Source organism: Loxodonta africana, chromosome 4 (assembly GCF_030014295.1).
Source record: "Loxodonta africana isolate mLoxAfr1 chromosome 4, mLoxAfr1.hap2, whole genome shotgun sequence".
In the NCBI taxonomy this organism is placed as follows: Eukaryota; Metazoa; Chordata; class Mammalia; order Proboscidea; family Elephantidae; genus Loxodonta; species Loxodonta africana.
The window spans coordinates 131710858-131782946 of NC_087345.1; the positions used below are offsets into that span (position 1 = coordinate 131710858).

Below are 72089 nucleotides of genomic sequence, written 5' to 3' on the forward strand. Positions count from 1 at the left end.
GACTCAAGGCACACCTTAAACTACTCCTACCTCATTAATATAGCAAAGATAACGCATTCCTAAATGGGATTATAACCACAGGCATAGAGGTTAGAATTTACAAAGCATATTTTTGGCGGACACAATTCAATCCATGACAGCCAGCAAAAGTGAAGTGCCAATAACTGTAATGTCCCACAATGTTCAGTTAATTGGTTGCCTTTGCATTTAACTTCATATCTGAGAGAACATGCTCCATGGTGGGAGCCCTCTCCAGATGTTGTCTTGTGTGTCTCTTCTTTTGTATCCTTTTCTGCTATAAATCTATAATCATAAGTATATCATATTCCATGAGTTTTGTGAGTCGTTCCAGTGAATTATCAAACCCAAAGAAGTAGTGGAAAACAGCAGGTCAGAAGTGAAGGAGCCCAGGGGAACTCCTGAGCTTATGGCTGGCATCCTGAAGGGACAAGTGGAAGCCCCTGAAACTGTAGTTAGCAGATCAGAAGTGAGGCTATCCCTGTGTGAAAGTGGCACAATGATGTCTGACCTTGTCTAACTTCAAGAGGGGGGAGGAGAATCAATATCAAACAGCCCTAAGCTGATTCCTATGAGGTGGAAGTCAGACATAACTTATTTGCATACCTCCTCTCTCCAATCTTTTTTACCAATTCTAACATAAACCAACCCTTCCATGGCACTCTGACTTCCCTGCTGGGTTCGATAATTCGTTTCAATGGCCACACAGAACTCCCAGATCATACTCGCAGTTATGGGGTTTATTAGGGAAGTACCACATTACAATTCAGGGTCAGGAACAGCTTAGGATACAGTTCTTGTACCCAAAAGCTGTCAGTACTGCTTCTCAGCTGTGCCCGTAAGCAGGCCTCTCTCTTGGCTCTCAGCCCCTTAGCCCCTTGGCCTGACCTCTGTCCTGTTCAGGCAAGTGTTACAAAGCTCTTTAGCTCTACCAAGTGCCAGAAGACACCCAACTCTGTCAGGATGTCTTCTGCCTGAAGGCTCTCAGTTCTCTCGCTCCATGGATCAGCATGCCCATTGTAGCCTCCTTACCTCATGCATCATTTCATCTAGGTCTCCTGGTTCTGCTGCTGCTGTTTCTCTGCTGCCTTTTCTCACTTCTCCAGCATTGCAGCTTTCTGCCTCCTGGGTTTAGGAGGTTCTCAGTGCAGGGACCCTGGGTCCCAAAGACGCTCTCTGCTCCTGGATGTTTTTCTTGGTGGTAGTGAGATTAGGTGCCCCCTCTGTGCTTCTGGGATTGGCTCCCTTTAAGCCTAATGGGGTGGCAAAACTGACCTATCTGCTCATTAGGGTTCCATACACCTTATTAGCATGGTCCCACCCCTACAAGGATTTCATGTACCTTATTTGCATTGTTAGCAAGCTTTCTAATCCCTTTGGAGGGCCACAAGCACCTTATTTGCATAGTCCCACCCAATCATTTTGTGGGAGCCACAAGGCCATGCATGGCTAGATGGGCCACATTAAGTAATTCACTGCACTGTACCTTATGGATGGTGTCTGCCTATTTGATAGCCCGAAGAATAGAGTCCTTTTAACTTATGAGATCTGACCCAGTTCCAGGTGGCTTTGTTATTGTTAGGTGTCATCGAGTCAGTTTTGACTCATAGCTACTCCATGTACAACAGAACAAAACACTGCCCAGTCCTGCTTCATTTTCACAATCTTTGTTATGCTTGACCCCATTGTTGCAGCTACTGTGTCAACCCATCTCATTGAGGGTCTTTCCCTTTTTCACTGGCCCTTTACTTTACCAAGCATGATGTCCTTCTCCAGGTTCTGGTCCCTCCTGATAACATGTCCAATGTACGTGAGACGAAGCCTTGCCATTCTTGCTTCTAAGGAGCATTCTGGCTATACTTCAAGACAGATTTGTTCATTCTTCTGGCTTTTCCATGATATATTCAATATTCTTTGCCAACACCACAATTCAAAGTCATCAATTCTTTGGTCTTTTCGTTGCCCAGCTTTTGATGCACATGAGGCGATTGAAGATACCATGGCTTGGGTCAGGTGCACCTAGTCCCCAAAGTGGCTAGGGTCAGAGAAAGAAGTGCTGCATGAAACAGAGAAGTGAAAAATGGGGGGTTTCTCATATCCTCATACCACTATTCTTTCTCTATGTCTGTTTTTTTAAACGTCTCCTGAAACAATAGGCTCCAGCAGGCTTTGGCAGTTTCAGCAGCAGAAACTAGAGAGTCTGGTAGCAGTGGCCTAAACATTTGTGAAGGCACTGAGCATGCTCCTGTGCTCAGGGCCTTCCAGCCCTAGGGCTAGGGCAACTTCCCATAAACACTAAATTTTGGGTTAACTCATCTTCCCTTTTTACTCCCTGAGATCTTGAAACACCTTTATAATAAATCTTCTGTCATAAATTCTCTGTTTGAAATACCTAGCATGGTTTCTGTTTTCCTGCCTGGACTGAGAAACTGTCTTAATTCCCCTGAAGTACATATTTCTGGGTTCATGGAGTTGGGGTGACCCTTCTAGGCCATTTGCCCTTAGGTGTACTTTTGAACCCTGAGCCTTTAAGGAACCATTTTCCTAAACTAAAAAAACCCATTGCTGTGGAGTCAATTCTGACTCATAGTGACCCAAAGTCACCTTCAAGTCAAACAATAGCCTAGTTAGCAGTTTAGCAGAGATTGCTTTGCCCTAGGCATTGGGCTCCTTCGGAGAATTACAATGGCCTGCAGGAGAGTACCCTGCCTGTACACCAATATAACCACTATCGCCTGCTCAGAGCGCCTTCGGGGTGACGCTGCCCCTTTGGAATCATATCTACTCACAATAAATATATTCTGTTATACTAATTTTTGATGCTTCCCTGCACCTTTAGGTGTTTGACAGGATCCTGACTGAGATAGTGAGAGACTGGACTCTGGAAGTTTTCTTAAGTGAACTCTCAGTTCAGTGAGAGTGAAACTGCTTATACTTCCAGAGTTCTGAGAACTGTAGAGTAAAATTATAAGTTTTGCTTTAGGAAAACAGAGTTCTCTTGCCCAAGACACTAGAGGTTATTTATTAAATGTTAGAAACCGATGTGCTGCATAATCATATTTGTATAATTTTTAAAGTTTATTAAAAAAAAAACAACATTGCTGTCGAGTCAGTACCAACTCATAGTGACGCTATAGCAGCCCTATAGGACAGAGTAGAACTGTCCCATAGGGTTTCCAAACAGGGCCTGGTGAATTCAAACTGCTGACCTTTTGATTAGCAGCCAAGCTGTTAACCATTATGCCACTAAACCAAACCAAAGTGCCTTCGAGTCGATTCTGACTCATAGCGACCCTATAGGACAGAGTAGAGCTGCCCCATAGAGTTTCCAAGGAGCACCTGGTAGATTTGAACTGCCGACCCTTTGGTTAGCAGCCGTAGCACTTAACCACTACGCAACCAGGGTTTCCACTATGCCACCAGGGCTCCTTAAAGCTTATACTCATGCCTTAAGCTGCAACTAACCTTTAAAAGCAGTTTGTCTAATTTCACATAATTGTATTTAACTGACAGGTTTGCTGAAATATGTGAAACTTATTCTTGAGACAACAATCAAAGATTAATGAACATGTCCTGTTTCTAAGACTCCAGGGGTCTTACGCTCACGGCTCACTGATGTTATTGTTACCTAGTGGAAACTCCAGGTTTTGCTCAGCGTGACTTCTATCAGCCCATAAAGGAGAGACTGAGATGGGAGAGTGTAAAGGTGCCTTTATTTCATAGCACAACGAAGGAAGCAATCAGTTCTGTTCCTGCCAAGACTGCTTCTAGAGGGTGAGGGGGAAAAAAATTACTTTTAAGGGATTTACAAGTAGGAAGTTCCTACAAGTTACATCAGCACATTCTTAATCATACCACACAGGGGCAGGCCAAGCAAAGGAACTGCAATTCCGATGAAGACTGCGAGGCTGACCAAGCAATGGAACTGCAGCCAAGCAAGCTGCAGTGGAATTTTCTGCAGCCTAGGAGCCTCTGTATTATTTCCTCATTTTTTTTTTTTTTTGGGCATTGGTCATTCAGGACCATTGTCAATTTGAACAATAGCCTTGGCTCCGAATTGTTTGGCATGTTCTCTGGGAGGAGGCAAATATTGGACATAGGTTTGAACAGCTGGCCTTTTTAACCAGGACATGCAGGCAGGGATACATCGTACACAACAGCTGGAGCATATACCCATGACCATTATTAACACTGTAAAAGTATTCATTGATGTTACTCGTCCTAGGTTAGGCAACCATGATATCAGCCAGCTAAAATAAGGACTTAAAGGCATCATTAATTGTTCTGTGGCTACATGATCTCATTGTTGTTGTCTGACTACTAAACTCAGCTTTTCTTGATCATGTTCAATCTGTACAGATGCACTGACTAAAGAGCAATAGCTAGCATTGATTGATTGATTGTTGTTGTTGTTAGGTACCATTCAGTCGGTTTCGACTCATAGCGACCCTATGCACACAGAACAAAACACTGCCGGGTCCTGCGCCATCCTTACAATAGTTGTTATGCTTGAGCCCATTGTTGCAGCCACTGTGTCAATCCAACTCGTTGAGGGTCTTCCTCTTTTCCGCTGACCCTGTACTCTGCCAAGCATGATGTCCTTCTCCAGGGACTGATCCCTCCGGACAACATGTCCAGAGTATGTAAGACGCAGTCTCGCCATCCCTGCCTCTAAGGAGCATGCTGGCTGCACTTCCTCCAAGACAGATTTGTTCGTTCTTTTGGCAGTCCATGGTATATTCCATATTTTTCGCCAACACCACAATTCAAAGGCGTCAACTCTTCTTCGGTCTTCCTTATTCACTGTCCAGCTTTCACATGCATATGATGTGATTGAAAATACCATGGCTTGGGTCAGGCGCACCTTAGTTTTCAGGGTAACATCTTTGCTCTTCAACACTTTGAAGAGGTCCTTTGCAGCAGATTTACCCGATGCAATGCGTCTTTTGATTTCTTGACTGCTGCTTCCATGGCTGTTGATTGTGGATCCAAGTAAAATGAAATCCTTGACAACCTCAATCTTTTCTCCGTTTATCATGATGTTGCTCATTGGTCCAGTTGTGAGGATTTTTGTTTTCTTTATGCTGAGGTGTAATCCATACTGAAGGCTGTGGTCTTTGATCTTCATTAGTAAGTGTTTTTTGTTTTTTTTTTTTTGAGTCCTCTTCACTTTCAGCAAGCAAGGTTGTGTCATCTGCATAACTCAGGCTGTTAATGAGTCTTCCTCCAATCCTGATGCCCTGTTCTTATTCATATGGTCCAGCTTCTCGTATTATTTGTTCAGCATACAGATTAAATAGGTATGATGAAAGAATACAACCCTGACACACACCTTTCCTGACTTTAAACCAATCAGTATCCCCTTGTTCTATCCGAACAACTGCCTCTTGATCCATGTAAAGGTTCCTCATGAGCACAATTAAGTGTTCTGGAATTCCCATTCTTCACAGTGTTATCCATAATTTGTTATGATCCACACAGTCGAATGCCTTTGCCTAGTCAATAAAATACAGGTAAACATCCTTCTGATGTTCTCTGGTTTCAGCCAGGATCCATCTGACATCAGCAATGATATCCCTGGTTCCACGTCCTCTTCTGAATCCAACCTGAATTTCTGGCAGCTCCCTGTCAATATACTGCTGCAGCAGCTTTTGAATGATCTTCAGCGAAATTTTGCTTGCATGTGATATTAATGATATTGTTCTATAATTTCCACATTCGGTTGGATCACCTTTCTTGGGAGTAGGCATAAATATGGATCTCTTCCAGTCAGTTGGCCAGGAAGCTGTCTTCCATATTTCTTGGCATAGACGAGTGAGCACCTCCAGCACTGCATCTGTTTGTTGAAACATCTCAGTTGATATTCCATCAATTCCTGGAGCCTTGTTTTTCGCCAGTGTCTTCAGAGCAGCTTGGACTTCTTCCTTCAGTACCATCGGTTCCTGATCATATGCCACATCTTGAAATGGTTGAATATCGACTAATTCTTTTTGGTATAATGACTTTGTGTATTCCTTCCATCTTCTTTTGATGCTTCCTGCATCATTTAATATTTTCCCCATGGAATCCTTAACTATTGCAACTCGAGGCTTGAATTTTTTCTTCAGTTCTTTCAGCTTGAGAAATGCTGAACATGTTCTTCCCTTTTGGTTTTCCATCTCCAGCTCTTTGCACATGTCATTATAATACTTTGCCTTCTCGAGAGGCCCTTTGAAATCTTCTGTTCAGTTCTTTTACTTCATCATTTCTTCCTTTTGCTTTAGCTGCTCGATGCTCAAGAGCAAGTTTCAGAGTCTCCTCTGACATCCATCTTGGTCTTTTCTTTCTTTCCTGTCTTTTCAGGGACCTCTTGCTTTCTTCATGGGTAATGTCCTTGATGTCATTCCACAACTCGTCTGGTCTGTGGTCACTAGTGTTCAATGCGTCAAATCTATTCTTCAGATGGTCTCTAAATTCTGGTGGGATATACTCGAGGTCATATTTTGACTCTCATGGGCTTGCTCTGATTTTCTTCAGTTTCAGCTTGAACTTGCATATGAGCAACTGATGGTCTGTTCCACATTCGGCCTCTGGCCTCGTTCTGACTGATGATATTGAGCTTTTCCATCATCTCTTTCCACAGATGTAGTCAATTTGATTTCTGTGTGTTCCATCTGGTGAGGTCTTTGTGTATAGTCGCCGTTCATGTTGGTGAAAGAAGATATTTGCAATGAAGTAGTCGTTCGTCTTGCAAAATTCTATCATTCGATCTCTGGCATTGTTTCTATCACCAAGGCCATATTTTCCAACTACTGGTCCTTCTTCTTTGTTTCCAACTTTTGCATTCCAATCGCCAGTAATTATCAATGCATCTTGATTGCATGTTCTATCAATTTCAGACTGCATCAGCTGATAAAAATCTTCTATTTCTTCATCTTTGGCCCTGGTGGTTGGTGCATAAATTTGAATAATAGTCGTGTGAACTGGTCTTCCTTGTAGGCATATGGATATTATCCTATCACTGACAGTGTTGTACTTCAGGATACATCTTGAAACGTTCCTTTTGACGATGAATGCAACACCATTCCTCTTCGAGTTGTCATTCCCAGCATAGTAGACTATATGATTGTCTGATTCAAAATGGCCAATACCAGTCCATTTCAGCTCACTAATACCTAGGGTATCGATGTTTATGCATTCCATTTCATTTTTGACCATTTCCAATTTTCCTGGATTCATACTTCGTACATTCCAGGTTCCAATTATTAATGGATGTTTGCAGCTGTTTCTTCTCATTTTGAGTCCTGCCACATCAGCAAATGAAGGTCCTGAAAGCTTTACTCCATCCACAGTCATTAAGGTCAACTCTACTTTGAGGAGGCAGCTCTTCCCCAGTCATCCTTTGAGTGCCTTCCAACCTGGGAGGCTCATCTTCCAGCACTATATCAGACAATGTTCTACTGCTATTCATAAGGCTTTCACTGGCTAATGCTTTTCAGAAGTAGACTGCCTGGTCCTTCTTCCTAGTCTTAGTCTGGAAGCTCAGCTGAAACCTGTCCTCCACGGGTAACCCTGCTGGTATCTGAATGCCGGTGGCATAGCTTCCAGCATTACAGCAACACACAAGCCTGTACAGTATGACAAACTGACAGACACGTGGGGCATTGATTGATATATATATATATATACATACATACATATACAAACTTCTGTGTAAGAAGCTAACGTTAGATTTAAGGCAACCCAATTTTGTAGGACCGTAGTTTCAGTGGAGTTTACTTCAGACGGCAAAGTCTGGGTCAAGCTTTTGGTGGTATTGGCACCAGAGTGACAAAGATACATCCTTAATGAACTGGTACAGGATATGAATGTCATCATAATTCTTCCCAACCCCAAGCATTGGGAGTAGCACCCTCTGTGTGTTTTCCCAAGCACTCTTAGTAATATCTATACTTTCTCTTTTAAACATATGGATGTTTCTGGTAGAATACAGAACCTTTTCAGGGGGGAGTAAATGTATGCCTCCTGCCCATATCCAGCCCAGTGTACATATGCCAGTATGATTAGCTGGCCATGTCTCATAAGCTGAATGCCCACATGACCAATAAAGTCCTTGATGTCTTAATGAGTAGGCTGCAGGGGAAAATTGGAAGACTGCTTTTATAATGCTTTGATCGGTTACATTGCACCCTAGTTTTTCTGCTATAACATGCTAGTGCTGTCCCATTTAAAAGAGATGTTGGTATTGAATTTAGTTCATGTTTGGTTAGCATAGACCCAGGTAGTATTGCATCGTGGCCACTGCCCCACAGTTGCGGCATTATAGGTAGGATGCCACTGTATGTACCAAGCTGTGGGATAGTCAGACTTCACAGTGGTGTATTGAACTCTGTCTAGGGTTGTGTTTTTATTTATTAATTGTGCCCCCTCTTCTTTTAGCCAGTAAATTGGATGGAGAGGTACAGGAATTATAGGTAATCCTTGCCTTACGTACAAAGGGAAGTGTGAACAAATTCAGCAATTTAGCCCAAGCAGTATGGTTTACAACTGCCTGGTGCAAACTATTAAGAACATTGAAATCCCATGCAGCATTTACTCATAGGGTGACTCCTAGGAATAACAACATTACCCTGTTCATGGTTGATTCTGCTCACCCAAAGGTCTACAGCAATCTATCTTGTTCAAGTAGAGTATACAGGTTATAGGAAACAGAATATTGGCATGAAGGTTATTAGCAGTGTTAAGAGTCTTTGCGGGAATCTCACTCATGCAGGAAGGAGTCAGGAAAACAGCACTTAAGGTCCTTGACTGGTTCACAAGTCTATTTCTCACAGTTCCGGCAAGTTTGTCCTTCAGTGTCCAGCAGGGTGGTTTTCTTTACTCAAGTATGGTGGATCCAAGCTTTGAGTCCATTGAGTTTGACAGCCATTTGGGGTACCCAAAAGAACTTCAAAGGGGCCGGTCCACTTCTACTGAAGGGGGTTGGTTTTCCTTGAGAAGGACCCAATCACCAGTCTGGAACAGATGGAGGGGCACCTCTGGCTCAGGCAGGCTCCTCAGGTGAGCTTATCTGCAGAGAGAAGACAGAGTTGCCCAAAGGGGCTGTAAGTATTTAGTAACTTGACATCTTGAACCTCATGGAAGGGGGGAGGTTGGTCATCATTACAGTGAGCTACATTGGTTATATTGGGGTTCTCTTTTTTTTTTTTTAATAAAGGGTCCCCATATAATAGCTCAAACAGGCTAAGTTTCAGCTTGCCTCTAAGGTTGGACTGAACTCTCAAGAGGGCCATAGGCAGTGCCTTTGTTCATACCAACTTGAACTCTTGGCACAGCTTTCCTAGGTGTCTCTTTAAAGTCTGGTTAGCCCACTCTACCGCTGGACTAGGGTCTCCAGGCTGTGCTTAAATTCCAGTTAAAATCTGGGGCATTGCCACTGATTGCACCACCAAGGCCACAAAATGGAGTCCATTGTCACTGCCAATGGAGACAGGAAGCCCGAATCGAGGGATGATTTCGTTAAGGAGGTGTTTCAAACATTGGTGACCTATTCAGTCCTGCAAGAAAAGTTTCAACCCGGTTAGCGAAGGTGTCAATAAAGATATCAGATATTTGTAATTTCTGGGAGCTTGAGACATCTCAGTGAAATCTACCTGCCAGTCATCTCCAGGCATTGCCCCAGTTTGCTGGATCCCTGGAGGAGCTTCAGCAGTGTTTTGGGGATTATTTTTCATGTAGGTGGAGCAGCTCTTTACCACTGCCAAAATAGTGGCACGGGCCTTTGATCCAATTAAATATTCCTTAACCCAATCATATAGTCCATTGTGTCCATAATGGGTGGGCTGGTGGGTTCTCTGGAGGATAGGGTGCATGAGTTTTGATGGAATGAAAATCTTTTTATGGGGGGTGGACAGCCATCCATCCTTGTTTAGAGTGGTCTCTTGGCAATGTCTTTTTCTTGTTGGGAATAGTCCAGGTGGAGGTCAGGTGGCAGTAACTCCAAATGAGGAATTAGCAGGGCTTCTACAATAAAGTTCTGTTGGATTGCAGCTTTCTTTGCTGTTGCATCTGCTTTGTAATTGCCCTTGGCCACTGTGGTGTCCCCTTCCTGATGCCCTCTGCAGTGTACTACCGCTACTTGAGTGCGTAGGAGAACGGCTTATAAAAGTTTTAAGATCTCTTGAGAATATCTAATGTTTGTACCTCTTGCTGTTAGGAGTCCTCTTTCCTTCCAGATTGCCCCATGTGCATGCAATATCCCAAATATTACTTGGAATCAGTATAAATAATTTCTCACTTACCTTTGGTGATTTTAAGGGCCTACAGCATGGCAATGAGTTCGGCCTTTTGGGCAGAGGTACCTAGAGGTACTGTGTTAGCCTCTAGAACCTCCTCCAAAGTGATCACTGTATATCCAGCTTTTCTTTCTCCTTGTTCCAGGTAACTGCTTCCATCAGTCAACAGTTCAACATCTGGGTTTTGGAGCAGCTGGTCAATGAGTTCAGTCGGGCTGACATACACCAGGTCAAGGATCTTTAGGTAATCATATTTCTTTTCTTGTTTTGGCAAGGTAGGCAGTAGGGTAGCTGGCTTTAAACCAGTGGTTCCTTGTAGGGTGATGGTTGGGTCGTATAACAGCACAGCTTGGTACTGGGCCATTTACCCTGGGAAGATCCAGTGTGACCCTCTCTGCTCTAAGATGATCAGAACCAAGCGGGGCATGGACATCCGTAGAGGTTGGCCAAGGGTGAGTTTCTCAGCCTCTTTGATGGTTAATACTGCTGCCATTACTGCCCGAAGGCCAGCCAGCCATCCTCTGGTGGCTGGGTCTAACTGTTTTGAGAAATACACCACTCACGGCTTCCAAGTCCCAAGAGTCTGAGTAAGTAACTTGGCTGCCACTCTAGGGGATTCATGTGCAAACAGGTCAAAAGGTTTACTCATGTCAGGGAGTTCTAAGGCCAGGGCCTCTATCAACTTTATCTTAATAGTATCAAAAGGCTGTTGCTGTGTCCAGTCCATTCTAAGGAGTCTGTGTCTTTTCCCTCTAAGGGTCAGTACAAAGGCCTAGCAATAAGTCCAAAATTTGGGATCCAGATGTGGCAAAAATCAGCCATGCCCAAAAAGCCTTGGAGTTGTCTCCAGTTGGTAGGGGGTGCCAATCTACACTTAACATCTTTTTGGGTGGGGAAGAGTTCTCGCTGTTTGTCTGAGTTTATAACCCAGATAAGTCACCTCCTTTTGGTTGTCATGACCCTGCGTTTCCCAGGAAGTTCAAAACTTCTATGGTGTTCTGGACTGAGTCGTACTCACTGCGACTGGAGATAAGTAGGTTGTCCACATATTGGAGAGGACACCATTAGTCAGGGTCAGCAGTCTCAGTTCTTAGGCCAAAGCTGATCCAGAGTAGGACTGTTTATAAAGCTCTGTGGGAGGGCTCGCCAGCACAGCTACTGTTTCTGTCCTATTCCTTGGTCCTCCCCCTCAAGGGTGAAGATTTCCTGACTTTTCTTCTCCAGTCAGATGCAAAAGAAGGCATTCTTCAGGTTTTTTTTTTTTTAGCACAGTTAACCTGGAAAAACTGGGTGACAAGGTTTACAGCAGGGTATACGAGATGGGAACTACAGGGTGAATTGTGACTTACCTGTTGGACAGCTCATAGATCCTGAACGAACTGGTATTATTTTTCTTCTTCACCAGCAGGTTGGGATATTGAACTGTGACTGACATGAACTGAGCAGTCCATGTTTCAGGTACCTGGTGATGATTTTTCCCAGTGCCTGTTGGGCCTCTGCCCAGAAGGGGCATTACTTAAGTCCGTGGGGGGGGGGGTGGGGAAGGGCAGCAGGAACTATGCTTTGTAAGAGCTCGACTGCCACCAGGGGAGTGATTTTGGTGTATCCTGGCACCTTATTGGCTCATGCACATACGACTGCTGCATCCTTGATATCTGGCCCTATCAACCCTGGGTACTGTCCTTCCACAGTATAATTGGTGGATGGCTCAGCGATATGGGCCATCTGCAGTCGTCATCCATTTTCTGGTGGAACCTGAATCTGCATTGTCACTTTATTAAAAGGTATTTGAGCTTGCAGTTTGCAAAATAGATCCCTTCCCATCAAGGGGATGATGGGACAGTTGGACATGTAGAGAAAAGAATGCATTAATGACTTCTCTTGTATGAAGCAAGTTAGAGGCTGGAGGAAGGGAGGATTTTATTGGAGACTCCCACAGTCAACATAGTTCATTCTGTTGTGGCTGGGTCAGGGCAGATACTCCTGTATCTACTAGAAACCGTACAGGTTTCCTTCCCACCTTCATTATAACCGGAAGCTGAAGTGGGGGACTTAACGTCCAGTCCTCCTCAATCTGAGTCTTCCCCCATCAGCATCATGGGGCACTGGGTAGTCCCAGGTTCTTTCTTACTGCTGGGTAGGAATTTCTAATGTCCTCTCTGTTTGCACCAGGTGCACTGGTCTCAGGTTAACGGGAGTCAGAGCCTCTTACCTCCTTCTCTCCTCAGGGACCCTCCTCTTCTTGGGCCTCTGGGAGACAGACCATTTCTCTGCAAGGCAGAGGAATGCAGCCTGTCTCTTCTGTTCAGTGGTTTATCTCTTTTCCTGTTCCTGGTCCCAACTGAAATATACCTGGTAGGCAAGCTCAACCAGCCTAACTCCACACCTCCCTCAAGTTTTTGGAGTTTTCTCCACATATCCGGGGCACTCTGCCGGATAAAAATCATATTCACCATGTGAGCATTTTCTGGAAGCTCAGGGTCTGTGTCTGTGAACTGTCTAAAAACCTCATAAATTCTTTCCAGAAACTTGGGAGGGCTTGGGTTGGTTCTTGTCTGATCCCATATAGTTTGCTAAGGTTTTTTGTTTAGGCACCCCTTTTTTTAACCCTTTTAAAAGGTGTTCCCTATGATAAGTGAGGCAGGTCCATCCTTCAGCTGTATTCTGATCCCAGCCAGGGTCTCCCACAGGGAAAGTTTCTGCCTCCAGCTGATTTACTGCCTGCACTTTGTGGCATCTGTCGGCCTCAGCCTTAGCCTTTTCTAGGACCACGCATCTTTATTCTAGTGTCAGGAGCACATCTAGCAGCACCTGTCAATCTGCCTAATTAGGGCTATGGGTGCAGAAGATGGAGGCGAAAATATCCTGCATTCTCTTAGGGTTTTCCTGATACCTGCGGCCATGGTTTTTCTAGTTATAAAGGTCACTTGTTGAGTAAGGTTGGTGAACTCAGACCATGCTGGTATCTCCTACCAGGACTTGTCAAAGGGGGTGCATGCCCCTAGGCTTGGCTGTGCTATGGCTCTCCTAAGAATCGGTTGCCCTTATATTACTTTTGTTCTCCCTAGTCACAAAACTGGGGCATCCAAATGTCATTCCACTAGGAGTATGGGGCGGAGAGCCTGACTTCAGGGCAGAAAGTCTTGGGAGGGGTGGATACAAAGGTTAAGGGGGCTTAACCGTGGGGGCTCTCACTGGTGCATCTGCCCCGTTGGGTGGAGGCAAGGTATAGGGAGGGAGCAGCATAGACGCCAAAGCTGCGGGAGGCCGGGGCAAGGGCAGGTGGCCAGCAGGCTGGGAACATGGGGCTGCAAAATCCTCCTAGAGGTCAGGAGAGAGGAGGACTGGCGGTTGTGATCCACCAGCCCCCTTCTGGACTAGAATTTTACATTTCTTTCACAATCCCTCTTCCTGCTACAGAGTCATGAAAGCTTCTGCATAATCCTTCTCATCCCTCTTTCCCTTTTGAGTACAGAAAAGGTCCAACTGAAGGATGGCATTAAAAGACAAAAACCCGTTCCTTGGCCATTCCTCTCCATCTGCTAGTTTATACTTTGGCCAGGCAGTGTTGCAAAGGAAAATCTTTTTTTTTTTTTTTTTCATGGGGACTGGCTCGAAATATTTTCCATTCCCAAGAATGCGTCCTAGGGGGCTATGATTGGGAATCCCTTGAATGTTCCCCATTCTCTGGACTCACATACGCTTGCACACTCATACAACCTAATTCGGTGCATGACTCTAATAACAGAAACCTAGAGCCTTTTACACCCTCAACAGTCAATTCCTCTAGCTTCTTGGGACTCTTCTAAAGTCTTACCTAGGAATTACCCTGTTATTTACCAAGTAACGTCAGATACCTAATGCCCTCAACTGTCAATTCCTCCTGCTTCTTAGGACTCTTCTAAGGCCTTACCTAAGGACTTACCAAATAATCCAGCACGTTTCACATCTCCCAAGGAATCATCATTAGGTCTGAGGCTACTCCAAGGTCTCCAGAAGAAATCTCCTGGTGGCACCAGATGTCGGGGCCAGTCTGTTGACCAGCCCACCTCCAGAACTGAGTGGACGACTCCTGGGTAGCTTGCCAGTAACATTACTGGGTGGAAACCCCAGGTTTTGCCTGGCATTACTCTTATAGGCCAATAAACGAGAGATGGAGGTGGGAGAGTGTAAAGGTGCCTTTATTTTGTTGCACAAGGAAGGAAGCAATTGGGGCTGTTGCCACCCAGACCACTTCAAAAGGATGAGGGGGAAAAATCATTTTTAAGGAATTTACAAGTAGGGAGCTCATACAAGTTATGTCAGCAACATTCTTAATCATACCACACAGGTGCCAGGATTTTCAGGGGCAGGCCAAAAAAGGAACTGCAATTCTGATGCAGATTTCGAAGTTGGCCAAACAGTGGAACTGGAAATGGTGAGGCTGGCCAAACAAGCTGCAGTGGAATTTTCTGCAGCCTGGGGACCTCTGTATTACTATGATTGTCTTAGCAAGATTTCTATTTTTCTGTTCTTTATAATGTTTGAGCACATACTCCTCTCCTATAAGATTTATGTATTCTGACATAATCATCAACCAATCAAAAATTTTTTTGTTCAAAGTTCCTGATGAAATCATATATAAGTACCCTGAAAATCTTAATTACTCGGAGCACTGATTTACTGGATAATAACATGCTGCCCAACTTTAAAGTCGTCTATTAAACCTGCATTACAGTCTGTTAATGATGTTCCGAATTGTTTATTTTTGACAGGACACATGAGTTAATTCCCTGCTGGGTAGATATGACCTCCTCAGAAGGAAGTTAGACTTGAATTAACCTTGAAACAGCTGCAAAGTCAAGGTGTCCTCAATAGAGTCTGGAAGCCATTGGTTGAAGTATGAGCCCTAAGTAGCCAGTCACAAGAGGCATGACCTCATCAAGGAATTGTATATAAGAGGTTCCTAAAGGAGGATTTCTGAAGAACTGACAAAAAATATCCCAGGTAAAACATTTAGATATCTGTCATATCTATAGGGTACTAATGTCAGATTAAAATCTCTCAGAATGTAAGACTTTGTTCTTTTTCTCTAGTCCACGTCACACCCTAACCTCTCTGAGCAGTGGGAAAGTAGAGACACTTTTAAGAAAATTAGAGAGTAAAGCTTTGCTGTAGATCAAACTTACGATGAACCACACTTATGACCATCTTTTTTTTTTTTTTTTTACATCTTATTCATTAGTAATATGTACTACATACAATGTCGCAGCACTTAATTTGCTGATGTTACCGTTCTCAGATGTTAACTCGAGATATTCAAAGATTGGGGTTATAAAGATACTGATAACAAAAGGCAATAATAATGAAAAGTAAAAAGAGATATTCGACTTATGTCAGAACCGACTTACAACAGAGTCATCAGAAGGGAACCCCGTTGTAGGTTGAGGACTACCTGTGTTTAGATAAAAGTAATTAACTCATTAATGAAAGAGAGAGACTAGAAAAGTTCTGAATCTTCCCAAGTTTTCATTTAGGTATAGAAAGGAACTATTTTGGCATGGGGGCAACGTCTGACCTCCTCCAACTTCACAAGGGGGAAGGAGAATCAAGATCAACAGCCCAAGACTGATTCCAATGAGGCCAGGGTCAGACATGCCTCCCCTCTCTACCACCTTTACCAATTCTGTTGCCAATCGTCCCTCCCACAGCACTCTCTACTGGGTTCGATAATTCACACAGAACTCACAGACCGTACTCACAGTTATGAGGTTTATTAAGGAAGTAACAGTTACAGTTCAGGCTCAGGGACATTCAAGATACAGTTCTTCTATCAGGATAGCCTCTTCCCAGCAGTGTTCCCAGGCACGCCTCTCCCTGGCCCTCAGTCTCTGCCCAAAAGCACTCAACTTTCTCTCTCTGTGGGCCAGGAAGCCCACCACGCCGTCTCTTGCTGCCAGCTCTCTGCTGCTGGATCTCTCCTGCTAGTCTCTCCTTCCTTGGTGATGGGCTTCTCCTCTCTGCTCTGAAAATTGGCTCTCTTTTAAAGCAAAACTGACCAATCCCCCACAATTACCCTATCACACAATCACCTGGGTGGAAGTTACAAGACCATGCTAGAAAGGCCACACACAAAAGTAATTAATTGCACTGTCCTTGCATTCTATCAGGTCCAGCTTATCCAGTACAGTTATGCTCTGATGACTGTTTTATTCACCAGCAGCTACAGTTTATGAAAATGGATGTTTAGGCTTGGAAGGGAGTCTCTGCGTAGTGCAAACAGTTAATGTGTTTGGCTGTTAACCAAAAGGTTGGTGATTCAAGTCTATGCAGAGGTACCTTAAAAGAATTTCCTAGTGATCTACTTCAGAAAAATCAGCCATTGAAAACTTTATGGAGAAGTTCTACTCTGACACCCATGGTCACTGTGAGTCAGAATCAACTCGATGGAAACTGAAGGCTTGGAAGATGGTCATGGGGTGCAGGCTTGAGAAGTCATGGCCCAATGAGCGCTGAAGTCACAGTTGCAAGCACATGATGTAATATGATACATTAGAGTTATTTGCCCGTGAAATACTTTACAGATCTGGGGTTATCAAGGGAACAAAGGACATTTCTATACCTACCAAATTCCACACTATATTTTTGTGTGAAAAACATAAAAAAACAAACCAGAAAGTCAAACCTGTTGCCGTCAAGTCAATTCCAACTCATGGCTACCCCAATGTGTTACAGAATGGAATAGCTCCATAGGGTTTTCGTGGCTGTAATTTCTACAGAAGTAGATAGTCATGCCTTTCTTCCATGGTGCTGCTGCGTGGGTTCAAATCGCCAACCTCTGAGTTAGCGGTCAAGCTCTGACTGTTTGCACCACCTTATGAAAGGACAGGACTTTAAAAAAATTGCTATGATCCCGCTCAATTGATGCCTAGAATGGAAGTATAAATACCCCCAGAACCCTTGAGGAATTTTAAAAAATTGCATTTTAGGACTCTAAAAAATTTTCAGCACAATCATATACAAGGAACTCTGGTGGCACAGTGCTTAAGAGCTTGGCAGCTAACCCAAGGTCAGTAGTTCAAATCCACCAGCTGACCCTTGGAAACCCTATGAGGCAGTTCTACTCTGTCCTATGGAGTCACTATGAGTCAGAATCAACTCAATGGCAACTGGGTTATTCTATACAAAATGGGAATTAAAAAAAAAAGATGAGAAGATCCTTATAGCGTTTTACATGCCATAGAATATCAAGATACACAAAATGAGAAGGGGGAAATTATCTCTCATCTGGCATCTATCAGCATATTTTTTAGAGGACCAGCTAGACTTTCCGTGTCACTAGGAAAGAGATTTCATACTCTTCAATCAAAGGCACATAAATCCACAGACTAGAAGGGAAAACAACTGTAATGGGTTTGGGTTTGGTTTTGGTTAGAGATCTACTTCTGAAAATCAGCCAATGAAAACCCTATGGATCACAATGGTCCAGTCCACAACTGATCATGGAGATGGTACAGAACCAGGCAGCATTTCATTTTATTGTGCATGGAGTTGCTGTGAGTTGGGGGCTGATTGTAAGGCAGCTAACAGCAAAAGATGTCCATATCCTCATTCCTGGAATCTGTAAATATATGAGGTTATGTGGCAGATGGACATTAAGGGTATAAAAAAAAGGGTATAGATGGAATTAAAGTTGCTAATCAGCTGTCTTTAAGATTATCCTGGATTATGTGGGTGGGCCCAATGTAATCAGAAGGGTATTTGAAAGCAGAAGAGGGAGGCAGAAAAGGAGAGGAAGGTTTGTACTGCGGAAGAAAAAGTAATGTGAGATGTGAGGACCGGACTCACCTTTGCTAGCTTTCAAGCTGGAGGAAGTGGGCACAAATCAAGGAAGCTGGAAAAGGCAAGGAAACCAATTCTCCCCTAGGGAACACAGCCCTGTCACCACCTTGATTTTAGCTAGTAAAATCCTTGTAGGACTTCTAAACCTGCAGAACGGTAAGATAATAAATTTGTATTGTTTGAAGCCACTAAGTTTGTAGTGATTTGTTATAGAAACAATAGAAAACTAACATGGGAAACCATACATATAAATCAGTGGTCCTCAACTGAGAACACTTTTGTCCCCTCAAGGGATATTTGGCAATGTCTAGAAACATTTTTTGAAGTCTGAGCAAATAATCGGAGAAACTGGACTATATGAAGGTGAATGGGGCATCAGGATGGGAAGAAGGCTCATTAACAACCTGTGTTATGCAGATGACACAACCTTGCTTGCTGAAAGTGAAGAGGACTTGAAACATTTACTAATGAAGATCAAAAACCACAGCCTTCAGTATGGATTCCACCTCAACATAAAGAAAACAAAAATCCTCACAGCTGGACCAAAAAACAACATGATAAACGGAGAAAAGATTGAAGTTGTCAAGGATTTCATTTTACTTGGATCCACAGTCAACATTCGTGGAAGCAGCAGTCAAGAATCAAAAGACACATTGCATTGGCCAAATCTGCTGGAAAGGACCTCTTCAAAGTGTTGAAGAGCAAAGATGTCACCTTGAAGACTAAGGTGCGCCTGACTCAAGCCATGGTATTTTCAATTGCGTTATGTGCATGTGAAAGCTGAGCAATGAATAAGAAAGATCGAAGAAGAATTGACGCCTTTGAATTGTGGTGTTGGCGAAGAATATTGAATATACCATGGACTGCCAAAAGAACAAACAAGTCTGTCTTGGAAGAAGTACAACAAGAGTGCTCCTTAGAAGCAAGGATGGCGAGACTGCGTCTTACATACTTTGGACGTGTTGTCAGGAGGGATCAGTCCCTGGAGAAGGACATCATGCTTGGCAGAGTACAGGGTCAGCGGAGAAGAGAAAGATCCTCAACAAGATGGACTGACACAGCGGCTGCAACAATGGGCTCAAACATAACAACAACTGTAAGGATGGCGCAGGACCGGCCAGTGTTTCATTCTGTTGTGCATGGGGTCACTATGAGTCGGAACCAACTCGACGGCACCTAACAATAACAACACCATATAAAGGTAGCCATGAAAAGTCTGAGGGTTAGCTCACTTCATTCTACCAGCTTACGTGGAGATCAAGACTCAGACCAAATTCTGAGCCACACTCAGATTATTTGGCATTTATTCACTAGCAAGGGTACACAAAACATTTCTTACAAACTGTTATAAAACTCTGGTGGCATAGTGGTTAATAGCTGACCAAGAAGGTCAGCAGTTTGAATCTACCAGGTGCTCCTTGGAAACTCTATGGGACAGTTCTACTCCGCCTGATAGGGTTGCTATGAGTTGGAATTGACTCAACAGCAAAGGGTTTGGTTTTGGGTTTTACTATAAAACCAAAACCCATTGCCGACGAGTTGATTCTGACTCACTGCGACCCTATAGAACAGAACAGAGCTGCCCCATAGGGTTTCTAAGGCTGTAATCTTTACAGAAGCAAACAATCACATTTTTCTACCTCTGAGCGAGTGGGTTCCAACCACTGACCTTTCAGTTAGCAGTCAGCTGTTTAACCATGTGACACCAGGGATCCTTTGAAGGTCCCTGGGTGGTACAAATATTTTACATTCCATTGCTAACCTAAAGGTTGGTGGTTCGAACCCACCCAGCAGTACTATGAAGAAAAGGCCTGACAATCTGCTTCCCTTAAGATTACAGCCAAGAAAACCCTGTGGTTTCCACTCTGCCACGAGTTGAAAGGACTTGATGGCAACTAACAACAACGCTTTGAAGATGGAGGACAAGGTCACGGCCAAGAAATACAGGTGGCAGCTAGAAGCAAGGAAATGAATTCTTCTCTAGAGCCCCCAGAAGGAACCAGCCCTGCTGACACCCAGAATTTAGCCCATGAAAGTGATTTCAGGCATTTGTCCTCCATAACTGTAAAAGAATAAATTTGTGTTGTTTTAAGCCACTTTTTTTTTTTTTTTTTTAAGTTTTATGCTTGTGGTAATTTGTTATAGGGGCAACAGGAAACTAATACAGTTACCAAATGTAGTCCCACCATATCTGTTGGGGAGGCGTTTACCTCACAGGTCTGAGCTCAGGCATAAAATAATACTCCATAGGAGAAACTTTTTAAACTTTGGTTTCCCTTTTATTGTAAATGTAGACCAGAGATTCCTAATTTTGAAGAACTTGAAATAATACAGATGCCAAAGGTGAGGTCTTTTTTTTTAAAAGCTCCCAGGATTGTGAACATAGTGTGCAGCAAGACTTAAAACTTCTCATGCAGATGGACAAGTGAGAGGAATTGTGTATAAGTAGTTCTCTGAGAGTTAAACTAGTAAATTCTACATACAGTGGTTCAGCTCAGACCTAGAAAAATAACCAATCTTAATGTATAGTCAGGAAATGCGTGGCTGCAAACATGCCTCAAGATGATTGGGGCATAATCTCAGCACCTAGTGCAAAAATCTATGCAAGTAAAGCCATGGATGGAACCAGTTTTTATCATAATCAATTGTAATCACCGTGCCACAGCCATGAATTACAAGTAGTATTATAAATATGGAGTACCTGGCCTGTTCAAATGGTTAATGCATTTGGCTAATAACCAAAAGGTTGGAGCTTCAAGTCCACCCAGAATCTCCTCAGAAGAAAGGCCTGGCAATCTACTTTGAAAAATCAGTCATTAAAAACCCTATGGAGTACAGTTCTACTCTGACACACATGGGGTCACCATGAGTCGGTGTTGACTCAATGGCAGCTTTCTTTATATATAAATATGATATATTTTTATATTGTTGTAGAAATAGGATAATTTGTACAAACTTTAGCAAAAAGAAGGAGCTCTACTGGCTCAACAGTTAGAAGTGCTCGGCTGCTATCCAAAAAGTCATCAATTCAAACCCAACAGCCACTTCGTGGGAGAAAGATGTGGCAGTCTGCTTCCGTATCCCTTGGAAATCTTGGGGTTGCTATGAGTCAGAATTGACTCAATGGCAGCGGAGTTATAAAGCAGAGGGGTAAAAACAAACCAGGGGCCATTTTGGGTGACAATTCATTCATAAAAACTATGCATTTCTGTGAAACTATAAAGCAAAGAAAAAATTTGCAAGCTCAAGACTGAGCAGAGAAAGTTAAGAGCCCAAATAATATATTGGACTAAAGCTAGAATCTTACTTTCCTATGGATGGGTACTGAATTCTTCCTGCTACATAGTATGTTTTCAGTTAAAAGTAATGAATCTGTCTGAGAGAAATGGAGAATACTTTTGACCAAACCATAAAAAGAACAAGCCAGATATTGGGAGGATCCACATCAAATACTGATATCAGTACCTAACCCATTCCTAGTCAAACAGAAATTAGGAGAGAAGTCTCATGCTCCCTCCCTGTGTCTGCAAAAGGGCTCTCCAATTACGAGTGCATAAATGAATGAATGTGTGAACTGATTCTATCACAAGTGGAAAAGGTGACAGCCTACTGAAAATTTCTGTGGACATCCCTTAAACACAAGATACACATAATCAAAAAGCAAATTAGCTATTCCTTTCACGGTGGATGTCAATCCTACCACATGTCCCTGGAGAATATTCCATTCATAAGTAGATCTTTGTCATCTCGCAAATTGACCTTTGAGTTTCGCCACAAGAGGCATCGTTCCAGCCCCAGTTTTCATCACGAAAATTTATGATAACACAACGCTCATCATGCGTGTTGGGTTCACCATGATGCCAGAATCTGGAAAGGAGAAAAAGCATGAGGTTATTTCCTCAAACTGTGCTTTGAAAAGGGTTAGAGACTGTGAGAGCTGGGGTTGAACAATGTGGAGTCAAGTCAGGCAAGTCCAATCATTCCTTCCCCACTTCTCATGATGCCTCCTTTTGTAAAACCCTCAAGCAGCTTCTTCTCCATCTGTGCCTCTGACATTTCCCTTAAAAATTGTCCCCAAAAAACCCCCATATTCTGCCACCTTAAACAACTCAGGACTCATTAAACATCCTCCCGGCATCTACCCCAGAGGCTCCCGTCTACTTGTTCATCCATGTCTCCTCTTCCCACGGGACTGCCAATTCCATGGGGCTTCCTAAAGTGATGAAAAGATTTCCTCCTTGTCCCAAGTGTAAGTATAATGAATCCTTTATGCACTGCTGTTGAAGTCTGAAGAACTAGTGAAGATCTCTGGATCTGCTACTTACCCCCTGTCATCTTGGGCAAGTAATTTAATTTTCCTGATTCTCAGTTTTCCTATCTAAAAAATGGGGACTAGAGTAATACCCGTATGCATTTAACACAGTTGATATGAGGATAAAAGGTGGTAATGTATACTAAAGTACTTTAAAGTTTATAAAGAACTATGTAAATATGAGTTATTACAAGATGATCAGAGTCTAGCATTCTTGTTTTATGAAAACATTAACTGATTATGATCTTAATTGACATAATATAAAATTTTTATTTAGAGATATAAATATGGCTAAAAGCACAGACTTTGGTGTCAAATAGAATTAAAAAAAAGTGTTCTGGGTTTTTTGCCTGTTTAAGAGCTGGTAGCTGAAACACCCTAAAACTCTAGTAATTACAGTCCAGGACCCAAGATTGCTTGATCTAATTCTATACTCACGAAACACTTTCGTTGTATGGTGACCGATCAACCCATTGCCACTGGTGCTTCCCCTCTGGGTCTGACAGCCCCACATAGTAAGCAAAATTTCCATCCAGCTTCTGGTTGATGAATTGCTGAGGGGAGGAAAGAAAGGACTCACAGCTTTTATAGTTATTTAGGTTGTACTGAATTCTTTGTGGCCTTAGAAGAGAAGAAAATGAAAGGAGCCACCAGGAACAGCCACATGGGGTGCCTGCCCAGGAACACAGGTCCTTCCCTGGCTGAATAGGGCAGGATCAAAGACATCAGTTGTGAACGTGATGTTCAGAACATATGGGAGCAAATTCTATCCACGATCCTAAAGAATTCTCATTTCCTATTCCTTTGCTAAACCACAGGATTCTTCAAGGCCGTACATGCTAATGGGGAACTTTCCCTGTCCTAAAATTTTCTCCTTGCAAAGGGAGTTCAGTTAGAATATCCTTAGTCTACTCTGTGCCCTTTACTCATGCCCAGGGGAAGAGAAGTGCTTCATATGAAAAAACTGGTAAAAACTAGCTGGGCATGCTTGATACATTGCAGAATTATAACTTGGGGGAAAGCCTGCTCGCAGAGGGCAAGAGACCTCATTTGCTTTTCCGTCATCATCCCTGTCCTCAGTGTGAGCCAATCATCATCCAGTGGGTCAATAAGACAGGGTGGTTCTGAGGTCACACTGATTTACATCCTCCCATTTGAACTCCATCATTAATTACAGTTTTTTTTTTTTTTAATTTTCCCTGTTTTACGCTTTTTAATTTTTTCCGTTAATAGTTCTAGCAGGGAAGATGATAATCAGGGGTGCCACCCTTTAAAAGCCCTGAGGTGTATAATCGAGTTTTGCAAGATTAGTTTTACTTGGAAAATGTCAGGGATGCTTTATCTTCACATACATATTAATTCTTGACTGCAGATCTTTGCAATTTAATTTTTTTCTCTACTTTCCATAGTATCTCTTCCCTGTGAAGCAGTTAATTATTCCTAAGCATTTTCATATAAATGGTTGTTATCAATGTTGTTTGTTGAATGTAGTAGGACTTCCACTTCCAATAATGGTGGACTAAGTAATTTTGGATTAAACTTCCTGTTGAAGTCAAGAAAATAAGCTGGATGTAATATGAAAAAACTTAATGTCTCAAAGAGCTCACAAAACAGTGAGAACTTATCAAGCAAAGATCCAAAAGAAAATGGAAATTCAGAGAGATAAGCCTGGAATTTATGGCCATTTTTGCTCAGGGAAATTTTATTGATCTAGAAGAGGCAGTTGAGGGATAGGACAGCACTTTTAGCAACTCCACAGGGCTGGGAGATAAAAGTTAGAGCCCAGGGCCCAGAAAAGGGGTCAGAGTGACTAGACAGTACACCAGACATAACACAGATTAGAGTCTGTCTTGAAATCATGTGAACTGTATAGAAATTTCAAGCCCTCAGTTTGTGTTATTGTAATGTAAGATTTCTCGGGCCAAGGCATATAGCAGGATAATACTCTAAGCCTCTAATTATTTCTATAAAATTTCCAAATGCAGTATCAACACAGAATGAAAGATAATTGTGCACACAATGTCAAGAGGAACAGTAAAAACAAGCATAAAGGGATTCCAGATATTTCAATTATCTGGGACAGACTGTAAAGCCATGAGCTTATTACGTTCAAGGAGACAAAAAGCAAGCTTGATCAGAAATCGAACATTATAAAATTTGACACAGCACATTTGAAGAAAAAACCAAGAGATATTTTAGAATTAAAAATACAATAACTGAAATTAGAACTCAGTGAATAGATGCAATAGCAGAATAAATACTGATAAGAAAGGATTAGTGAATTGGAAAAAAGAAACTATTCAAATACAGAGAGATAGAAAATACTGAAAAGGAAATAAGAGATGTAGAGGATACCTCAAGAAGGGCCTTTACCGTTTTCCCACTCCCATCTCAAATTCACCATTTCGTTTGCCTGGATTTGCTCAAGAATTTGTTTTATTCAAATACCTGTCGCATGTGCCAAATTTCAGGGCAATAAAACAAACAAACAAATGAAAAAGATTCTTCTCCTAAACCAAGAGAAGAAGCAAGGCTCGTTGACCACTTCTTCTATAGGAAAGTACCTGCTCATCCTTAGTGCTGATCGTCATCAGATGGGCCCCCATCTCAGAGCAGTTCTTCTCACTATCAGTCCAATTTTTCAATTCAGTAGAAATAAAGTAGCAGCTGGACTGAAATGGACTCCAGGGGGTTGGGCAGCAGTGCCAATCTTCCAGAATAAACATAGAGCAACAACAAAAAAATTAAGGGTGAATCCCACCCAGTACCCAGTGCCCTCAAATACACCTCATAAAAAACTATAAGACTCACTAAGCTTAGGTTCCATTAATGATTCCCAAAGATTTTCTAAAGCTGAGTTCATTTACTGGTATATTTAATAATCCCCAGATCATTTCACTCTAAATTGGCTGACAAACTTTTCATGTAAAGGGTCAGATAGTAAATATTTAGACTTTGTGAGCCATATGGTCTCTGTCACAACTGTTCAACTTTGCTATTGTAGCATACAAGCACAGAAAGAATACATAAATGAATGAGCATGATGTGTTCCAGATGTGGCATTCTGCTCCCATAAAGATTACAGCCTTCAAAACCCTATGGGGAAGTTCTACTCTGCCCTATAGGGTCGCTATAAGTTGAAAATGGGTTTTAGTTTAAACCAGCCTGAAGTTCAAAAGTTTCAGTGCTGAAGATATAAAATATTGGACTAGGAATTGGTTACTAGGAAAGGAAGTCTTAGTGCTCGCTGTGTACCTTTTAGCCCCTTTCCTTCGTTGAAGCAGGTCAAACGTGAATGATATTCTTGGTGGTCTTGTAGTTTAAACAGCTTTTTGCCAATTTTGGTATACACAGAATTATCACGATTCACTGGAAAAGAGGAAGAAGGGTTAGTTCTCATTGTTTTTAGTGTGTCTGTGCTGGGCTATAGAGCCTAATGCTCTTACAAAGTCTACACCTGTCTTTCTCTCCCGCCCCTCTTTACCCACACTGGCTTAACCCCACACCCAGCTCATGCTTCTTTCTGTGAAAGCTCAGTAAAAAACATTCTGTTAATCCTGCTTTCTCATTTTCATTTATCTTATTTTTTTTATAAGTTTACATATATATCTTGATCTCCCTCTACTAGAATATAAACTATCAAGTTCAGGTGTCATGGATTAAATTGTGTCCCCAAAAATATCTGTCGACTTTGCTAGGCCATGGTTCCCAGTATTGTATGATTATCATTTTGTCATCTGGTGTGATTTCCCTATGTGTTGTAAATCCTATCACTATGATGTTAGTGAGATGGATTAGTGGCAGTTATATTGATGAGATCTACAAGACTAGATAGTGTTTTAAGCCAATCTCTTTTGAGATATAAAAGAAAGAATCGAGCAGAGAGACACGGAGACCTCACACCACCAAGAAACAAGAGCCAGGAAAATAGCAAGTCCTTTAGACCCAGGGTTCCTGAGCTAAGAAGCTCCTTGACCAGGGGAAGATTGATGACAAGGACCTTTCTCCAGAGCCAACAGAAAGAGAAAGCCTTACCCTGGAGCTAACAACCTGAATTTGTCTTTGTAGCCTACTAGAATCGACTAGACGGCAGTAAGTTTAGTGAGAGAGTGAGAAAATAAATTTCTCTTTGCTAAGGCCACCCACTTGTGTTATTTCTGTTACAACAGCACTAGATGACTAAGATACCAGGGAAGGAACTTGTATTCACACTGTGTATCCAGCACCTAGAATAGTGACCTGCACATAAATAAATATTCCTAACAGCTTCTTAACTCTATTAATCCTAAAAGATTACAGATCTTTTGATATTTCTGAATTTTCTGACTACTGAAAGTGCTGAAAACTACATGGGTAAAATTAAAACTGAGACCTAGCCTTTTGGAGACATTTAGACATCTTTCACTAAAAATGGTTTCTTTTCATTGGCATGCACATGGAGCAAGAATAGATCTTTTTCTGATCCTTACTCAAGTTTCCACTGGTTTATTTCACCATTCTGATTTTGAGACTGAACACAAACTCCTCTGTCTTCCTCTTAATTTAGTTCCTGCATGTCTTTTTTGCTCTTAAATAATTGAATAAAGTAATTAACCATCCTTAAATCCCTTTGTCTCTTGCCCTTGACCATAAAAAGTAAAATTTAACTTCAGTGATGATTCCATTTCTGAACCCTGTGAGATGTTTATAACCTGAAGGAGACCGCAGACTGTATCACCAACATGTTTTCATTTGACACAGGAAGTTTTATGTAGTGACTTCCTCACAGATTTCTATTTATCTTTAAAATATCAGAGGCTAGAGCATGTTAGGACAACCAAATGGTAGAAAGGAGGATACAGAAATCTCTGAGGCTTCTCCAAGATACAAAACCTGGCAAAGGGAGAGGAATGATATCATTTATTTCATTTATTCCTTCTCATGTTGGGGAGACTCCTACATGACGATCAAAAACTTAGAGTTTTGAAATCATAAGAGGAATGTTACTTATATTCTCAATTTAAAAAAGAAAAAACACCCTATAGGACAGAGTAGAACTGCCTATAAGTTTTCCTAAGACTGTTCGTTCATCTTTGTGGAAGCAGACTACCACATCTTTCTCCTGCAGAGCAGCTGGTGGTTTCAAACCGCTGTCCTTTCATTTAGCAGCCAAGTTCTTAACCACTGTGCCACTAGGGCTCCTCAAGAATAGGGGTTAGGATTTACAGCACACGTTTTAGGGGGACACAATTCAATCCACAATAGATGGTGCTACAACTGGCACACAGAGAGATGAGGTCATGATCACAATTGAGAAAATGCAGCTAGGACCAGGCAAAGTAAACCTAGAAGGATAATCAGTTAACCAAAATGATTAATAATAATAACTTACATCACAAAAAGCACGGCATTCCCAATAAGGGTTGCCATTTTATGGCTGGAGGAAAGGAGGAACTACGTTTTCTGGGAATCTTTATAAAGTGTGATTGAGAAAAGAAACAAGAGACAGCTACTTTTTGGCCAAGAACTTACCCAAACAGCTCACAATGAAACAGGCACTGAGAAGCGAGAGGGAAACCACAGCAGTAGGCCAGACCTTCACCCGATGCCACCAGACTTCTCTCTCTGTCAGATTAGAGGGACAAATGCACAGAGTTATGATCCCCACCAACAGGGAGCCACGGAAAAAAAGATTCCTAAGGAGGTTAGAACAGTGCGGAGGCCAAACTATGAGCAAACAGTAATTAAAAAAGAAAAACTGAAAGCAAGAAGAAACCACAGAAATTCCCTCAGAACAAATGACCAGGTAGTAGCCTGGAGCCCAAGACAAATTTAGGCAAAACTCACCCAGAGTCAACTGCACTTTCTACTTCCCTACTCCTTCCCCTTGAATCTCACATCCTCCAGGTGATTTCCTGCCTTTCTCCAATATCATTTTGCCTTCAATTTCTCACCTCTATACAGGGTCAAATTCCTACACTTTCAAAGACTTCTAGGCCTGAGTGGTATTGTTTTTTCCGTTTTTTCACCTTTCCCTGACTCTTGGTCCCACATGCATTTTGATACTGAAATTGTTATGATTTCACCATTCTTTCATGAAAAGCTGTCTTCTTTTTCCAAAGTCATCCTTACACCTCAATGTCTGTTTTCTCATTCCATTACACTCCCACCACCTTCTCTAGAACCGAGAAGAGTGCTCACCTCTCTCTTGAGGTTGTCCTCTCACCATTGTGTGCGCACACACACGTTTCTGGCTCCCTGTGATCAGGAGGTCCAGGAGCTCTTAAGTCACTCTCCCTGGAGATGTTACCACAGAGGTCTGGCTTCTTTCCAAGAGGCCAAGTATATATTAAGCCTTTAGTACCTGCTCTGATGAAGCTAAAAGATGTGACTCAGAAGACTTTCTGCAGCGATCTCAAGTTTCCTGTTTAAAATATACATTATCTTCAGAAAGATGGAACACAAAAGAGGAAACTGAGAAATCTGAGGTGGCAGTTTTGATCATTTGCTTCTTTTTTATTGTGGTGAAAATATACACACCAAACCATCTGTCAGCATAACTTTCACATTTACAATTCAGTGATAATTGGTTATATTTTTCATGTTGTGCCACCATTATCAGTGTCATTTTTCAAAACATTCCACCACCATTAACATAAACTCAGTGCCCCCAAACAGAAACTTCCCCTTTCCCCCTCCCTGTCACTTCTGGTAACCATTAATAATCTTTGGTTTCTATATATTTGCTTATTTCTTATAAGTGAGATCATACAGTATTTGTCCTTCTGCAGCTGACTCGATTTGCTCCTCATAATGTGTTCAAGGTTCACCCGTGTTGTGGCACGCATCAGAACTTCATTTCTCCTTATGGCTGCATAGTATTCCATTGTATGTGTATACCGCATTTTGCTTATCCATTCATCTGTTGATGAATGTTTCAGTTGTTTTAACTTTTTGGCTATTGTGAAAAGTGCAACATGAACATTGGTGTACAGGTTTCTGTTTGCATTCCTGCCTTCGCTTCTGGGTGAGATTACTGGGCCATATGGTAATTTTGGAGCCCTTGCGGTGCAGTGGTTGAGAGTATGGCTGCTATCCAAAAGGTCAGCAGTTCAAATCCACCAGCCATTTCTTGGAAACCCTATGGGATAGTTCTACTCTGTCCTATAGGGTTGCTATGAGCAGAAATAAACCCAATGGCCTTTTTTTTTTTTAAATGATAATTCTACGTTCAACTTTTTGAGACACCGTCAAACTATTTTCCACAGTGGCTGCACCATTTTATATTCCCATCAGCAATGGACGAGGGCTCCAGTTTCTCCACAACCTCATCAACACATGTTGTTTCCTGGGGTTTTTTGGTCATGCCGTTCTAATGGGGTAAGATGATATTTATTGTGGCTCTGATTTGCGTCTTCCTTAAAAAAAAAAAAAAATTTTTTTTTTTTATGGTAATGATGTTGAGCATCTTTTCATGTGCTTGTTGTCCATTTGAATATCCTCTTCGGTGAATTGTCTGTTCAAGTCCTTTGTCCATTTTTTGATTAGGTTGTTTGTCTTTTTGTTGTTAAGTTGAAGTTTTTTTAAATCCATTTTGGACATCAGGCCCTTATCCGATATATGGTTCCCCAAAAATTTTCTCCCAATCTGTAAGTTATCTGTTCACTTTGTTGATAAAGTCCTTTGGTGTACAAAAGCATTTAATTTTTATGAGGTCGCATTCATCTATTTGTCTTTTGCTGCTTGAGATTTATCACATATGATAACCTATTGTTAAACACTAGGTCCCACAGCCTCAGTCCTACACTTTCTTCAAAGAATTTCATGGTTTTAGTTTTCACATTTATGTCCTTGATCCATTTTGAACTGGCTTTTGTAAATGGTGTGAGGCATAGATTCTGGCCCTTCTTCTGTATGTGGAAATCCACTTTTCCCAATACCATTCATCGAAGAACTCTTCCTTCCCCATTTAATGGACTTAGCACCCTTGTTGGAAATCAATTGACATAGGTGTATGGATTTATTTCTGGACTTTCAAATCTACTTCCTTGGTCTATATGTCTATTATTATACCAGTATCAGGCTGTTTTAATTACTGCAGCTTTGTAGTATGTTTTAAAAGAAAGAAGAGTGAGTCCTTTTACTTTATTTTTCTTTTTCAAAATTGCTGGTGGCACAGTGGTTAAGCACTTGGCTCTGACTGAAACATCAGCGCTTTGAACACACCAGCTGCTCCACAGCAGAAAGATGTAGCGGTCTGCTTATGTAAAGACTACTGTTTTGGAAACCCTATGGGGCAGTTCTACTCTATCCGTAGAAACACTATGAGTCATAATTGACTAGATGGCAATGAGTTTTTCAGAGTCCCTTGCTGTTCCATAGAAATCTGATGATTGTCTTTTTAATTTCTGCAAAGAAGGCTGTTGGAATTTTGATGGGTATTGCATTGGATTTATAGATTGCTTTGGTAGTCTTACCTATATTAAGCCTTCCAATCCATGAACACAAAATATCCTTGCATTTATTTAGGTCTTCTTAAATTACTTTTAGTAATGTTTTATAATTTTCTGTGTACAAGTCCTTCACCTTCCTGGTTAAATTTATTCTTAGGTACTTTATTTATTATTTTTTTAATACTACTGTAAATGGTAATGTTTCCCTAATTTCCTTTTCAGATAATTCATTACTGACATATAGAAACGCAACTAATTTTGGGGTATTGACTTTCTACCCAACCACTTTACTGAATTCATTTATTAGTTCTAATAGCTTTCTTGAAGAATATTTGGGGTTTTCTGTGTATAGGATCATGTCACCTGCAAAAGGGATAGTTTTACTTCCTCCTTCCTAATTTGGATACATTTTTTTCCCAACCTAATTGCTACTTAGTTTCTTACATGAAATTTTTCTACTTCTACACAATCAGACATACAAAAGAGATTTTTTTTTTTATGTTCTAAGTAATTAACCGCTAGGCTTTAAATAAATTTGGTGCTTCCTGTGGATCCTAACAAATTATAGATAACATTGCAAAGAATGGGAATTCCAGAGGAACCTGTTCATAGGTCAAGAGGCAGTCGTTTGAACAGAACAAGGTGATACTGAGTGATTTAAAGTCAGGGAAGGTGTGTGTCAGGGTTGTATCGTTTCACCAAACGTATTCAATCTGTATGCTGAGTAAATAATCTGAGAAACTGGACTATTTGAAGAAGAACGGGGCATCAGGATTGAAGGAAGACTCATTAACAGCCTGAGTTATGCAGATGACACAACCTTGCTCGCTAAAAGTGAAGAGGACTTGAAGCACTTACTGATGAACATCAAAGACCACAGCCTTCAGTATGCATCACACCTCAACATAAAGTAAACAAAAATCCTCACAACTGGCCCAATAGGCAACATCATGATAAACAGAGAAAAAATTGAAGTTGTTAAGGATTTCATTTTACTTGGATCCACAATCAAAACCCATGGAAGCAGCACTTAAGAAATCAAAAGGTGCATTGCACTGGGCAAATCTGCTGCAAAATACCTCTTTAAAGTGTTGAAAAGCAAAGACGTCACCTTGAAGACTAAGACACGGCTTACGCAAGCCATGGTATTTTCCGTCACATCATGTGGATGCCAAAACTGGGCAATGAATAAGGAAGACAGAAGAAGAATTGACACCTTTGGATTGTGGTATTGGCGAAGAATACTGAATATACCATGGACTGCCAAAAGAATGAACAAATCTGTCTTGGAAGAAGTACAAGCAGAATACTCCTTGGAAGCAAGGATGGTGAGAGTACATCTTACATATTTTGGACATGTTGTCAGAAGAGATCAGTCCCTGGAGAAGGACATCAAGCTTGGTAGAAGGTCAGCCAAAAAGAGGAAGACCCTCAAGGAGATGGACTTACACTGTGGCTGCAACAATGGGCTGAAGCATAACAACAATTGTGGGCATGGAGCAGGACCAGGCAGTGTTTCATTCTGTTGTACATAGGGTTGCTATGAGTCCGAACCAACTCAACAGTACCTAACAACAACAAATCGGGGACTTGATGGTGCAGTGGTTAAGAGCTACAGTTACCAACCAAAAGGTTGGCTGTTCTAATCCCCCACCCACTGCTTGGAAGCTGTAGGTTCTAAGGAAATCACCCAGTTAGCTTTAAATAAATTTACTGCTCCCATCTCTTGTCTCTAGGGTTGCTGTGAGTGGGATTCAACTCGATGGCAACAAGTATGGTAGTATGGTGTAATGAATCTACAGCCTTCAACATAAAGAAAACAAAAATCCTCACAACTGGACCAATAAGCAACATCATGGTAAACAGAAAAAGATTGAAGTTGTCAAGGATTTCATTTTACTTGGATCCACAATTGACATCCATGAAGGCCAAAAAAAAACAAACTTGTTGCCGTCGAGTCGATTCCGACTCATAGCGACCCTATAGGAAAGAGCAGAACTGTCCCTTAGAGTTTCCAAGGAGCGCCTGGTGGATTTGAACTACCAACCTTTATGGTTAGCAACTGTAGCTCTTAACCACTACGCCACCAGAGTTTCCACCCATAGAGGCAGCAGTCAAGAAATCAAATGACTTATTGCACTGGGCAAATCTGCTGCAAAAGATCTCTTTAAAGTGTTGAAAAACAAAGCTGTTACTTTGAGGACTAAGGTGCCCCTGACCCAAGCCATGATATTTTCAATCGCCTCATATGTATGCGAAAGCTGGACAATGAATAAGGAAGGCCACAGAAAAATTGACAACTTTGAATTATGGTGTTGGTGAAGAGTATTGAATATACCATGGACTGCTGAAAGAACAAAAAAGTATGTCTTGAAAGAAGTACAGCCAGAATGCTCCTTAGAAGCAAGGATGGCAAGACTTCTCTCAGGTGCTTTGGACATGTTGTCAGGAGGGGCCAGTTCCTGCAGAAGGACACCATGCTTGGTAAGGTAGAGGGTCAGCAAAAAGAGGAAGACCCTCAATGAGGTGGATTGACACAGTGGCTACAACAATGGGCTCAAGCATAGCAAGGATTGTGAGGATGGCACAGGACCGGGCAGTGTTTTGTTCTGTTGTATGAGTCGGAACCGACTCGACAGCACCTAACAACGGCAACGAATCTGTTTTTATTTTTATTAGATTTTGTGTATCATTTAACTCATCTGCTGAAAAACCTGTTGGAAAATCAGTCTTTGCCACAATAAGTTTTATTCATGAAAATCGAGCGGGCAAAACGTATTGCGGTAATCATTATACGCTACAGCGCTAAATCATTATCTGTTATCAGCGTTCTCCTCCTTCACAACCCTACATCTAAGGCTGTCAGCAGAGGCTGCGAATCGGCTCACCTGGGGGGCGCAGCGGTTAAGTGTTAGGCTGCCAACCAAAAGGTCTACAGTTCAAATCCACCAGCCACTCCTTGGAAACCTTAGGGGGCAGCTCTATTCTGTCCTGTGAGGGTCGCTGTGAGTCGAAATTGACCGGACAGCAACCAATACCTATTCTGGGCCCATCTCTAGACCAGTTAAATCAGAACCTCCCAGGGCATGTAGAGGTAGGTGGAATCTTTTTTTTTTTTTTAAGTTCCCTAGGTGCAGCTAAGGTTGGGAACAACTGGCCTAGATTCTATGCCAATATATGTACAGATATTCCACCTGAAGTTTCACACCTGCATTTCCTTCCGAAGAGTAAACGATTCCTATGGAAAATCTTGCATGTAGTTCATTATCTCAATCCCTGAACCATCTCATTAAGGTCCTTAAACTCTTTTACTCCCAAAACCCCTCAGACTGGGAACATAGAGTCAGTACGATGTTGAGTTCAAACAAAACCCAAAAGCCATTGCCATTGAGTGGATTCTGACTCATACTGACCCTAAAAGACAGAGTAGAACCGCCCCATAGGGTTTCCAAGGAGCAGCTGGTGGGATCGAACTGCTGGTCTTTTAGGTTAGCAGCCAAGTTGTTAACCACTGCACCACCAGGGCTCCTCACTAAGCTCAGGCAGGTAAAAAACAGAGTAACACTCCACAGCGTTGTGGGGGAATGGGATTCTGCAGCTCAGGGGGACTTGTGGCAAGGTCTAGAGGCCTTTCTCTATGGTTCCCATGATGCTGCTAAAATGTATGCGGCCACGCAAGCACCATGTACAGGTATTATGAAAGAATTTTAAAAGGCTGGAAGTAAAGACGGGAGCTGGTAGTGCAGTGGTTAAGAATCACGGCTGTTAACCAAAAGGTTGGCTGTTGGAATACACCAGGTACTCCTTGGAAACCCTGTGGGGCGGTTCTACTCTGTCCTATAGGGTTGCTATGAATCGGAATTCACTGGACGGTAATGGTTTTTTTTTTTTTCTGGAGTGCAAGGAGACATTCACGGTAGCTCATTTCAAGTGACGAGATTTTTATTTTCTTCTTTATTCTTTTTATATTTTTCAAATTTTCTACAATAATAATAAAATACATTTATGGTGAAGGAAAATGCAAATTTTATGCTAAAGTTTTTAGTACATGTTAATAGGTTTAAGCGCTACAGCTCCTAGCGCCCACTGCCTAAGAGAACAAGACTGTGTGCTCCAGAGTGAGAGTAAATTTAAAAACAATAGAAGCAAACCCAGTGCACTCCATGTGATTGGGGCAGAAGGAGTGAGAAAACTCGTTACTGTTGAGTCTTCCAATTCATCGCGATATAAATGTGTTTTATCAGTATCCGTGGACTCACTGAGTCACCTCACTGGAATACGGATTGCTCGGTCATCCTGTGAATAAAAGAATTTACACTTTTATAATGATTCTAATGACATAGTGAGGATGGCTGCAAAGACAGCTCTGAACCAGAGAATATATCCTAGTTATCTACGTCCATACTAGAGTTAAAAAAAAAAAAAAGGTTGGATTATTCTTAATTTAGCAGTAGCAGCAAACATAAGACATAGCACACACTGAGCCACAAGTGCTACTCACTCAACTCTCAATCTGGGAGAATTCTGACTAAACAGTAGCAGAAGGAAGCAGGTCCCAGTCACTACTTTTTTTTTTAACTGAGCTCTGTTAGCGGGGTCTTACCTTCTAAAATGTGAATATGGAGTTCACTTCGTCGTTCTTGGCAGCAGATGGAGCCGTTGAGACAAGGAAAAGAGTCAGCAGAGCTGTTTAAACGTCTGAGAGATGTTCCTACCAATACCACAGCTACTACCACCACCACTGCAAACCGTCCTTGGGGTGAGGGCTAAATTGTGCAAAAAAAAAACAAAACCCAGTGCCGTGGAGTCGATTCCGACTCATAACGACCCTATAGGACAGAGTAGAACCGTGCAAAAAAAAAAAAAAAAGGATTAAATTCAAGATGTGTATCTAAAGTCTGGCTCAGGCGGACCTCATGTGTTGACTCATGAGGACCCCATGTGTTTCAATGTAGAACTGCGTTTGATAGGGTATCTAATGACTGTGGTCTTTAGGAAACAGATTGCCAGGCCTTTCTTCTGAGGCATCCTCTAGATTTCAAGCCACCAGCCTTTTGGTTAGTAGCCAAGCACTTAACAGTTTATACCACCGAGGGCTTTAAATACAATTAAGTGTAAATCATTTTAAAGCTAAAAGCCCCACTCTGACACTAAAAACAAATGTGAATGATTGTAGCAAGTTTGAGACTTTCTCTGACTGACTGTAGAGTCCTGGTAAACACAGCTATCAAGGTTCAAAGGGTTCAGGCGCCCACCAGATGGTGGAAATGGCAATGGAGCAGGTAGGAGTTGCAGACCGGTTCTGTGTCGCAGCTACACCTTTTCACTTTTGCTCCTTTGCAAGATAAATGACCAGGTTCTGTAATTCTAACTGCTGTGGAAGTGGTTGATTACTGACACATCCTCCCGGGGGTGTGAGGAAGCTGCTCTGTGGCATAGCCTATAGGCTACTTTCCACTTGTGCCAGTAGGCCCTGGCAATTCAGCAATAATATTCATGTCAAAGGTAGGTCAAGTTCAAAAGGAGAAAAAGAAAGGCAAAATTTAAGCAAAACAGAGAAAGCTTAATAGGCCAAAGATTGAAATACCAACAGAACTAAACTTGTGAGTTTTGGATAATGGGGTTTTTTGTCATTGTTATTTGATTGCCAAGAACAATTTCCCTGACCTGAATCATTTGGCTTAGCTAAAAGTTTGTCTCTGAAAGCCACTGAAAGCACAACCCTTTCGTTACTGGATAGATGAGTGACAACTTAAAATAACCAGAGTATGCTTCCTTTAAACTTTTAAAAAATACAAAATGTCGGAATGTTGATAGGAAAATGGGAAAGGAGGATTACCGAGGTTCCGAATATTGGAGAGAATGAGAAATGGAGCTGAGAAAAGATCAAGACTTTATTGGATCCTATTCTCACTCTGGAAAAAGACTACGCAAAGAAAAAACATGACAATTCTTTTACTGAGTTTTGGTTTAAGTTCGCTAATCCATTTTGTGATCATTATATTATTGTATGTCTACTTTTCAAAATGTTTAAAGCATGTAAGATAATCTCACGTATTAGGTTTACCAAAAATTGATTAATTATTGGGGAAATTTAATTGATTATAATATTTTAATTTATTAGTATTATAAATAGTTTGTAAATATTTAGAGAAATAGGAATGGTTTAAAGAGTCCTAAGATGGACAATTTCCTTAACATATATGGGAATCTAGGCCAAAAAAGGAGAGAAATGAACCACAGCTGTCTAAAAACAGGCCTTTACCCAGAGTACAACAATATTTGCGTTACTCTATTATATTTTACATACATTTCACAAAGTAAAATATTTGCAGAATAAAAGAATAAACAGATTTATAATTGAGCCCTCTTTGGATGCAAAACATACAAATGGACTCAGGATGAGATAAAAATTTAGGTAAAAGAAAGCATAAGGACTTGCATATAAATATAATATTATACATAATTTATAATAATAATAACATCCCTACAATAACAACAATAATGTCTAACATCTGTTAGGCATTGATCTGGCTGTTGGCATCTGTTGGATCTTTTGGTCCTCAATGTTGCTGTAAAAAAATTAGCATAGTTCACTCACGAAAATATCTCGCAAAGGAGGGAGCAGCTGGCAAAAACCGTAGAAGGTGCATGTTATTTGTGTTAAAAATATGGTAGCCATGTATTTTTTAGAATGTCCCTGTTTGGACATTCTTGAGATTGAGTCCTATATGAACCCAACTGCATCAAGAATTCCAATGTCTATAATTTTCTAGAGCTAGCTGGGAAAATCTTTTTTGAAAAAATAGATTAAGGAACCATATCACTCAGCAGTTCCACACGTAGCTGGAATATACCCAAGACACTGAAAGCAGGGAACAAATAGATACTTGTATACCATGTTCACTGCAGCATTATTCACAATAGCCAAAAGGTGGAAACAATCCAAACGTCCATCGGCAGATAAAGGGGTAAACAAAATATGATATATATGTAAAATGGAATATTATTCACCCATAAAGAGAAATGAAGTTCTGAGGCATACTACAACATTGATGAACCTTGAAATCATAATGCTAAGTAAGATAAGTCTGACACAGAAGGGCAAATATTGTATGATACCTCTTACATGAAACATCTAGAATAGGAAAATGCGTAAAGACAAAAGAGGTGGTTACCAGGGGCTGGGAGGAAGGGGGATGGGGTACTGAGTTTTTGTTTGGGATGATGAAAAACGTGTTAGAAATAGTGCTGATGGTTGTACGACGTGGTGACTAGTCACTGCATTGTACACTTAAAAATGGTTAAAATAGCTGTTTTTTTGTTATATGTATTTTCACTATCATTAAAAAAAATTTAAAGGAGTGTTAATGACTTCCATCAGACATCCACAGATGGCTCTAGAATTCTGCATGAATAGCATGTTGGTGTGCTGATGGGCAAGATCAGGTGCAGAGGGAAATGTTGACGATGCAGTGGAGGGAGGTGACAATCTTTGAGCAGCCAGAGAGGATGACATCAAGTACAAAACAGGAGATGTGCCTGTAGGAGGGACTGTGGGCTGTCCATGTTAGGACAGTTTTTGATGCAAAATAGTATCTGCTTTTTTGTAGTTTCAGGGGAGGGAGAATATCTTCTTGTATTTCCCAGATTCTTTTTTCCTAACAGGTTTTTGTTAGGAGGGCCTATAGCCTCAAAGCTAAGCACAGGGATAAAGAAACAGGTCTGGGAACTCAAAACTAACAATATGAAAAAACGTAAAATCAGAGATAGTATTTCAACCATTGGAATTAAGAATAATTTTTTTTAAGTTTTTATTGTGCTTTAATAAAAAAAATCAAGTCAGTCTCTCATACAAAAATTTATACACACCTTGCTATATACTCCTAATTGCTCTCCGCCTAATGAGACAGTACACTCATTCCCACCACTCTCTCTTTTCTAGTCCATTCAGCCAGCTTCTGACCCCCTCCACCCTCACATCTCCCCTCCAGACAGGAGATGCCAATATAGTCTCTTGTGTCTACTTGATCCAAGAAGCTCATTGTTTACCAGTACCATTTTCTGTCCCATCACCCAGGCCAATCTCTGTCTGAAGAGTTGGCTTTGGGAATGGTTCCTGCCTTGGGCTAACGGAAGGTCTGGGGACCATGACCACGAGGGTCCTTCTAGTCTCAGTCAGACCATTAAGTCTGGTCTTTTTGTGAGAATTTGCGGTCTGCATCCCACTGCTCTTCTGCTCCCTCAGGGGTTCTCTGTTGTGTTCCCTGTCAGGGCAGTCATCGGTTGTAGCTGGGCACCATCTAGTTCTTCTGGTCTCAGGCTGATGTAGTCTCTGATTTATGTGGCCTTTTCTGTCTCTTGGGCTCATAATTACTTTATGTCTTTCGTGTCCTTCATTCTCCTTTGTTCCAGGTGGGTTGAAACCAGTTGATGCAACTTGATGGCCACTTGCTAGCGTTTATGACCCCAGATGCCACTCGAGAATGAAAATTTTAGTCCTCTGAGAAAGGAGCAAATGCTGTTTCTGCATCTTGCACTGACTGCTGAAGAAATTTACAGATAGTTGCTTGAGGAAAAACGAAGACACCCGCCTCTGCTAATGAAACTCTGACACTGTTTGGTGCCTCTGCTAAGGCACTTAGGGTATCAAATTTTATTGCTTAGAATTGACTTACAGCCACAGATCAATTTGCTTACAGTTTGCTTCTCAGATACAGAACTTATTGTCTCTGTTAATGGTATTTCCAGGAAGAAGGCTTCAAATCATCATATCCTAAATTTAATTCATGTCAACTAATGAGAACATGACATTTTTATGACTATTAAAAAAAAAAAAAAACAGTAACAGTCAATAATAATTTGTACTTAGTAGGGAAGCCATATGTAATCCCTCTTTACTTCAAGCATATGAACCTCATTTGCCAAGTCACTGTGAATGGGTACACTTTGTTATCGCCTTGCTAGGTCCCTTGTGAAGGAGTAAATAAACTTTGACAGGTGCACAAAAGCAGTATGTCTGAGAAATTTTGCATTGAACGAATGTAAGGCATGAAATAATCTACTTCTACAGGTCTTACCTGGCCAGATAAAACTAAAAAAACTAGATATTTTTGTGTAAAAGCAAAATGTATGCACATTTTTTATCAAGAGTGTGTGTATGTATATAAGAAAAATCATAACTATAAATTTTAACATTTTGTACACTAAATAGAAAGAGCCCTAGTGGCACAGTAGTTAAGCACTCAGCTCTTAACCAAAAAGTTGGCTGTTTGAACCCACCAGTCATTCCATGGGGAAAAGATGTCAGTCTGCTTCCATAAATATTACAGCCTTAGAAATCCCATAGGGCAGTTCTACTCTGTCCTATACAGTCACTATGAGTTGGAATCAACTTGAGGGCAGTGAGTTATACTAAATAGAAATATATATTTATATGAATAACTTATTTTATAAGGATCAGCACAAAGCTGGTTCCTATGAAGCAGAGGTTAAAGATGTCCCAAATGTCCAACTTACCCAAATCGTTGTACCATTCCATCATCTCTAACATCAATTACTCCTCCTCCCCTCAGTACCCTCCCTCCTGTCTTTGGGTTCTTTAATTTGTTGCAACATCTCACAGAACTCATGAACTGTATCAAGGAAATGGTTCACATTATCGTGGAGTCTGGCAAGTCCCAAATCTGTGCATCAGGCATAGGCTTCTCCTGACCCACATGGTTCCAAGGGCTGACGAATTCAAACCAGCAGGTCAGACCACAGGTTGCTGGCCCCCAAAGCTGCAGAAGCTGGCGAATCAGGTCAGAAGATAGGCCACCGGCCCATGGGGCTGTACAAACTGGCGAATTCCAGAATTGGCAGGTTGGATTGCAGGCTGCTGGCTCAAATTCCAAGACCCAGAGGTCAGATGATCATGAACTGGACACAGGATCCAAAGTGATGGAGAGAGTCTGGAGCAAGGGAGAATGAAGAAAACCAAAGACAAAAGGGAAAGATAAGCCCAAAGCACTAATGGACTACAACTACTACAGCCTCCACCAGACTGAGTTCAGCACAACTAGATGGTACTCAGCTACCATCACTGACTGCTCTGCCAGAGATCATAACACAGGGTCCCGGACAAAGCCAGAGAAAAATGTAGAACAAAGTTCTAACTCACAAAAAAAGACCAAACTTACTGGTCTGACAGAGACTACAGAAACCCTGAGAGTATGGCCCCCAGACACCCTTTCAGTAATGAGGTCACTCCTGAGGTTCACCCTTCAGCCAAAGACTATTGTTGTTAGGTGCCATCGAGTAGGTTCCAACCCATACCAACCCTATGCACAACAGAAAAAAACACTGCCTGGTCCTGCACCATCTTTACAATCATTGTTATGCTTGAGCTCATTGTTGCAGCCACTGTGTCAATCCACCTCCTCGAGGGCCTTCCTCTTTTCAGCTAACCCTGTACTCTGCCAAGCATGATGTCCTTCTCCAGGGACTGATCCCTCCTGACAATGAGTCCAAAGTATGTAAGACGCAGTCTCGCCATCCTTGTTTCTAAGGACCATTCCGGTTGTACTTCTTCTAAGACAGATTTGTTCATTTTTTTGGCAGTCCATGGTATATTCAATATTTTTCGCCAACACCACAATTCAAAGGCGTCAACTCTTCTTCGATCTTCCTTATTCATTGTCCAGCTTTCACATGCATATGATGTGATTGAAAATATCATGGCACCTTAGCCTTCAAGGTGACATCTTTGCTTTTCAACACTTTAAAGAGGTCCTTTGCAGCAGATTTACCCAATGCAATGCGTCTTTTATTTCCCGACTGCTGCTTCCGTAGCTGTTCATTGTGGATCCAAGTAAAATGAAATCCTTGACAACTTCAATCTTTTCTCCGTTTATCATGATGTTGCTCATTGGTCCAGTTGTGAGGATTTTTGTTTTCTTTATGTTGAGGTGCAATCCATACTGAAGGCTGTGGTGTCTGATCTTCATTAATAAGTGCTTCAAGTCCTCTTCACTTTCAGCAAGCAAGGTTGTGTCATCTGCATAACGCGGCTTGTTAATGAGTCTTCCTCCAATCCTGATGCCCCGTTCTTCTTCATATAGTCCAGCTTCTCAGATTATTTGCTCAGCATACAGATTGAATAGCTATGGTGAAAGAATACAACCCTGACACACACCTTTCTTAACTTTAAATGAATCAGTATTCCTGATTCTGTCCAAACAACTGCCTCTTGATCTATGTAAAGCTTCCTCATGAGCACAATTAAGTGTTCTGGAATTCCCATTCTTCACAATGTTATCCATAATTTGTTATGATCCACACAGTTGAATGCCTTTGCATAGTCAATAAAACACAGGTAAACATCCTTCTGGTATTCTCTGCTTTTAGCCAGGATCCACCTGACATAGCAATGATATCCCTGGTTCCACGTCCTCTTCTAGAACCAGCCTGAATTTTTGGCAGTTCCCTGTCGATATACTGCTGCGGCCATTTTTGAATGATCTCCAGCAAAATTTTGCTGTGTGTGATATTAATGATATTGTTCTATAATTTCCACATTCATTGGATTATCTTTCTTGGAGAGAGGCATAAGTATGGATCTCTTCCAGTAGTTGGAAAATATGGCCTTAGTGATTGAAACAACGCTGGAGATCAAAAGATAGAATTTTGCAAGACCAGTGACTTCTTCATTGCAAATAACTCCTTTCACCAACATAAACAGATGGAACACACAGGAATCAAATTGACTATATCTGTGGAAAGAGACGATGGAAAAGCTCAATACTGTCAGTCAGAACAAGGCCAGGGGCTGACTGTGGAACAGACCATCAATTGCTCATATGCAAGTTCAAGCTGAAACTGAAGAAAATCAGAGCAAGTCCACGAGAGCCAAAATATGACCTTGAGTATATCCCACCTGGATTTGGAGACCATCTGAAGAATAGATTTGACACATTGAACACTAGTGACCACAGACCAGACGATTTGTGGAATGACATCAAGGACATCATACATAAAGAAAGCAAGAGGTCATTGAAGAGATAGAAAAGAAATAAAAGACCAAGATGGATGTCAGAGGAGACTCTGAAACTTGCTCTTGAACATCGAGCAGCTAAAACAAAAGGAAGAATTGATGAAGTAAAAGAACTGAACAGAAGATTTCAAAGGGCAGCTCCAGAAGACAAAATAAAGTATTATAATGACATATGCAAAGAGCTAGAGATGGAGTACCAAAAGGGAAGAACACGCTCAGCGTTTCTCAAGCTGAAAGAACTGAAGAAAGAATTCAAGCCTCAAGTTGCAATAGTGAAGGATTCTAAGGGGAAAATATTAAACGACACAGGAAGCATCAAAAGAAGATGGAAAGAATACACAGAGTCATTATACCGAAAAGAATTAGTCAATGTTCAACCATTTCAAGAGGTAGCATATGATCAGGAACGAATGATACTGAAGGAAGAAGTCCAAGCTGCTCTGAAGGCATTGGAGAAAAACAAGGCTCCAGGAATTGATGGAATATCATTTGAGATGTTTTCACAAATGGATACAGCGCTCACTCGTCTATGCCAAGAAATAGGGAAGACAGCTTCCTAGCCAACTGACTGGAAGAGATCCAGCCAAAGATTAGGCAGGCCCATAAAACAAAACAAGACTAAATGGGCACACCAGCCCAGAGGCAAGGACAAGAAGGCAGGAGGGGACAGGAAAGCTGGTAATGGGGAATCCAAGGTAGAGAAGGGGAGAGAGTTGACATGTTGTGGGATTGGCAAGCAATGTCACAAAACAATGTGTGTAGTAATTGTTTAATGAGACAATGTGTGTAGTAATTGTTTAATGAGAAAACTAATTTGCTCTGTAAACCTTCATCTAAAGTACAGTAATAAAAAATAAACCAAAGTGAGAGAGAAAGCCCCTCCAGAGCACCTATATATATATACATTGGATGCAGGTCACACCCCAGAGGAAGGCATAGCTTGAGTAAGGGTGGGACTTGAGTCACACCCAACCAAGATACACCCCACATTAATCCTGCCTCAGTAACACATAAAAAGAAAAAAAACAAAAAATAAAATAAATAACACTTAGAGGTTAGGATTTACAACATATCAAATCACAGAATGGAGGACAACGATACAATACTGGGAATCATGGCCTAGCCAAGTTGACACATAACCCCAACCATCACAGGCACCATATACCTTATTTGCATAGTCCCACTGATCATTGTGTGTGAGTCACAAAGACCATGGCTAGAAGTAATTCTTAGCACCACAGGCCACTTCCTGGCTCTTCTAGCCATTGACCCTTTCGTACTTGAAGGATTAACTTCCCCCTCCCAATCGTTTTACCAATCCAAAACAGTCATTAACAATTAGTCCTTCAGTAGGGCAAAAGAGTCCTGAGGGTGAGGTTACTCAGGTGCCAGTCATTCAGGTCTGCTGCAGGTGTCCATCTGATCTGGTCAGGTTCTCCAGTAGTTCGTCTCATCTTCACACCTTCTGGCATCTGATAAAATTTAACTGAGAGATTATTCCCTTGTTCAGAGTCTCTCTCGAAGTATTTGCATAATATTAGATTTCCTCCCTGCATAACCCATTTATTCATTCCTTTACCTTCAGATATTATTTCTTCTTCCTTCCATTTGTCAATTAGTTTTACCCAAACTTTTCCACCTTGGGAAGGGACAACAGGTTCAGCTACTGTGCTAGTTCACATTGGTGGTAGCAAGACCAGTCTAGCAAATGCTTCCACTTCAGTCCACTCCCTTTCATGTTGGATGGGGTTACTTACATAGGTACAACACTAGTGGGCTATTTCACCCACTAGCTAATATGTCAGTATTCACTGTCAACCCCAATTTTTCCAGGTACAATCTATCCCATCAGACCCTTGGGAATTCTGGTGTACATGTTCAGGAATATAGTTACAGTCTTTTGCTTAGGGCTCACCTCTGCTTCCGGCACCCGCAGCTGCATCCCTGGTCTTGGGACTGCAGCATCCAGCAGGAAATAAAAGCAATTTTAGGTGATGTGGGGAAGAACTACACATGGCACCACTGTCCTCCGCCACTCCCTCTTCCCTAAAACCCCCAGAGAAGCGTAGGTATCTGTCCAGTGGTGATCCTCCTTTTGTCCCCCTCATGTTGAGTGTGAGCACACACTCATGAAGGTGTGGGAGCCAGTCCTTCATCCCTTTATCTTCCCCCATTTTAGATAACTAATGTTTCAATTGCCCGTTCTAATTCTCTATCAAATGATTACTCTGGGGGTAGTATGCCACATGGTATGTCCATTTAATATGATGTTTCTTGGCCCATTGCTGCACCCTGTGGGCTGTAGTATGTTCCTTTATCTCAGGAAATATAACTCGGTGGCCCAAATTGTACAGTATCTTTTGTTCCAATCCCTTAATGGTAATTTTGGCATTTGCATCTTTCATGGGATATGCAAAGCCCAGTCCAGAGTAAGTATCTATTCTTGTGAGAACCTATTTGTAGCCACCTGGTGCCTCTGGTGTCATTGGTCTAATATAGTCAACTTGCCAGCTATGTGCAGGGCCTTCCCCCTGGGGAATCTACCCCATAGCCACCTTCAACCTCTTTCTTACTGGCAGACAGAGCAGTCCTTGTCAGCATTTTGTGCCTCAGAGAGAGCAAGAGGGATGTGTCCAGATTCAGCCCATCTCTATGTTGCTGTAACACCCCTATGTCGACTCATTTCTGGGACCCAGTTGGCCACCTCATGTTAGTGTACCAACAGGTCCACTTGCTGATTCCAACCACCTTCTGATATAGGAAGGGGGTTCTTCTGATGTTCATTGTTAAGTCCTATTCTAATGCACCCTCTAAACTCCCAGAGTAATTTCTGTAGGTCCATGGCCCACACAGGTGTCCCCTTAATAGTCCAATTTTCCATTACCCATTTGCCTGACCATATACCCAGGCTAATAGCCACTGACCATGAATCAGTAAAAATCTAAATGTGTGAGATCTCATCATTGTGTAATTCTTCTATCATAGCTAAAAAGATAGCATGCAGTTCAGCCCATTGAACTGACCTGTTCTTACCTTCTTCAATCAGAGTCTTTCCATCTGCTGAACTTGATGTAGCACCTTTCCACATCACATGTTGTTCATGTACCCTGGAACTGCCATCATGAACCAAGCAGCCTTCTGCTGGTCTACAGAAAGTTGTTCATAGGGCACTCTCCATGTAGCAATGGGCTCTGGCAGCTTCTCAGGTGGTTCCACGGTAGGACCTACGGGAAAAGAAGCCACCTGCTGATGGATATGGTGGGTGCCTCCCTGCATTTCCCCAGTAGCTTTTTCTTGTATGAACAACTTCCAATTTATTATGGTACTATTTAGGTTTTTTTTTTTAGGACACTGTCTTCCTTATTAGAGTGTTTCTCTGACATCATCTTAGACATTATGGATTATCTTAGTTATCTATAGCTGCTATAACAGAAATACCACACGCAGATGGCTTTAACAAAGAGAAGTTTATTTTCTCACAGTCTAGTTTTTTTTTTTTTAGTAGGCTAGTAGGCTACAAGTCTGAATTCAGGACCTCAGCTCCAGAAGAAGTCTTTCTTTCTCTGTTGGCTCTGGAGGAAGGTCCTTGTCATGAATCTTCCCTTGGTCTAGGAGCTTCTCTGACAGGAACACTAGGTCCAAAGGACTGCTGCTCCTGGCCCTGCTTTCTTGGTGGTATGAGGTCCCCATGTCTCTCTGCTTGCTTCTCTCTTTAACATCTCAAAAGAGGTTGATTTAAGACAGAATCTAATCCTGCAGATTAAGTCTTGCCTCATTAATATAACTGCTGCTAATCCCATCTCATTAACATCATAGAGATAGGATTTACAGTACATAGGAAAATCACATCAGATGACAAAATGGTGGCCCATCACACAATGCTGGAAATCATGGCTTAGCCAAATTGATACACATGTTTTTGGGGGACACAATTCAATCCATAACATTTCAGGTCTCATGATGATTTTATGTCCTTCTGTCATTGAAGCAGTCTCAGTCAATGCCCAATAGCAGGCAGGCCATTGCCTTTCAAATGGCGCGTATCATGCTGCAGTGTCTGGAAAGTTTTTAGTTCAGAATCCCAGTGGTCACTGTAGGGCAAAAACATTCTCAGGTTTTGGCATAAACACATGGGGCAGACACCTCAAAAATCACGTCTGAATATGGATTATAAGGGTCTGAAGGTACGGCGAGTAAGACCACTTTCAGTAATTCAGACACAGCCTGTTATTGCTCTGGCCCCCATTCCAATTTGGTTTGCTTTTGAATGGTTTTATGAATGGAAGCCAGCAATATTCCCAGATATGGAATAAGTGTTCTCCAACGTCCAAATAAACCACCCAAATGTTGGGCCTCCTGCTTAGCCTTGTGGGTAGGAAGTGAAAACAACTTTTTCTTGGTTGCCTGAGAAATGTCACAGGTGGTTCTTGCCCAAGTTATTCCCAAGAATTTCACCATTTGGTCAGGCCCCTGGATTTTTGCTGGATTTATTAATCAGTCTCTCTTGGTCATGTGAGCCACTGCTGTTTTCGAATCAGCCCTATCCTGTTTTTTGGTGTTTGATACTAACATAATATCCTCAATGTAATGTATCATTACACTTGAGACCTGCACCAAATTCAAGTGTCTTCTATCCAAACTATGACAGCAAGCTGCAAAAAACCTCTTTATAGTGTTAAAAAACAATAATGTCACTCTGAGGACTAAGGTGCCCCTGACCCAAACCATGGTATTTTCGATCACCTCATATGCATGCAAAAGCTGGACAATGAATAAGAAAGACTGAAGAAGAACTGATGTCTTTGAATTATGCTGTTGGCGAAGAATACTGAATATACCATGGACTGCCAAAAGAATGAATAAATCTGTCTTGGAAGAAGTACAGCCAGAATGCTCCTTAGAAGTGAGAATGGCGAGACTTTATCTCACATACTTTGGACGTGTTATCAGGAGGGACCAGTCTCTAGAAAAGGACATCATGTTTAGTAAAGCAGAGGGTCAGCACAAGAGAGGAAGACCTCAACAAGATAGACTGACACATTGGCTGCAACAATGTGCTCAAACATAGCAATGATTGTGAGGATGACGCAGGACCAGGCAGTGTTTTGTTTTATTTTGTTTTGTTTTGTTGTGCATGGGGTCACTATGAGTCAGAACTGACTCAACAGCACTTAACAACAACAATAAGGAACTGTTTTACCTTGGATATAATATTGTTTAAGTAAAGTTGACCGTCATAAATTATAAGAGAGAAAATATGCCCTATGTTTAGAGTTTGCCAAGATTTCAAATCATGTGAGGAAGGAAAGCCTGTGGGTGGAATATAGAGTGAGTCAGTCAGTTTGGGATCTGGGCTTGTGACTAGGCTTCTGTGACTTCATAGCTGGGAAAAAAGGGGAAGATTTCTTCCCATCCCCTTTTTTAGTAAAAGGTAAAGCGGAAATTTTTTTTTTTAATAATTTTTATTGAGCTTTAAGTGAACGTTTACAAATCAAGTCAGTCTGCCACATATAAGCTTATATACACCTTACTCCATAGTCTCACTTACTCTCCCCCTAATGAGTCAGCCCTTCCAGTCTCTCGTTTCATGACCGTTTTGCCAGTTTCTAACCCTCTCTACCCTCCTATCTCCCCTCCAGACAAGAGATGCCAACACAGTCTCAAGTGTCCACCCGATACAAGTAGCTCACTCTTCATCAGCATCTCTCTCCAACCCATTGTCCAGTGCCTTCCATGTCTGATGACTTGTCTTCGGGAATGGTTCCTGTCCTGGGACAACAGAAGGTTTGGGGACCATGACCGCCAGGATTCCTCTAGTCTCAGTCAGACCATTAAGTCTGGTCTTTTTATGAGAGTTTGGGGTCTGCATCCCACTGTTCTCCTGCTCCCTCAGGGGTTCTCTGTTGTGCTCCCTGTCAGGGCAGGTAAAGGGGAAATTTGACTATCAATATTAACAAGGTGAATTTGGAAATGGATAATGGTGATGGTTGAACAACATGATAAACATAATATCACTTTAGTGCTCATGTCAGGAATGTTGAGATGGCAAATGTTTTGTTACATATACAGTCAGCACAATAAAAACCAAAAAAAAAGAAGATGATGAAAAAATCAACAAGGTGTCAGAAGCTTGATCAATGGGAGGCAGGAGAGGAGCTAATAATAGGAGCAGCCTTGCCTGGAGCTTACCCTGGAGAACAAAGTCAGGTGCCTGAGCCCAGCCAGACAGCAAGTGTTCTTGTCCCTGCTCAGCTCAGAACCAGCCACACCTGAAAAAGTCATTAGAGAGATGAGGAGGAAATCAGAGGGAGTGACAGGTTCAGAAGAGAATCCTCACAGGGGCAAGTCTAGGCTCTGTGCCTAGAAAAATCAGGAGCAAGGCCAATGTGTCCTGGCCTCCTGACCAGGGAAAGGAAAAAAAAAAAAAAAAAAGGAGCAGCCCTTTATTCCAGCCAGGATGGAACAAATAGATGTGTCTTAGATGGTCGCTTGCAGGCTTTTCTGATTAATATTTCAAAGGAGAAAAATGTGCTTCAGAAATGGCAACTGCATTATTTACTTACCTGTTTTATCACTTTCTGGGGACATCTGTCAAAAATAATATATATATATATATATATTTTTTTTTAATGGTGATATTAATCAGTGACTGCTGAATCCAGTGGTGGAAATTTCCAGAGTCTCCGTGGCCTTATTCTCAATATTTATGATATATTATCTAGGCTGTGGCTTCTGATGCAACCTCCTTTGGTCCTTGTCTTTTTTTTTTTTTTTTTTGGAGACTAACCCCCCTGCCTTCCTGGCTTCCTGCCAATTCTATGAGTAGCCAGAATGCCTTCTAATACACTCTTTTTCCACCTAAGTTGGCCAGGTTTGCTTTCTTTTGCTTTTAGCCAAGAATATTCTCTGAGTTGGCTTTTGATTTTGGGGAGACAAACTATGTATTACTGAATATTAATCCTCACATATAACCTGTCTTTTACTCCAGTTACTAGAATTTTTTTTTTTTTTTTTTGAGACAGCCGCCCATGAAGGCCAGGGCACCACAACAGAGGGCAGATAGAAATCAGAAAGGCCACAGATTTGGGCCAGGCAGGAAAGGACCAGGTATGAGAGGAGAGCTTCTCTAAGTGGGAGAAACAAAAACTGTACATCTACTCCTGCAGACAAGCTGTGCTCACTCTCCTGGATCATTTTTTTTATTAGAATATGGGCTGGCAGAAACCATTATCTGAAATATCAGGTAACTTTTGAGCAGTGTTAAATACAATTATTTTGGGCCCTCAGTCTTTTTTATTTTTATGTTAAAAATTCATCAGTTATTTTTCCAATATGCATATTTTTTCCTGTGCCAAAAAACAAGAATATACATATGTTGATGGTAAGATTTCAAAATTGTGTTTCACCAATAGCTTCATGGAACAAACACCACTATTGTTTAGCATTATTCCCAAGTCATTTCGAGATTTTGATTCTAGGAGAAGTTTCATTTCTCTGAAAGTATAAGTATACTTTTACTTGAGGATAATGAAACTCATTTTCTTATTAATATTTCTCTTTTTGTTTTGGAAAACAGGAGTTTCTTGGGCTCTGAACCAAATCGCCAACTCTTTATAAATTTAATCATATCACCTGATTCTAATATTTATATCTCTTTCTCAGTCTGGTCTTGATATTCTAATCAAATTAATATTTTCTCTTCTGATGATTTTTTTCAACTCTTTTTTTGTTTTAACCTTTATATTTTACTCTTTCTCTTAACCCTAATAGATTGAAAGCATACTTTATACAGGGACTGTTAAACTGGGTTTTCAGTAGAAGGTGATAGAGGGAGACAGGGAGTATAAGCTCTTTTAGGAACTTTTAGTGTCACCAGAAAGAGGATGGAAAACCTGGTGGCGTAGTGGTTAAGTGTCACGGCTGCTAACCGAAAGGTTGGCAGTTTGAATCCACCAGGCACCCCTTGGAAACCATACAGGGCAGTTCTACTCTGTCCTGTAAGGTTGCTATGAGTTGGAATCGAATCTACAGCAACAGGTCGGTTGGTCAGGAAAAGAGGATCAGGCAGTGTTTTAAACAGGGGTACCTTTAAGAGGTAATTGTTTTTCTTAAGATGAGAGAATCTTGAGCGTGTTTAAATATTTGTGAGAAAGACTCTTGCAAGTTGCCTCAAATTAGCTGTGCAGTGAAATAAATTTTGATATGTTGCATTTTCTTATAGCTCCATCAATATCATACCTCAACCCAATATAGCTACACTAGAAAGAAAATTTTCAGAAGTTCTCGAGCACCACGATAACTTAAATCAAAACACCGATTTTAAAAATAGAATTTCCCAAACAATACTCTTCCTGAGATTCAACTCTTATAATAAGATAAGCCTCTATGTTTGCTATTTTCACCTGAAGATCACAGAAAAGACTTAGTGATAGCTGCAAGTCAGAAGTAGGCAGGGAAAACAAAAAAGAGAGAGAAATGCTTTCATTGTTTTACATTCAAAATGGTGCCAGTTTCCTAGAAAAACATCCGACTTGTAAATTTTGAAACTATTTTTAGAAATTTTTCACAAGTTTCTAAAGAGGTTAACTGTGATCTTATGCTTTTCATATCTTGGGGAAAATCCACCTGGAGAATATTCACTTGCAAACACCTTCCTTTCCTCATTACAACTAAACTCCACTGTTTACTAATGTGTCCTAAGGACATAGCAGGATGTCTGACTAGTAATAGGCCCTCAGGGCACATAATAATAGACCCTCAGTAAGGACTTGATGAATGAATTAACTGATAATGAGTTCTAATGCAGGCCTATCTTCTTGTCAAATTTTGAAATTTGCAATGGTGACACTGCCAATCACTAGGTTTTCCCCTAGGACTTCTCTCACTTTTTAGTGTCAAAAAAAAAAACATTGCTGATGAGTCCATTCCAGCTCATAATGACCCTATAGGACAGAGCAGAACTGCCCCATAGGGATTCCAAGGCTGTAATCTCTGTGGAGGAGTCCTTGTGGTGCAATGGTTAAGCGTTAGGCTGCTAACTGAAAGTTTGGCTGTTCAAATCCACCAGCTGTTCTTTGGAAACCCTATCATGCAGTTCTACTCTGTCCTATAGGGTCACTATGAGTTGGAATCGACTTGACGGCAATGAGTTTTTTTTTCTGGTGGGTTCAAAGCACTGACCTTTCGGTTCCAAGCATTGTGTCACCAGGGCTCTTTATTGGTGTCAACACCAAGTAATTAGAAGCTCTTTTTTCTTTTATTTCTCTTCTTGACTCCTGGCTCCCCAAGGATGAATTGATCTTGGGCTACTACCCTCTTTTTTATGAGCAGGTATAATGCATTAAAAATAAGTGAACTTCCAAGCAAAGTCACGTGGCACGTGTATTGCTGCTCCATTCACTATACCCCTCCATACTCCTGTTCAGTCCTGTATCGTATTGTTACTGTCTCTGTTTCCTACTTTGATTTCTTAGGACAGTGAACCCTACCACTCAGGGAGACATTCTCCACCAATTACCAAATCTACCACAGATAGAAAATCTTCCCCCAAAATTTCAGAATGGAAACTAGTATTATTGGTGCTTTTCCAGCCTGCACTCTTACGGGGAAGGTGAAGATCAATATAGCATATGCCCAGTCCTTTTCCCCAACATGAGCCCTTCCTCAGCTTTTTAAATCCCCAGTGCATCAGTACTCTAATGGCAGCTCCATTACTCTCCTGATACCCCACACCATTGTCTTCTCTGATACTGTATTTCCCTCAGTAATTTTCCTACCCGGTTTACTTGTTCCAGCTGAGTTTTTAACATTATATCCTACTTCCTATTTAGTTTTGTCACCTTGTATAGACTCCACTGTAATATAAAAGTGGACTGGTGGCAGTAATATCCAGGGAAGCTTGTTAGAAATGTAGGTTCTTGGGTCCTACCCAATATCTACTGAATCAGAAGCTACATATTAACAAGATCACAAAAGTCTGGAAAGCACTGGACTATACCAGTAGCTCTCAACATCAAAATAACTTAAGGAACTTAAAAAAAAATCTTGATATCCAAGGAAAATATTAGTCCAAAGGACTAATGGAGCTCATGAACCAGAACCTCCACCAGCCTGAGCCCAGAAGAACTAGATGGCACCCAGTTACCACCACTAACCACTCTGACAGGGATCACAACAGAAGATACCAGACAGAATGGGAAGAAAATGTAGAACAAAATTCAAATTCACACACACACACATGCACAGAAGACCAGACTTACTGATCTGACAGAGACTGGAGGAATCCCTGAGAAAGTGGTCCCTCAGGACACCCTGCTAAGGACTGAAGCCACTCCTGAAGTCCAGCTTTCAGCCAATGATTAGACAGGCCTATAAAACAAACAATAACACATGTGAGGAACATGCTTCTTAGTTCAATCGAGTATACAAGACCAAATGGGCAACATCTGCCCAAAAGCAAAGACGAGAAGGAGGGAAGGGACAAGAAAACTGGGTGAATGGACATGGAGAACCCAAGGTGGAAAGGGAAAGGGGGAAAGTGCTGACGCATTTTGAGAATTGCACAAAACAATTTGTACATAAATTTTTGAATGAGAAACTAATTAACGCTGTAAACTTTTACCTAAAACAAAATCAAATTAAAAAAAAAAAAATCTTGATGTCCAAGAGACACCTCAGATCACTTAAACCAGAATCTATGGTGGTAGGCCCCAAGGGTCAGTATTTTTTAAAGCTTCCTCCAGTGACACCAAGTTTGAGTCAAGTTTGAGAACCACGAGACTAGATAAACTTTTCCTTTTCCTGTATGTTTAACTATTGATGCAATAATCTTTAGACTATTGGTGCAATCTCTTTAGAGAAAGAGGATCGAAGTCATGATAATCTCAGGAAAAGTCTTTTCTCCGGGATGCTGATATCTTATCTGGCATCAGGCACGTGCCTTGGCTAGACAAGATCTAGTCCTGACTTCAAAGATATATTTCTGAAGATTGGCCCAGAGAAGGTGGTAGTATAGCATAATGGTTAGGAGGCAAACGGATCTGACCCCAATTCTCCTGCTACTAGCTATGTGACTTTACCAACACAGCTTCCACATCTGTAAAACAGTGGTCATAATATTACACTTCACCAAATTTTTCACCTAGAATGATTCTTTGATTTTTTTTCCTCCAGAATAAACCCCAATTATCAAAGTTTCATCTGATTTTCTTAAATAAAAGTGCTGTTTTATATTTTCAAAACAGGCAGCACCAAAGAAATGTGGCTACTAGCGTACCTTTCTTTTATGTAAGTTGTATGTCTGTGTGTCTGTCTTCTTGTTTTTAGTTGTCGTTGAGTTGATTCCAACTCATGGTGACCTCATGTATTACAGAGTAAAACTGCTGATACAATATTCTTGGTTGCATTCTTAACGGTACCACTGGTGGGTTTGAACCGCCAACTTTTAGGTTAGCAGTCAAGCACAAACCATTTGGGCCCCCTAAAAAATACCGGTGTAGGGTATTTCTCTAATCATATCGAAAATAATCATTTATTGACACTATGTACTGAAGTGTCCTTAAGTTTTTAAAGACAATACCTTATATGTTTCCTCTAAACAAAACAAGTATGCTTTGATAGCTGGATAGACTATGATAAAGGCTATTGAGGGAGGGATTTTCCTAGGGATAGATATTATTTATTTTCCTTCTACAACCATAGGACCCACTTAAGGATATGTATGTGGGGATGGGGATGAAGGTCATGGAGCATCTCTTTTTTTCTTAACATGTTTATATGTGTATGTGTGTGTGCTAACTCAGGCTCTTGAGCCTCCCTTGTAACTCCTTTCCTGCTTATAGACAATTAAGAGTTCCTGGTTAAAAACAAACTTTCTGCTTTTTTTGGTGAGGAGATTAAGAAATAGTCTCTAGTCACCAGAGTCATAAGAATTAGGAATCATTAGGGCTTCCTTGCAGAGTTCTCTCTGAGCATGGCTTTCTAATAGGCCTCTAGCCATGCTATGCGACTCACAAAAGAGGCTAACTCCTGCTTGCCAAGGAGCTAGCACCACACTGGAAAAAAAAAAAAAACTCGCTGCCATGGAGTCGATTCTGACTCATAGCGACCCTACAGGTCAGAGTAGAACCGATCCCCCATAGTGCCTGGTGGATTTGAACTGCCGACCTTTTGGTTAACGAAGCTTTTACCTGCTGCGCCACCAGGGTTTCCTAGAACTACACAGGAGTGAGAAATTCTATCAGGTCTGATTCAGCTCGGTGGAGCATGTTAATCTAAAACCCAAAGGTTTGTATTTAGTATTTTTTATCGGTTTTGAGCAATCTCTAACTGACCTGGGTGGAGACAGTTTTGCTTTCATAGCAAGGACTTCATGTCTCAGTAGTCCCATCTACTGCTTGGGAATGAGGATACACTTCACACTCGATCACAACACGTGCTGGATCCAGAAGGAAGCTCACCAATGACTGGAAGATACTTGCACTATTTGGCTGCTGTATAACCAGAGCCACTGGAATTGTATGAATGTCACTTGTGGTCAAGAGTTTGTTGTTCTCTGTAGGTAACTGGATAAACAAAATGCAGTACATACATGCAACAGAGCATCACTGTCACAAAGAGAAATGAAGTCTTGATACATGCTACCCCATGGATAAACCTTAAAAACATTTAAAAAAAAAAAAAAAAACCAAACCCAGTGCCGTCGAGTTGATTCTGACTCATAGCGACCCTATAGGACAGAGTAGAACTGCCCCATAGAGTTTCCAAGGAGCGCCTGGTGGATTCAAACTGCCAACCCTTTTGTTAACAGCCTTAGCACTTAACCACTACGCCACCATTATGCTGAGTGAAATAGGTCAGTCACAAAAGGACAAAAATTATACACAAAATATCTAGAATAGGCAAATGTATGGACATCAAAGTCTGTTAGTGGTTGCCAGGAATGGGAGGGAGGGGGGAAAAGTGAGTCATTGTTTAGGGGGTCACTGAGCTTCTCTTAGGAGCCCTGGTGGCACATTGGTTAAGCGTTCGGCTGCTAACCAAAAGGTCAGTGGTTCGAACCCACCAGCTGCTCTGTAGGAGAAAGATGTGGCAGTCTGCTTCCATAAAGATTACAGCCTTGGAAACCCTATGAGTCAGCTCTACTCTACTACAGGGTCACGATGAGCCGGAATTCGACTTGGCAATGATGGGTTTGGGGTTTTTTGTTTTTTGGTGTAAGTTTCAGTTAAGGGTGACAGAAAAAAATGGATATGGATAGTGGTGATGGTTGCATAGTAAGATGAATGAAAGCAATTAATGCCACTGAACTGTACATGTAAAAAAATGTTGAAATGTTTTGTTATATATGTACTGATCATAATTAAAAGAATTTATTGAAGCTGTTTGTTCACTTGTTTCCTGTTGTTGTTTTAATATTTCTTGAGCCACTTTTAGTCCTAAAATCTGGATAGATGTGGGTTCAGAGCAATCCTGGCAGTAGTGCTCACTGAGACATCAGATGTGATATGCAGATATATGTTTTTCTTTGTGGCGGGGGTGACTTAAAAATCAAGTGCACGTGGTGGGTTTCTTTGATTGCACTGAGATGTGCCAAGGAGTCTGAGGTCAACAGTAAACCATGTTTATGTTCCTCTGTGCAAAAGGCCCTCCCTGGTTGCAATTAATATTTATCAGAAGTAGTAACACTAAACTCTATCAATAAGTCATGATAAGCCTTAAACTTTTTTTTAAAGTATTTTCCCTTAATTTAGAAAGTACAGTAAAACCTGCCAAAGCTGGAACCTGTGTAAGGCGAAAACCTGTCAGAGAAGGAAAACTCAAATATTATCCACTAAAACCAGCCATCAGAAAGTGGTAAGACTGCACCCTGTCAAACATGGAAAACTTGCGAGGCCTGGAAAAAAAAAAGGCAGTCCTGTTCTGGCTCTCCCAGTTTTCACTGTATTACATCTTCATCATGGATAACTTAAATAACGCAAAAAGTGACAAGAAAAAAATTAAAAATCATCCGCAATCCAGTTACCTAGAAAGAACCATCCTGACCATCTCGTGCTGCCTTTCAGTCTTTTTATCTATAAATATACATGTAATGTTCTTATTGTGGCATAGTGGTTAAGACCTAGGACTGCTAGCCAAAAGGTCGGCAGTACGAATTCACCAGGTGCTCCTTGGAAACTCAATGGGGCAGTTCTAATCTATCCTATAGGGTTGCTATGAGTTGGAATCAACTTGACAGCAATGGGTATGGTTTTGGTTAATGTTCTTATTACCTTCCTAGAGACATCAAGAGAAGCACGAAGTTAAAAATGAGACTGCTCCCAGTGCACTGGAACCATCCATTTGTGCTTGAGATAGAAACAGGAAGTGAAGAACTTCCCAGTAGGTGAGTCCCAGGGTCAAAAGGAACATTACACTTGTCCCCAGGGTTTTAAAAAGAACAGTGTAGTTGGCATTCAGCTGATATTCCAGTGCCTCTCATCTAATAATAGTGGATTTTTCTCAAGTAACAAGTTAATGATATTTCAGCCTAAGAGTATTTTTTGAAAGCCTTTCTTCTTGTCTTTTCTTTTTTTGTGTGAGTTTTAAACATTATATTATCCTCTCTACAACAAAGCTTACACCTCCACTAAAAAACAATTAAAAATTTTTTTGATATAAAAATACTGGGAGTATCACTCTATACAATGGATTTCTGGAAATTTATATTTCATATTTAGAAACTGCCAGAGTCTGGAACACCAGGACATTTTCTCAAGTTGATGTGAAAATATATTATCACTGCTATTCAAGTTTTTTAAAACAAGCTAACTTTAACCATTGGACAAATCTGCTGCAAACGGCCTCTATAAAGTGTTAAAAAGCACTAAGGTGCGCCTGACCCAAGCCATGGCATTTTCAACTGTCTCATATGCATACGAAAGCTGGACAATGTGAAAGGGAGAACGAAGAAGAATTGATGCATTTGAATTGCGGTGTTGGTGAAGAACACCGAATATACCATGGACTGCCAGAAGAATGAACAGTCCTGTCTTAAAAGAAGTATAGCCAGAATGCTCCTTAGAAGCGAGGACAGCGAGACTTCATCTCACTTTGGACATGTTATTATGAGGCACCAGCCCTCTGGAGAAGAACACCATGCTTGGTAAAGCAGAGGGTCATCAAAAAAGAGGAAGACCCTCAACGAGATGGACTGACACAGTGGCTGCAACAACGGGCAATGTTTTATTCTGTTATACATGAGGTCGAAATGTGTCGGAACGAACTTGATGGTATCTAATAACAACAATACGACTTTAACCAAAATTAGAGTTGTTGACCAGTAGGCTTGAAAAAACTTCCACCTATAGGGCAGGTCTCTGAGGTCTTTTATTATGATTGCCTTATTGTACAGAGTGCTGACTTTTCCCAAAGTTTGTTCTGTAGCAAAATTCTGAACAGTAGCTCTTCATGATTCTTTAAGACATTACCGCTTTGATGCAAGAGAACAAGTTTCAGAGCTTCTTTCTGAACTATAGTAAAAACCTGACTCTTAGTGGGTTAAAATTCAAATGAGCACATTTCTCAGCTATCCATGTAATTCCTATTACATTGCAGCTGCTGTTGCTCCAGAAATTGTCATTTTTTGCTCTTTATCCTCTGAACAAACTCAGGGCGAGCTGGAGAATCAGATCTCCTTCAGGGCAATAGCTTGTTTACTAAGATTAAAGGACCAACCCCAAAAAATCAAACCCATCACTGTTGAGTCGATTTCGACTCATAGTGATCCTATAGGACAGAGTAGAACCGCCCCATAGGGTTTCCAAGAAGCAGCTGATGGATTAGACCTGCTCATCCTTTTGATTAGCATTGATGTTCTTAACCACTGTACCACCAGGGCTCCCATTTAAGGGCTAGGTTCCAGTAAAACAAAATAAAAGAGAGCCCACATACATATGAGGCAATTGAAAAGACTATGGCTTGGGCCAGGTGCACCTTAGTCATCAAAGTGACATCTTTGCTTTCTAGAACTTTAAAGAGGTCTTTTATTGTAGATTTGTGCAATGCAATACCTCATTTGATTTCCTGACTGCTGTTTCCATGGACATTAATTGTTGATTCAATTAGTGATTCAGCTAGAATGAAATTATTCACACTTCAATTTCTTTATTTATCATGATGTTGTTTATTAGTCCAGTTCTGAGAATTTTTGCTTTCCTCAAGTTCAGGTGTAATCCATGCTGTAGGCTATAGTCTTTGAACTTCATCGTTAAGTACTTTAAGTCGTCTTCATTTTCAGCAAGCAAAGTTGTGTCATCTGGTTGTGAATGAGTCTTCCTTCAATCTTGATGCCTTTTTCTTCTTCATATAGTCCAACTTCTTGGATTAAGAAGGAAAAAAAAGAAAAATATAAACTATTGGCCATGGCTGTCTGTCACATGTTCATGGCATTTACCTGGATCCTGAACACCACACTCCCCACGAGAGTCACTTCTGGGTTCAGCCCTGCTTCCATTTGGGATTTTGAGCCACAGAACCTTAGTTCCTTTCTAGCCTCTGCCACTTTCTAACCTGTATGACCTAAGACATGTCACTTACTCTCTAAAAACTTCAGCTTCCTCATACATGAAATGTGTGATGTATCCCTAACCATAAGCCTGAAGCTTTGGCTTCAGTGTTCACTAGTCTAAACCTTCTTCTCCAGCTTTGACCCCCATGACCCTTTTGCAAGCATTAAAGTTCCATTTTTGTAAACTGTAGCTGCTGTAGAATAAAATAGTCATCAGAGCATAACTGTGTGTGCACGAGCTGAACTTGGAAGAATGTGAACAGGGCAGATTTATTTCTTCCTTAATAACTGCCCCTTTAACTTGTTCTCTTGAGTCGCCTTCCCTGGCCCCAGATGAAATCTCAGGCAGATCCCAGAGCCTTTCCAGTCTCTCTTGGTCACTATCAAATAAATACCAGTATCCAGGCACTTAAAAATCCAGTCTGCACAACCAGATGGTGCCCGGCTACCACCACCAAGTGCTCTAACAGGGATCACAATAGAGGGTCCCAGACAGAGCTGGAGAAAAATGTAGAGCAAAATTTGAACTCACAAAAAAAGACCAGACTTAACTATTCTGATGGAGACTGGAGAAACCCCCAGAGTATGGCTCCAAAACACCCTTTTAGCTCAGTAATGAAGTCACTCCTGAGGTTCACCCTTTAGCCAAAGGTTAGAAAGGCCCATAAAACAAAAGGAGACTAAAGGTGCACACCAGCCCAGGGGCATGGATGAGAAGGCAGGAGGGGACAGAAAAGCTGGTAATAGGGAACCCAAGGTAGGGAAGGGGAAAGTGTTGACATGTTGTGGGGTTGTTAACCAATGTCATAAAACAATATGTATACTGACTGTTTAATGAGAAGCTAGTTTGTTCTGTAAACCTTCATCTAAAGTACAATAATAAAATAAATTTTAAAAATTTATTTTCTAGGTTTGAAAGCTTAGGACCTTAATCTCATGGGACAACTCAGTCAATTGGTGTAATATAGTTCACAAAGTTCATGTTCTGCATCTTAGTGAAGTGAGTAGTGTCTGGAGTCTTGCAAGCAGCCATCTGAGATACAACTATTGGCCTCTATTCATCAGGAGCAGATTAGTGAGAAGGAAGCCAAAGTCTCAGAGGAAAAGCTAGTCTATAGGGCTAATAGTCTACACAAGTCACGACCTCATCCATGCTGAACCCAGAACTAGATGGTGCCCAGCCATCACTACTGACAGTTCTGATCAGGGCCACAATAGATGGACCCTGATAGAAGGGGAGAAAAATGTGAAATAGAACTCAAAGTCTTAAAAACTCCAGACTTACTGGACCAGTTGAGATCAGAGGACTCCCTAAGACTATTGTCCTGAGATACTCTTTAAAATTTGAGCCGAAACTATCCCCTGAGATCATCTTTTAGTGAAATAACAGGGTGGCACACAAAATAACAGATATTACCCATAAATACAGTGCTCTACTAAAAAGCATCTATATGAGACCAAAAGATCATTTACTCTAAAGCAAAGATGAGAAGATAAGGGCACAGGGAAACTAGAGTACTGGAAATGGAACAACCAGAACACAATTAAAAAGAATATTGACACATTGTGAAAAAGGTAACTAATGTCATTGGACAATTTGTATAGAAATTGTCAAATGGAAACCTAATTTACTGTTTAAACTTTCACCAAAAACACAATAAAATATTATTTGAAAAAAAAAATTTTAATTAAAACCCTATCTGATCCAAATAAATACTTTATTGTCTCACTTGATTAACAGCTCCTTTCCTCTTCCTCCAAGTCAGGCCTGATTTAGGCTTGGATGTTTACAGTGGAGAGGGGGTGGGGAGGGGTGGAGAATGCTATCCATTTTTTTCTTTCTTCCTTTTTCTCCTTTGCCTCTTGCAGGAGTCTCAAGATCTGACGGGCCGGGGGGAAGATGAACAGATTAATGGAAAAGGATAAAAGCCCGACCGTAGTGGTGTAGTTGTAACCTGAGTATGGCAGAGACTACACTTCTTGCTTGTTCACCACCCCCGCTCCCACCCCGAAAGAATTTTCTGTTAGTTTTAAAGCTGTCTCCCCACTGGGTACTTTTTTCATCAATATTCTATATGAGAGCTACACTTCTTACAGCTGGCCCAAGGGGCCCCCTCCTCAGTCCCAGCCTTCTGGTGGTCGGTGTTCTTTTCAAGAAGAGCTGCTAGGTTGCATGGCCTGTGAGGCCGTAGGCAGCAACCCTGCCATGACGGTCCAAATCCAGCCACATCAAAATGGTCACACATCTGGCTCACCCACATCTGATCAGCCAACCCGGAAGATCAGGAAGCTGTTACCAGCAGAGACCTCTGTCCATATTCAGCCACCACGGACAGCTCCCGATGCACTCTCACACCAGTCCCTGTGTATCCCCAAACACAAAAGCTTTATGAGTGGTTCTATGACGTTCTCTTCACCTGGCCAAGATTAAGAAAGCAGAAACTCTTTTCACCCAGAATGTGAGACTGGTGTGTGCAGCAGGGAAGGAAAGCACAACCTACCACCAACTCTTTCTAAAGAAATCCTGTTACCTTTCTTGATTATTCTCCTTCCCTCGTCTTATAGACACTTCAGGTGAATGGTAAGCTAAGAGCAGCAAAACCTGTGTCATAACCTCTTAGCATATCGAAGCTGACTTGATGACAACTAACAACAATAACTGTTAATGAAGGTAGACTGGCCAGCACCAGCAGAGCAACAAATGAGAAGGCATTATAGCTCAAATAAATGTTTCTGCTTTTTTTGTTTGTTTGTTTTCTTGTTTTACACTTTTTAACAGACTTTTTTTTTACAGCAGTTTTCATTTATAGAAAAATTGTGCTGAAAGTACAGAAAGTTCCCATGTGCTCCTTCCCCTACACATTATTTTTCCTATTCATATCTTGTATTCCTGTGGTACATTTGTTACAATTGATGACTCAATGTTGATACATTGTTACTAATCAAAGTCCGTAGTTTACATTAGAATTCACTCTGTGTTGTACATATTAAAAAATGCTTAACATCATATGACATTAGGAAATTGCAAATCAAAACATCAGTGAGCTACCACTATAAAAAAAAAAAACCACTATACACTTATCAAAATGGCTAAAATCCAAAATACTGACAACATCAAGTTCTGGTGAGGATTTAGAGCAACAGGAATTCTCATTCATTGCTGGTGGAAATGCAGCCACTTTAGAAAACAGTCTGACAGTTTCTGAGAAAGCTAAACATAGATTTACCATATGGTCCAGCGATCGAGGTACTAGATATTTACCCAAATGACATGAAAGCATATGTCTACTTAAAAACCTACACATGATTGTTTGTAGCAGGTTTATTCATAATTGCCAAAAACTGGAAGTGATCAAGAGGTCCTTCAATAGATGAATGGATTAGCAAACTGTAATACATTCACACAATGGAATATTATTCAGTGATAAAAATAAACGAGCTATCAAGTCATGAAAAGACATGGAGGAATCTTAAATGCATACTACTAAGTGAAAAAGGAGCTCTGATGACGTAGTGGTTAAGAGCTTGGCTTCTAACCAAAAGGTCAGCGGTTTGAATCCTCCAGCTGCTTCTTGGAAGCCCAGTGGGGCTGTCCTACTCTCTCCTATAGGGTTGCTATGAGTCGGAATTGACTCAACTGCAACAGGTATTCAAACAATATTGAAGTAAAAAAAATGAAAGTAAGTTTCCTTCTTTCCCACCATTTTCCCTCCCCTGGGATAACCACAGTTAGCATTTTGTTATAATATTTTTCCAGTAATCTTTTGTTTAGTCATTCATTCAGCAAATATTTATTGATCACCTACTATGTGTTCTTGTTACTTGGCATAGAAAAGGAAACAAAACTAAAAGCTCTGCCTTCATCAAACTTACCTTCTAGACAGGCAAACAGAAGATAAATAAACAAGTAAAATAAATGGTATGGAAGACAGTGTAAGCGCTATGCAGAAAAATTATCAAGAGGATGTGGACAGGGAGTATGGGGAAGAGGGTGAGTGCTATTTCAAATATGGCATTCTAGGAAGGCCTCACTGATAAGTAGATTTGGAGACTCTTTTGAAGAATGTATGGGAACAAGTCATGCTTTTATGAAGAGAAATAGTTTTCTAGGCAGAGCAAACAGCAAGTGCAAAAGCCTAAGTTAGGAACAAACTTGGCTTGTTTGCTGAAAAGCAAAGAGACAGGAAAGAATGGAGCAGAGTAAGTGAAGGGAAGTGTTAATAAGAGAAGTTAGCGGGGACCAAATCCTATAGGGCTGTGTAGGCCATTGTAAGGTCTTTAACTTTTACTCTGAGTGAAAGGGAAAGCCATTTTCAGGTTTTGAGTGATATCATCTGATTTACATTCTAAAAGGATCACTCTCTCCTCTATGCTGGAAATAGACTATAGGGCAGACAGGGAAAGGCAGAAGCAAAGAGAGTTAAAAATTATATCTAAGTTAGAGATAATGGTGGTAGGATGTGTTAGTATTGTGAGTATACTTTGAAAAAAAAAAAAAAAACAGGCAAGACTTTCTGACAGATTGGCTTGGACTATGAGAAAAGAGGAAGAGTCAAGGATGTTGCCAAGGTTTTTGACCAAAGCAACTAAGCTGATGGAGCTGGTATTACTAAATGGAGAAAACAGAGCATGAATCTGGTTTCAGTAGAGATCATGAATTGATCATCCAATGGGGACATAGAATTGGGAGTTGGATATACAAACCTGGAGATAATTTCTGGAAGTCTTCACCATATGAAAAAAACCCCAAACCCATTGCTGTCGAGTCGATTCCAACTCAAAGTGACCCTGTAGAACAGAGTAGAGCTGCCCCATAGAGTTACCAAGGAGTGCCTGGTGGATTTGTAGCCAGAGCACTTAACCGCTATGCCACAAGGGTTTCACCGTATGAGTGGCATTAAAAGCCATGAGATGGAATGACCTGGGATAGGATTGTATATAAAGGAGATCATGAGATCTAAGAATTTATTCTTGGGAGACTCAGAAGGTCCAAGGTGGGAGCAGAAGAGGAAAAGAAAAGGAACAAGCAAAGGAATCTTTAAAGGAGCAGTTAGTGATATAGAAGGAAACCCAGGTGTCCTAGAAGAAAATTTTTCAAGGTGGAGAGAGTGATTACTATGTCAAAATCTCCTGATACATCAAGTAAGCTGAGGAGTGTGAACTGATCATTAGATTTTTGCAAAGTTAAGGTTGTTAATTTCTGACTTTGACAAGAGAAGTGCCTGTGGAGAGTTGGATGAAAGCCTTATTGGAGTAGATTCAAGAGAGATACGGGCGGGGACATTGCTAACATGCAAACAGCAAATACAGAAAATTCTTTAGAGGAGCTTTGCTATAAAAGAAAATGAAAATGGGGTGGTAGCAATAAAGGAATGTGGGATTCAATAAGTCTTTTTGTTGTCGTTGCTGGTTTTCACGTGGTAGTTAGTAATCAGAGCCTATTTGTATTGCTGATGGATATGGTTAAAATAGAAAGAGGAAAACTGATGGTACGATTAATGACTTGAATCCCACAAATGGGAAACTACAGATTTTAAAATAGAATACTTGGTAAACTTGAATTTAAATAATATTATTTTAGTGTGCAGAAGCAACTATTTTATGTATTACAATTATACGAACACACATAAAAATGGAGATGTAATTCACGTACCATAACATTCGCCCTTTTTTTTTTTATGTGCTTATTAGCCGTTTGTATATCTTCCTTAGAGAAATATCTATGCAGATCCTTTGCCCATTTTTTAATTGGGTTATTTGTCTTTGTTGATGAATTGTAAGAGTTCTTTACAGATTTTGTGTACTAGACCCTTATCAGATATATAATTGCAAATATTTTCTCCCACTCTATGGGTTGTCTTTTCACTTTCTTGGTACTCTTTGCCATTGAGTCGATTCTGACTCAGCAATCCTACAGAATAGAGTAGAACTGCCCCACAGGGTTTCCAAAGCTGTAATTTCTTTGGAGGCAGACTGCCACATCTTTCTCTAATGGAGAGGCTGGTAGGTTCAAATCACTGACCTTTGGGTTTAGTAGCCAAGCACTTTAACCACTGCTCCACCAGGGCTCCTTACTTTCTTGATAAAAACCAAAAATACCAAATCTGTTGCCATAGAGTCAATTCCGATTCATAGCAACCCTATAGGACAGAGTAGAACTAGACCATAGAATTTCCAAGGAGGTCCTGGTAGGTTCAAACTGCCGACCTTTTGGTTGGCAGCAGCACCTTTTAACCACTACTCCACCATGGTTTCCACTTTCTTGACAGTTGCCCTTTAATACACAAAAGCTTTTAATTTTGATCAATCCCAATTTATTTTTTTCTTTCGCTTGCTTGTGCTTTTGGTGTCGTATCTATGAAAACATTGCCTAATCCAAAGTCATGTAGATCTCCTGTTAGCTTTTACGTTTAGGCCTTTGATCCATTTTGAGTTATTTTTTTTACGCGGAGTTAGGTATGGGCCAAACTTAAATTTTTTGCATGTGTTTATCCAGGTGTCCCAGCACCATTTGGTAGAAAGACTTCTTTCCCCATTGAGCAATGTTGGCACCCCTGTTGAAAATTAATTTACTGTAAATGCATGGGAATCCCTTAGGACTTTCTATATACAAGATTGTGGTCTGCAATTAGATAGTTTTACTTCTTCCTTTCTAATCTGGATGTCTTTTATTTCTTTTTCTTGCCTAATTGCTCCAGTTAGAACTGCCAGTACAATACTGAATACAAGTGGCAAGAGCAAACATCCTTGTGTTGTTCCTGATCTTGGGGGCAAAGTTTTCAGCCTTTTACTGTTAAGTATGATATTAGCTGTAAGTTTTTTGTAGATGCCCTTTATCAGGGAAAACTATTCCTAGTTTGTCGAGTGTTTTTATCATGGAGGGTGTTGGATTTTGTCAAATGCTTTTTCTGCCTCTATTGAGATAACCAATAGAGTTTTTGTCCTTTATTCTATTGATTGACATTCACATGCTGAACCAACCTTGAATTTCTGGATTAAATCCCATTTATCATGGCATATAATCCTTTTTATGTGTTGCTAGTACTTTGTTGAGGATTTTTGCAACTGTATATTAGTAAAGAATATTACTCTTCTGTTGTTTTTTCTTGGGATATCTTTCTCTGATTTTGTTAACAGAGTGACAGAGATTTCTATGTCAGCTGCCTAGGCTACAGTCTCCAGCTACCCAATCAAATAGTAATTAATATAAGTGTTGCTGTGAGGTATTTTTTAGATGTAATTACTATGAGTTGATTTTAAATAAGGAAGATTAGTCTAGACAACCTGAGTGGTCCTGATTTAATCAGTTGAAAGGCTTTAAGAGTAAAGTTGAGGCTTCCTGAAGAGAAGAAATTCTGCCTGTGGACCCCTTGTCTGAGAGTTCCAGCCTGCTTTTCCTGACAGCCAGCCCTATGAATTTCACGCTTACCTAGGCAGTCCCCAAATTGAGTAAGCCAATTCCTTGCAAAAAAATCTCTTAATATACATCTATTGGTTTTGCTTCTGTGGTTGAGCCCTGAGTGAGACACAGGTACCCTCTTTGAAAATCAATTTACCATAAATGCATGTAAATTCCTTAGGATTTTCTAGATACAAGATCATGTCATCTGCCATCAGAGATAGTTTTACTTCTTCCTTTCTAATCTGGATGTCTTCTATTTCTTTTTGTTGCTTAATACTGCCCTCATAGAATGATTTGGAAAGTGTTCCTTCCTCTTATTTTTTGGAAGAGTTTGTGAAGCATTTAATTCTTCTTTAAATGTTTGGTAGAATTCACCAGTAAAGCCATCTGGTTGGATTTTTTTTTTTTTTTTTTTTAGCCTAAGAAACTTATTCTACTGTATGTGTTAATTTGAAGTTGCTCTTTCATCTCAAATGTATCTGGGACAATTTTCTGTATTAAGATATATTGACATACTAGATACTTTTTTTAACTACTGCATTATATTTTATATTAACGGTTTTGTGTTTTTTTGTTGTTTTTTTTAGCTTGGCAGATCTGAGTCCAAATTCTAACTACAACTCTTACTAGCTGTATGAGTTTGTGTTCTTCTTATTATTGTGTTACTGTTATTATTATTTCCTCTCCTTTGGACTTATTTGGCACAGTGGTTAAGTGCTAGACTGCTAACCAAAAGTCGGCAGTTTGAACCCACCAGTCATTCCTCAGGAACAAGATGCGGCAGCCTACTTCCATAAAGATTACAGCCTTGGAAACCCTATGGGGCAGTTCTACTCTGTCCTGTAGGGTTGCTATGAATCAGAATCAACTCAACAGCAACAGGTTTGGTTTTGGACTTATTATTCATCTTCTAGGGACTAAGATATAACTGTGGTTGAATAAAACCTGGAAGTTAACCGTATTTTTACCCAAATAATACATGACTTCTGTGCGTGTTTGTCAACCACACCCTCCCCAACCAAGGTATTTTCGTAAGCACACTATGTTAATTTTTTTTACAGCAACATGTAAAAAAAACTGGCATGGGGCACTTATGAAAATACCTTACAAGGGGAGGACAAGGCTGGCAAACAAATGTAGAAGGCGCACATTATTTGTGTAAAAATATAGTATATGTACTTGTTCTCTGTGGTGTTCCCTGTTCTCCAATCTGTGCATCTCCTTGCATGCACTCAAGTCTTTTGTTATGTTTTGTCTCACCTTAGGTGAACCTTGACCTTTGGAATTTTGTTGGGGAAAAGAAAAAGCAAAACAAAAAAACAAGCTGTCATGATTTTAGTAGGCTAACCACAATAGGATCACTATGAGTTGAAATCGACTGAAGGCAATGTTTTTTGGTTTTTTTTAACCACATTATGCCCTATTGTAGCCATTTGTATTCAGGAATCTTCAGTGAAATTTGATTTTTTTTCTACTAATGGTTATGGATTTCAGCCAACAACAGAGTATAGGTTTAACTACAGCACAGTTGAGCAGGAAAATGGGAAGAGAGGTCTTATGTGGACTGTAGCTAATAGGAGAAAGCATAATCCATTTAAAGAAGGCGATGCTTCTCAGATCCAATCAATTGTTGGTTACATGGAAATTTAGGCACACTGGTTCCAGATTTTCTTTTAATTTGGAAATCTGAATTTTTATTTTAAATCTCTTGATTTTTAAATGTTTACCATAAATTCAAACTTTGATTCAAAAGAGAATGCTTCACAAGAGAAACACGTCTGTTGGCTGAATTCTACCTGCAGTGGTCATTTTGCAACCCTAGTAATATTCATTTCATGGCTTCAATGATCAACTATATGCCCATAATTCTTAAGTTTATACACATCTTCAGCCCAGCTCTTTTGTTTTCAGCTGTAGATCTGAACTACATTTTCCTGCCTACTTGACCTCTCTTTTTGAATGTCTTAAAGGCACAATAAACTTACTCTGTGCACAATCAGACTCAAGATTTTCTCCTACTAAATATAGTGCCCTAGTGAAAGGTACTACCATCTGTCCCCGGACAGGGCCAGAAACCTAGTAGTCCTCGTATACCTCACCACCATCCCTCAATCTTCAAACTTAACCTCAATATCTCTCACTACCATTCACTTCCTTATTTTCTCTGCCAACTTCCCACTCCCTAAAGTCCATGTCCTTTAACTAACTAATGCTCCCTGTCCACTCTTGCTGCCTTCTCCACTGGGCAGCTGGAATCTCTTTAAAATGCAAATTTGTTTATGACAGTCTCTTCTTAACTGAAAAACTAAGTTATGACACTTTCTTCTTAGCTGAAAAAGTAAAGTATTTAACTGATACAGATAATCTTCTGGCATAAATATAGATGCTCAAATCATAATTAAATTAGTACGTTGTTGTTGCTAGATGCTGTCCAGTGGGTTCCAAGTCATAGTGACCCTGTGCACAACAGAGAAGAACACTGCCTGGTCCTGAGCCATATTTACAATCGTTGTTATGCTTGAACCCATGGCTGCAGCCACTGTGTCAATCCATCTTATTGAGGGTCTTTCTCTTTTGCGTTGACCCTCTACTCTACCAAGCATGATGTTCTTCTCCAGGGACTGGGCCCTCCTGCTAACATATACAAAGAATGTGAGACGAAGTCTCACCATCCATGCATCTAATTAGCATTCTGGCTGTACTTCTTCCAAAACAGATTTGTTTGTTTTTCTGGCAGTCCAAGGTATATTCAACATTCTTTGCCAACGCCATAATTCAAAGGCATAGATTTTTCTTTGGTCTTCCCTATTCATCGTCCATCTTTCACATGCATATGAGGCAACTGAAAACACTGTGGCTCGGATCAGGCACGCTTTAGTCTTTAAAGTGACATCTTTGCTTTTTAACACTTTAAAGAGGTCTTTTGCAACAGATTTGCCTAATGCAATGAGTCCTTTGATTTCTTGACTGCTGCTTCTATGGGTGTTGATTGTGGATCCAAGTAAAATGAAGTCCTTTACAACTTCAATATTTTCTTCATTTTTCATGATGTTGCTTATTGGTCCAGTTGTGAAGATTTTTTATTTCTTTATATTGAGGTGTAAGCCATACTGAAGGCTGTGGTCTTTGATCTTCATCAGTAAGTGCTTCAAGTCCTCTTCACTTTCAGCAAGCAAGGTTGTGTCATCTGCATATCGCAGGTTAATGAGTCTTCCTCCAATCGTGATGCCCAGTTCTTCTTCATGTAGTCCAGCTTCTAGGATTGTTTGCTCAGCATACAGATTGAATCAGTATAATGAAAGGATACAACCCTGACACACACCTTTCCTGACTTTAAACCACGCAGTATCCTCTTGTTCTGTTGGAATGACTGCCTCTTGGTCTGAGTACAGGTTCCTCATGAGCACCATTAAGCGTTCTGGAATTCCCATTCTTTGCAATTTTATCCATAATTTGTTACGATCCACACAGTCAAATGCCATAAAACACAGGTAAACATCTTTACAGTATTCTCTGCTTTCAGCCAAGATCCATCTGACATCAGCAATGATATCCCTCATTCCACAGCCCTTCTGAATCCAGCTTGAATTCCTGGCAGTTCCCTGCCGATATACTGCTGCAACTGCTTTTCAACAATCTTCGGCAAAATTTTACTTGTATGTGATATTAATGATATTGTTCAATAATTTCCAAATTCTGTTGGAGTACCTTTCTTTGAAATGGTTATAAATATAGATCTCTTCCAGTCAGTTGGCCAGGTAGCTGTCTTCCAAATTTCTTGGCATTGATGAATGGGTGCTTCTAGTGCTGTCTCTGTTTGTTGAAAGATCTCAATTGGTATTCCATCAATTCCTGGAGCCTTGTTTTTTGCCAATATCTTCAGTGCAGCTCAGATCTCTTCCTTCAGAACCATTGGTTCTTGATTATATGCTACCTCCTGAAGTGTTTGAAAGTTGACCAATGCTTTTTGGTACAGTGATTCTATGTATTCCTTCCATCTTCCTTTGATGCTTCCTGCGTCATGTAGTATTTTCCCTGTAGAATCCTTCAGTATTGCAACTCAAGGCTTGAATTTTTTCTTGAGTTCTTTCAATTTGAGAAATGCCGAGTGTGTTCTTCCACTTTTGGTTTTCTATCTTCAGGTCTTTGCACATTTCATTGTAATACTTTACGTTGTCTTGTCAAGCCACCCTTTGAAATCTTCTGTTTAGCTCTTTCACATGGGATTCCTTCCATTCACTTCAGCTACTTGATGTTCAAGACAACTTTCAGAGTCTCTTCCTACATCTATTTTGGCCTTTTTTTCTTTCTTGTCTTTTTAATGTCCTCTTGCTTTCTTCATGTACAATGTCCTTGATGTCATTCCACAACTCTCTGGTCTTCAGTCATTAGCATTCAATGCACCAAATCTATTCTTGAGATGGCCTCTAAATTCAGGTGGGATACCCTCAAGGTAGTACTTGGGCTCTCGTGGACTTGTTCTAATTTTAACTCAACTTCAACTTGCACATGTGCAATTGATGGCCTGTTCCACAGTCTGCCCTTGGCCTTTTTCTGACTGATGATATTCAGCTTTTCCATTGTCTCTTCCCACAGATGTAGTTGATTTGATTCCTGTGTATTTCATCTGGTGAGGTCCATGCGTATAGTCCCCATTTATATTGTTGAAAAAAGGTATTTGCAATGAAGAAGCCATTGGTCTTGCAAAATTCTATCATGTGATCTCCAGTGTTGTTTCAATCACCAAGGCCATATTTTTCCAACTACCGATGCTTCTTCTTTGTTTCCAACTTTCAAATTCTAGTCACCAGTAATTATCAATGCATCCTGATTGCATGTTTGATCAGTTTCAGACTGCAGAAATTGGTAAAAATCCTCAATTTCTTTATCTTTGGCATTAATGGTTCCTGCATAAATTTTTTAATAATTGTTGTATTAACTGGTCTTCCTTGTAGGTGTATGGATATTATCCTGTTACTGACAGTGTTATACTTCATGATAGGTCTTGAAATGTTTTTTTGATTCATGCCAGTAATGTCGGGTTGAGACGGTATCTCATTGTAGGTTTGATCTGTGTTTCTCTAGTAGCATTTCCTCATGTGCCTGTTAGCTACCTAATGTCTGCTTTGGTGAAGTGTCTGTTCGTATCCTTTGCCCATTTTTTAATTGGATTATTTGTCTTTTTGTTATAGAGGTGTTGGATTTTCCTATAGATTTTAGAGATTAGACTTTTGTTGCATATGTCATAGC

At 40.8% G+C, this 72089-nt stretch overlaps 2 protein-coding genes across 2 annotated transcripts in view; one reads left to right on the top strand and one right to left on the bottom strand.

Annotated features, from left to right (window-relative positions):
* Window positions 1-20703: 20703 nt before the first annotated feature.
* Window positions 20704-29091, bottom strand: LOC100655828 (C-type lectin domain family 4 member C). The gene is made up of 6 exons (XM_003410805.3): window positions 28606-29091; window positions 27937-28029; window positions 25681-25794; window positions 24990-25135; window positions 22864-22979; window positions 20704-21980 (listed from the first exon to the last, which is right to left on the bottom strand). The coding sequence occupies exons 1-6, from the start codon at window positions 28631-28633 to the stop codon at window positions 21839-21841; spliced, it is 639 nt and encodes a 212-aa protein (XP_003410853.1). The 5' UTR covers window positions 28634-29091; the 3' UTR covers window positions 20704-21838.
* Window positions 29092-63416: 34325 nt separating this feature from the next.
* NANOGNB (NANOG neighbor homeobox) overlaps window positions 63417-72089 on the top strand; it is a 12039-nt gene continuing 3366 nt past the window's right edge. Inside the window, 1 exon segment of the mRNA XM_023548723.2 lies at window positions 63417-63428. Coding sequence (XP_023404491.1) covers window positions 63417-63428 — 12 coding nt within the window.

Excerpts from the sequence above, each read along its gene's own strand:
- LOC100655828 (XM_003410805.3), bottom strand. The coding sequence starts at position 28,633 with ATGGTGAGAGGACAACCTCAAGAGAGAG. Across the intron at positions 25,795-27,936 it reads TTTCATTGTGAGCTGTTTGG|TGAATCGTGATAATTCTGTG; the intron begins GTAAGTTCTTGG and ends CCTCTTTTCCAG. Across the intron at positions 21,981-22,863 it reads CCATACAACGAAAGTGTTTC|ATTCTGGCATCATGGTGAAC; the intron begins GTGAGTATAGAA and ends TCTCCTTTCCAG.